Source organism: Cupressus sempervirens, chromosome 11 (genome assembly GCF_028749045.1).
Source record: "Cupressus sempervirens isolate cs-2001-9-10 chromosome 11, ASM2874904v1, whole genome shotgun sequence".
NCBI classification, from domain to species: Eukaryota; Viridiplantae; Streptophyta; class Pinopsida; order Cupressales; family Cupressaceae; genus Cupressus; species Cupressus sempervirens.
In genome coordinates, this window is record NC_143128.1 from 531,227,269 (window position 1) to 531,299,357 (window position 72,089).

Genomic DNA, 72,089 nt, shown 5'->3' on the forward strand with positions numbered 1-72,089 from the left:
TATTCTTCTATCTTCTCCGCAGTCAAATGCATTTGCATGAATCTAGCCATCTCAAGACAGTTTGCGCCATCATGATCTGTTGTTAGATGGAAATCACACATAGCAGCTTGTTTACCAGATGATGAGGGATGTTCGATGGCTAATCTTGGTGTCGATTGGGGTAGCCACTTAGTTGGTCTATTTTGTTGATATGGCAGATAATTCCTCCTTGGGATATCTTGATACAAAGGTGGAGGATTAGAGGGCAACTGCTTTTTGAGTTGTAATAGATCATTAGCCAATTTCTGATATAAAGGATCAATGGTAGTGACAGGGGCTTGTTGACCTTTCCCCTTTTGTAGATCACGACTCCATTTCCCTGAACTAAGCAAGTCATCTTCCACCTCGATAGCCAAGGTTTGCGCAGCCGCTAGATTAACGGGTCTTGTCCTTCGTATTTGAAAACTTACATCAAAAGGTTGAGCACTAATGAAGAAAGTCATTTGATTTTCTTCAGTGGGTCTTTTGTTAACAGGGATTCGATTCACTGTCTGATTAAAACGAGCAATGAATTCTCGCATGGGTTCATGAATTTCTTTCTTCATTGAAGTCAACTGGGAAAGGAGCAAATGTTCATCTTCAGCAGTCTTAAATCTCCTCTCAAAAGCCTGAATCAAAGTTACCCAAGAGGTAATTGATCCAGCTGGTAGCTGTCCAAACCATTCAGCTGCGGCTTCAGTAAGTGTTTCAACAAAAAGACGGACAGAAACATCTTCATATTGGATTGCAAGAACACCGCTTGCTGTAAAGAATGCACTTATATGTTGATCAGTAGTGACTTTTCCATCACCAGAAAACTTGGGAAGAATTTTTCGAGAACCAACAGGCATGTCATGTAGTTGGTTTCCTAAATTTAGAGGGCCAATAGCAGCTCCCCATGGGACTGGTGGCTGCGATGCTTGATGTGCCATGGTCGGAAGAATGATATTCAAGGGCTGTAAATTTATAGCTGAAGGTACAATAGTCCCTGGCAAAAGCAAAGCTTGAAAGGCCGTAGGGGAAACAGTAGCTTTAGTTGGAGAAGAAGACCTACTAACAGACTTGACTTTTCTCTTCTTCTTAGGAGTAATGGGCTTAAAATCTAACTTTCGGAGGGCTTCAAAGTCTTCGTCTACCAAACCCTTTTGTCTATCAACCCGAGTGTATGGTTTATCAGCCAGCTTAGTTGTTATTATTTATTTGCCCTTGAATATGACGAAGATTCTGTCTGTTTCTTCTTGGAATGACCACTATTCTTTCAATAACTACAATGTCCTGACCAATAGGGGCTCTTCGCAAGATTTCTCCGAACTCTTCTTCTTCTTCAAGAACTCGATTAACTTGATGATATTCTTGAATACTTCATCTACACCTCCAGGCAAGAGTGTTCAAGTCTGAGATGATATCTTCCTGGGTGTCTTGAAATCCAAGGTTCGGTTGGAGAACAGGAAAAACGTTCTCATGTGGAAGCACCATTGTACTTCATCATAGGCGACTGTCAATCTTTCGGTTCAGCCTCCCCAGCGGAGTCGCCAAAAATCTGTTGGTAAACAGATTTGTCACAGTAGAATTGCCCAACGGAGTGTATGTGGCAAACCGTTCACAACAGTTGGATAGGCCCTTGATATCCGGCCTTCCTCTGCGTTTTGAGGGGCAGCTCCCTCGTATGATATAATTTTTAACAGATTTTCAAATAAAGAATTCAAACTTCAAAGTTCAAGGGGAGAGTCATGGAAGACGAATGCACCACACGCCCTCACAACCCTCTGTGGTTAACAAGATCGATAACGGTGGTGTCCAAGAACTACGCTTGAAAGCAACCAATGTTATTAAGCATATTCATTATCATTTGTAAACACTCGCATAGCACCATGAGAATGTCTACCAAAACGTATAACAATTTGGATTTTAAAATAAGAAACCCAAAGCACATCTCGTTTCTTTTTCTTGCACCAAGAAAGCAATAGAGATTTTTCAATTTAAAGATAAAAAGTGTACATACTTTCCAAAATTTATCTCTAGATCAAAATTTCAGCATAGTGTTCCCTTATTTTTCCAACCCAAAAAGTCCCCCCCTTTTACAAAGCCAAAAGATGTCCTTATATAGACATAGAGGTTAATAACTACCTCTTCGTGGTTAATAACCACCTCCAAAATACGTAATTTTGGAAGGTTAATTAACCTCAAAAAAATTAACCAAGAATGACTTGAAACTTAGTCCTCACACCTTCTGAGAGGAGGATTGAATAATTAATCTTTGCTAATCTCCTTTTGATATTTGAATGATTCATTCAAGTTACATTACTTTATCGATGAACACATATCCTCCTTCTCATGAAGAGATCAAAAGGATGTGGTGTGTACGACTGCGTTGAATACAGACTTTATGTTTATGATCTCTCCAATTGTGCTTATCTCTAGAAAATGTGCCTTTCTTCCATGATGACATTTATTGAAGGTTGGCCCTTGCATAGAGGTACATATCAATACCATTGAACCCTGCATTTTCCTTGCAACCATCACATACTATGTGAGAGTATCTCATAGGCATTCCATCAAAATGATCGGGTTGAAAGCTGATGAACTACATGATTCCATTATAGTGAACAACAGCTGCATTTTCAATTTTAGATATCTCTACGGTAGAATTGTATCCTAGGCCTAATTTGTGCCAATTATTATTCAGAGGATGGATCAAATTGCAAAATTTGATCGATCCAGGAGGTAGTGTTCCAAGCTTCCATAACACTTTGTCTTCATTCATATCTCGCCATTTGTGGTGTATTCTAGTTATGTCGTGTTTCTTCCATTCTTTTAGGTCAAAGACATTCATCGCATATGCCCAACCACAAGCATTAGGATCAAAGGTCTGGGCTATATGGGGATAAAAATTCAGATATTTGTCATAATGATGGAAACTCTCACCACAGATTTTGATAGCCCCATTTACCTTTCCTTGCCTTCAATGCCATCAATTCCAATTCATTCAAAACTATAGAGAAGTCTTGCACGAGCCTATTAGCCAAACTTCTGCTAAAATCCTCTCGTATGACCACTCGCAAAAGAGTTACATGTTGAGCATCTAGAGCCATATTATATGCAAGTACTAGCCAACTAAAACTTCTGAGATATTTTGAAATATCATGTTCACTATACTTGAGCTTCTCCTTGAGATCTACGAATCCATCCTTGACCCAATCCAGCTGACCCTTACTTTCCTTTGTATGTAATGGCATCTTGCAAGACTCAACCCATTCACTCCAATGCAAGAAATCCATGACTTAATCCTTCTTTCATAGACTCGACCAATCACACTCTTTGCAATTTTGTTTCTTGACTGTGAAAGAAAGAATCAAATCTGCAGCGATCAGCATAATGCTAGACTTCTCCATTTTTATGTCCCTTAATCTCGTGTCTTCTACATCACATTGGGTAACTGGTATCATATATCCAACGATAACCTTCACGTTTAATATAACTAAGCACCTATGTTGTTGGGCCCTGTTACGCTCCAGGTCTAACATCATGCCTGTGTTCTTCTAGCATTCACGAAGAGCATTCCTCGTATAGCCATATACATGACAATGATATCCAATCTATCAAACATAATGCCAATCATCCTCTCTTAGACAAAGATTGGGTGATCCTTGGGAGTAAGAATGATATTATATCTTCTGTGTAAAACAACTTTCTTTGTCTCCATATGATGAATAATTTCCAATCCCCCAATGTAATTTACATGGCTTTGCGTATGGTCACCTTTTGAATGAAACTTTATAAAATCTTTTTAACAAATATCATGGTGCCATTCCGTCAAACAGTTCAAGGGCCTTGAATATCCTACCTGATGCATGCCATAATGAATTCTGAAACCTCTATCCCTCTTATTTGAATGCTGCATTAAGCGAGATTTGGGGAGTCAAAACCATTAAGTGCAAATTGTCAATAAAAACACCATGTAATGCACTAGCATGCTTTTTGTGTACAGCTGTCACTAATCTCCATGTTTTTGTGCTGGGACATGAAAGGAGGCCAGTCAAACATTTTACATTCGTTTCTATTTCAGACTCCTGCTATGTGGGTTAACAGTTATCTGATTGTTGTGTAGTATTGCAGGCTGGCAGTGAGGCTGGGAGACATAAGGCTGGCGGCATGATTATATCAGTTGATCATGTTAGAAATGTGCCTCTGGGTCAATATACATATCGTGGCCTTATATGGCTTACCAAACTTTGAACATTTCCTGCCGTAGAAGAAAAAAAAATAACTGCAGGTTAAGACCGATTTCAATATGACTGAATGATGAGTTAGCAATGTTGAAGTGGTGTATCACTATTGTTTCTTTAACAACGTCCTTAGCTTGGACTTTGTAGAAGGAGATTTTCAGTTCTGTGACACGATGTAGAAGCTACTATCAAGTCAAGAAACCCTCTAGCATATTGCTTTTCTCCATCTTCTATCCGACTGCTGCATTATTAACCCACAAAGTGTAAAATATGTATCAAGGATCTTCAAAAGGAATTCTCTTGGAGTGATTGTACAAGCACTTATCAATAATATTATCTCATTATATGAGGGATCTTTACCAATGTTGCATATGTCACTCTCAATGCCATGCTGTATAACCAGGCTGATATCTAGCGTACAACAGTAGAAAACTTAATTTGAGTCTTTAAGAAAGCTTCCATAATGTTTACTCAAATTAAAACACCTCTCACTGCACATGGTCAATTTTCAAGAACTCCATCCAATTCATTTTCATTGTTATTGCCAATTTCCCTCATGTACATATCTGACTTCTCATGGAAGAATTTTGAACAAGTTAATAACTACCTTATAGAGGTTAATAAAAATGCATTTTTGGGCGTTATCATTAACCTTTTGAGAGGTTAAGAAAAACGTGTTTTCGGTGGTTAATATTAACCTTTAACGTGGAGGTTAAGAAAAACACGTTTTTGAAGGTTAACATTAACCTCTTAAAAAGTTAAAGGTTAAGAAATACATATTTTGAAGGCAATCATTAACCTTTTATATCTTGAGGCTCAGAAGCTGGATTTCGATGATCTCAAGTGCTGTGCGGAGCTGAGAACGAGCCGGAGATACGGAGGCTTAAAGACTCGCAGACTTCAAAGATAAAATGGCCAATTTGATGTTTTAAAACTAGACAAGTTTTAAAAATTAACAGTGGCTTATAAAGTTTAAAGAATTTTATAACCGGTCAACAAAAGTAAATCTTTGGTGCCAACACAGCATAACATGGCAAACAGAGATCTTCCCCTGCACAAGCTCGATAACAGAGCTTCTAATATCATTCAAAGCGGTCAATATGAGTATGGGCAGGCATGGGATTATAACCAGTGTGAAGAAGCTTTGAATAAAAATGTTGGCACACAAATGCATACACAGCAGCAAGACAAGACTACGAGTACAGAAGAGGGAATTAAACATTCAAATGGTAGAACTGCAGTCTCTGGTTCTCCAATCAAACATCGAATGTTGAGCTTCAGTTAAGAAGATCTACCAAAGAAAGACGGATGCCTGCTAAGTTCTCTGATTATTAGTTATTGTTCGCTGAAGAGGCAGAACCTTCATTATTAGTTTTCGAATTTTCAGAAGCAACCTATAAATCTCCACTCAAAGACGTAAACGGTGATAAATGTCAAGCAGCGATGCATGATGAAATGGATTCTTCAATCAATAATCGAACTTGGGATTTGGTTACTCTTCCACCAAATCGAAGACCACTTAAGAACAAGTGGGCATACCGATTGAAAGAGGAAACGGAAGGAAAAAAATGCTTCAAGGCCCGATTAATGGTAAAAGGTTTTGATCAAGAAAAGAGTATAGATTTCAATGAGATCTTCTCACCCGTTGTCAAGATGACAACTATCTGAACAGTGTTGGGCTTAGCAGTTGCATGAGATCTTGAGCTGGAACAACTTGATGTCAAAACCGTATTTCTACATGGTGATGTAAAGAAGGAATTGTGTATGGAGCAGCCTCAAAGATTGTCAAGAAGGGGCAAGAAAAAATTTATTGCAGATTAAATCAAAGCTTGTATGGCCTCAAGCAAGCACCAAGATAATGGTACTTGAAATTTGACCGCCTCATGACTGAACACAATTTCACAAAGTGTGAATCAGATCCATGTGTCTACTTCAAGAAACTTCCTAATGGTGAATTCGTCATTCTCCTTCTTTATGTCGATAACATGTTAGTAGGTGGCACCAATAAAAGAATAGTTAATGAGTTAAAGGAGAAATCGGCAAGCAAGTTTGCAATGAAAGACTTAGGGGCAGCCAAAAAGATTATTGGCATGACGATCACAAGAGATAGAAAGAAGAGAGAAATTACGCTATTTCAAGAATAATATATTGATAAAGTTGTTGAGCGGTTTGGTATGGCTGATGCAAAAGTTGTTCCTCTTCCTCTTGTTGGTCACTTCCGTTTAAGTTCTGATTTGTGCCCAAAAACACAAGATGAAAAGGAATTCAAGGAGAAGATTCCTTATAAATATATGGTTGGTAGCATTATGTATGCCATGATTTCTACTCACCCGACATTGCTCATCCAGTTGGAGTTGTGAGTAGGTTCATGAGCAATCCTGAAAAAGCTCATTGGGAAGTTGTCAAATGGATATTAAGATATCTACAAGGAACTTCAGATTATGTGTTATGTTTTGGAAGAAATAAAGTTCAACTGCAAGGTTTCACTGATTCAAATCTTGTCAGAGACTTGGATAAACGATAGTCTACCACTGGTTATACCTTCATGTTTGTTGGAGCTGCTATTAGTTAGGCTTCAAGGTTGCAACATTGCATTGCCCTTTTTTCAGCTGAGGCCGAATATTTGGCTCTTTCCGAAGTTGCAAGGGAAATGATTTGGCTTTAGCAATTGCTTGGTGACTTGAAAGTTCAGCAAAGCAAAAATAATTTGTTTTGTGACAGCTACAACGCTATTTTCATGGCTCATAATCATTCATCACAGCATTGTTCAAAGTACATTGAAGCACATGCTCACTTTGATTATATTGCAGTTAAAAAGTTGTGAAGATTGACACAAAGATCAATCCAACAAATATATTCACAAAGGTTGTTGCCAAAGAGAAGTTTGAATGTGCAAAGACTTCTCTTGGGCTTGTGAAGAAAAGGTAAAACAACATTAAAGCAAAGTATTGGGTGATTAGTTGCAGCATTGGTTGTCCTTCACGTGGGGGTTTGTTAATATGTGAAGGTCAATGGTCATACTTGTTTTACCCTCCAATTGTGTATCTCTTGATTACACAAGACTTTTCATGTGTAATGTAATTGGAGTCTTTATATATGCTGCTCCTACTCATTTGCATTTGTACTTTTACACTTAGTCACAAAGTTTGGCAAATTTAGGCCATGAGGTTCGAAATTCCACGAACTTCCAAACAACACAAAAAAAATCGTTTAAGTTTGCCTAGTATTCATATAGATACATCAAACAGTCTTTAATAAAACATCATTAAGGGTTTTCCATGTTTTTTTCCTTGCATGTGGATGCTTTTTCTCGTATCATTTTGAGCATTAATCCAATTTATCAAGCAGGCAAACAGGATCAAACAGGCGACAGAACGAGAACCAGAGCAAGCAAGCGAGAGCATGAAGGCTCTAGGGCTTTTGTTTAACCATACAATCAATGGACAAACAAACCAGGAAAACCAAAGACAAGTGAAATAGGGTTTCTTTTTAAGACGAAAGCACCCCTTTCGATGTTGTTCCCCTACCTGATATGTGCTACCGCTTCTTGTCTCTTAGACGGCTCCTACGAACAAATGGTGAAATCAAACATAGATCGCCATTTCGGACAATATTGTTTTATATGTTAATATTATTTTTATGATTTGTATAATAATGGTAATGCCAGTTGGGTATCTACTTAATTTTTAATGTTATTAAGTTTATAGAATTTAAGTTTATATGTCTCACACTTGGAATTGAATAATAATTAAAAGTGGTTACTATTATTTATTTATATTTCACTTTTATATATTTGATAGTATTACTTTGTATGTTAATATTATTTATTTTATTATTATGATTGTTTATATTGTGATATTTGTAGTGTCCTTTAGTTTTTAAATTTTTAATGTTATCAACATTATTATTATTATTTATAGTGTTTTTATATGTAGATAATATTATTATTTAATATGATAAATAGTAGTAGATATAATTTATCTATTTAAATTACAATATTGTTGTATATAAATATTTATTTAAATTTAAATTTAGTATTTATGATTTTTTTTAAATTAATTTATATAAGTGAACTTAATTTCAAATTTTTCTATTTTGTTGAGATGTCGAATTGAATTTCATAGATGCAGAACTCAAACTCGAACCTTGTGACTTAGCTTTTACATATTAATCCAATACTTTGCTCAGTCTGGACGTAGCCACAATTCTAGTGAACCAAGATAAAACTTGTGTTGCACTTTTCTTTTGTTTATTCACTCGATTCATCTGTTGTTTTGTATCTTTCGTAGTGTGTTTTTTTTGTATTGCTTGGTAATTAATGGTTTTCAGCTACGCATTATGTAACTCGTCTTGCCCAGCTACCATTTGTTTCCTACATTGTTTCAACTCACTGCATCATATACGGATTCTCGTACCCACATCCTCATCCGAATCGGTAACTTAGGTATGATATGATATGATATGATAGATTTTAATGACGTCCACGAGACTAAAGTAGTCTATGGGACCCATGTAATCACCCTCCCGAGTCAGGAGCCAAACTAGTCAGTTGCAAAGTTTTGGTTAACTTGTCTCTTCTTCTCTGAATTTTGATAATCAACTCCGCTGTTCTCTTCACTTGATCTTCCTCAAATAAATAGTTGAAGTCCTTGTTCTGCAAAATTTTTGTATAATCAGATCTGATGTCGTTGTAAGCCAAGCATTCCATGACAAAGTGTTGCTCTGTCTCCACTGTTCCCATATTGCAAAATAAACATGTTCTGTCTGCCCACTCTTCCTTTGGAACTTGCCATCTACCAGTTTCACATCGCAGCTGATGTGAACTAATTCTAATTTGTACCATCAACATTTTTGCTTTCCAGTTAATAGGTGCCCTTATATAGGCCTTTTCATCATGACTAGAAGTGGGATTAAATTCTTTAATGTAATAAGATTTTTTCCTCCCTATGTGTCTTGTCCACAGAATATTGCGAAATTTTTCATTGACAAACTTTTTTATTTCTTTAATGTTATCCGGGCAAGCTTGGATGTTGATATCCCATTTTTGCATCCATTTGTCATTTTGTTTCATCCATGTGCTTTTTCGCCTCACAAGTTTTTCCTCTATTACCAACTTGGGCCAACAATGTGTTTCTAGACCTTGGGTTTTCTTTAAATAGCTTAGCATTCGGGTCAATGCGACGGCTTCTAATGGAAAGGAACCCACCTCCGCCAAAAGGATTTCATATGGAACTGTGGTCTTGACTTTAAGATTGCATGTGATAAAGTGTTTTTGATTTCTTTCTACTTGCCGCCATTTCTGTTTGGACATACTACCGCCCCACACTTCACATCCGTATAGAATAACCGGAGTGACCAGCAAACCAAACAGAGTTTTCATGGTCGTCCAATCCCATAATTCTGCGTTCCTGCACTTGTTTTGTAAAGAGTATAACGTGATGAATCATAAATTAAAAAATATAGAAAAAGTATTTATGATTAAAAGGCAAAAGTTTTATGTCTGTCTAATCCTCCCGTAAAACCAGAAATACCATCAACAATCTTAGACAAAGTTTTAGGAATTAGAAAAACAACGCTGCAGTCTATTTAGTCTTGGACAAATTCTTGGAATCATTAAATACATGTGCTCAGACAGAGCAGGTTCTCCTACAATCAAGGGTGAAAGCATCTATGTTGAAGTAAAGAACCTGATAATTTAAGGCCAGAGGATTTATCTTGAAGAAAAGATCATGCAAATGTGCCTACAACTGCAGGCCCTGAACAGATCGCATTGGTTCTCTTTGAATTGTTTCAATAAACATTTCTGCATTAAGAAGCCCTAATTGTCTAGTTAAATCGCATTAGTACAAAACCAGCAAATTTGCCAGTAGTTCTCCCATAGCAATACAAAATAAGTTGCTTAGAATGCTACAACAATGAATATGCATATCAATGACCAAACAAATCAGTTGCATAAATGAACCAGTTTGCCCATTGAAAAATCAATTAAATTTAGCAGGCTAGGAAGAGATGTTTGCTCTTTGAATAACAAAACTGCAATCCAAGTTTCCTCAAAGGATAAATTTCAAGTAGAGTTTCATCTTCCAAGAAAAAGCACGCCCTTGCCCTTGTATGAGCACAATAGCTTCTGAGCCAAGAAACAAAGTAATTCTGTAATAACAATATTATAAATTGTAATAAGCTAATGTTCCAAAGAAAGGTTATATAACACAATTATCATAAACATTTGTCCTGTATAACTGAGGTTATATAACACTATTATAATAAACATTTCTCCTGTATAGTTGTAACTGGAAATGTAACTGGATATAGCAGATCATGCAAGAAGATCATTACCACCAATAAGAAATAAGGGGCCGCGTAAATGAGAATTCAAATGAAATAATGTTGTATTAATGGATTCGCTTAAAATCATTACCCATCTAAGCACTTTGTGCATTTATGGGAATTCCATGAAAGGGCATTTGACTGGCATCCTTTCTACAAAATAATGAGAATGAAACAATTTGAATCAAAGCTTTTTGACAATAATAATGATACAGAGAATTCTCCAAATATTAGTAATCGTGCAAAAATTCTTCAAACTCCGTCCCTTTTAGCCTATGATAAACCTCCTTCCAATTTTGGATCTGCTTTGAAAGAGGCTCGGTATGTATTTTCACATGATGACTAGTTAGCTTCTTTGGTATTACTCCTAGGAACTTCTGAGTCTCCAGGACATGCTGCAGATAAAAATACAACAATTTACCAATTAAATAAACAGATGGTTTCCCAAATGAAAAGGAACAGCCACTGCATAAATATCCAATTCTTTGAGCTTAAATTTAACAGCCGAAACAGAGCTTGCCAAATATTTTTCCAAATGGAATCTTAATTACCAAAGAATTATTGACTAAATCTTCGTAAGAGAGAGTTTTGTGGCGAGTGCTTCCAAAGAAAACAATTGCATCATTACATAATTCCCCAACTCGGTGCAGATACAAGGGTAGAAGTGTCACATTCACCACTGGCTTAAATGTTGCCAGTATTTGTGCCTGTACGAACACAGTATGCCTTAGTGGAAAGCTTGCTTAGCTCTAATGTTCAATTTCTGACATAATATTTAATACTTCTTCACAATGTATTAAGCATACTCTACAACTCCTGAATATAACAAATTTATAGGCGAATAATTGTGTAATTCATATAACAGCTTATTGTCACAGCAATTACCACTTGTATCAATTTTACCTGTGTTTAGAAAAAATTCATTGATGAAAGACTTGTTTAAAATATAGTGTCGCAGCCCCACCAGAACTGAGTCAGATAAATGATATTTTAGCAACACTGATATTACAGAATTGAAACAGAAACAAAATTGAGATAATGTACTGCGATGGTTCAGTTTCTGAGATTTTGCAAGTATAATCTTGACGGAATACAAAGCATATACTCTTAGAAGATAAAAAACAACATTTGTAAACAGGACATACCTATACTAAATATTTTGAGAAGCTTATGCTTGATCTGGCAAACTAATAGAGGCTCTTCAACAGGATATGTGTAGTATAAGATTGTATTTAGTTTGTCTACCTTTCTCAGAATTAGTCATATAAAATTAACCGTGTGACTGCATGTTAATTATAAAAAGAGCATTAATTGTTTAGGTATTTATGATCAACTTTGTTAACATGTCATGCCCCACTGAATTGCCACCAATCACAGCATATATAGCTGCCCATTTCCATCCAGTAACTAGGCAAATTAAAAAGAGGTGCCAAATAACATGCTAAAGAATAGCGCCAGCAATATTAGATAGGGCTAGCAATAATAATTAACTTGTGTTTTCAAGAGGAGCCATATTGTAAGAAAGGTTGTCTCTTTCAGAAAGAAGATATATACGGGAGATTATTCCATGAGGAGGCAAAACGGAAGAAACTATGAAGTGACTTTGCAAATATACATAACACCCAAAGAGGATGTAAACCCTCCAAGAAAAAAACACGATATTTAAGGATGAGAAGTTGAAAACTGATAGGCCAAAGCTGGCGATAAAAGTGATAGATTTAATGCTTACAAACTAAATTCAGATTGGTCTAAGTGTCAGTCTGGGTATACAAACTTGCAAAAAATGTTGCAGTTTTACGCACAAGGGTTATAGGTAGAGGAGTGGGGACGAAATGCAACGAAGTACACACACTTATAACTGCTACAGGAAATCTCAAGATAAAACTCACAGCAAAAAATTGCCGCAATAGTCTGCAACAAGAACTCTGAAGTCTGCTTCAGGAACTCTGCAGATTTCCACAATTCTAATTCTACGAATTTTAGGAATTTAAAACTAAAATCGAAACATGCAAATAAAAATGATGAAATTAAGACTACATTCCTTCTTACTGCTTACACATTTTAATAGAAAACACAGCTAAAATAAAACACAATATAAAAGTGACATCACCACATTTAATTAGAGGGGGGCCTCTTCTTCCACATGGTGGCTAGAGTGCATCCACAAAAAAAGATGACAAACAACATATTTTTATTTCAAAAACAAAATTACTATCTTCACTTTTCTAAACTATTACATCTGTTAATTTTTTACACTATCTCCTACCCTATCCTCACGCCATCTCTATGCAATTTTTGCTGCTACATTGTTTCTACATGATCTTCTTCATGGTGGCCTCTACCATTGTTGCCCATATTCCATGCAACTCTTCTTATTCTAATGCCACTCCTACATACTTGCATTTCTGCCTCTTACACTGCTTCCCCCTTACTCGCACAATTACATTACCTTTATATAATAAAAAAGGCATAGCTTATTTTCCAAATTTGCATAGTTGTCCCTTCATTCATGGCTCCTCTATTTCATCCCATGAATTAAACAGATCTGAAATATAGGGAGCCATTTTATTTTCAGATAACTAATTATCCTAAAACAGAGGTTTTGGTATAGCTTGCATCTGTTCAGTTAACATTATTAGATGCAGCAATAATTATTTTTAGCCTATGGTTATTAGTATTACCATGCCAAAACATCAAAGATTACAACAACAAAAATAATCGTAGAATATTATTTTTGACTTGTGGCTGTCCAATATGAGTAGAAAATAAATCATATTATTTGTTGAAACTATAGACCTATAAATAATGAATAGATGTAATGACAAATGACAGGAGATCTGTGTTGTCCACTTCCAAGTGCAGCAGGATTTATTTCTTAAACATAATAGAAGTGTATATTACTAAATACAACCTACTATTTAGTATTCACATAGTTTATCTAAAAACTAAATTAAATATTACACATATAGTATGCAGCATAAAATGCTAATATTGTATGAAATTGGAATATAAAAATGGGTAGTGAGACGTGAAAAAGCTTAAATATGAGATAAAAAATTACAATGGAACGTAAATGGCTCTCATCAAAAAACAATTTATTTATCCTATCAAGTTATTGGAAGAAAACCCAATGCTCGTCTAATTATCGAGGACAAACATTAAGGAAGTAGCTGCAAATTGGAAGAAGAAACCTAGCAAAAATATCAAGACAAGATTATTTTCAGAACTATTTGAATATTTTAATGAAATTTATGATTTTGATTTAAGCTATATTGATAAATATAAATGCAATTATCATTTAAAAATCTAAAAGGATTTTGTAAGGACAAAATAAGAAATGTTCTAGAACAGGACATCACAATTGGTATCACAGCAACAATCTTGCCAGCCTGTAGGACAAAGCTAAAACGATGGATACATTCTAATCAAGGACATTTGAACATCTATGAAAGGAAGACACAATGGATGATATTCAACAATTGGTGTAAAAACTTGAGGCCCCCAAAATTATTGAAAAGCACCAAAGATTGTTAGAAGATTTCAAAGTTTGAGTTTCTCTTGATGAAAACCTGGCAGCAGTCAGGAACCATTATCCCAACAAAAGAGATCGATATGAATACTCAAGAAGGAGCAAGGTCCAAGAGAATCAATAATTATAACAGAAGAGAAAATAGAATGAGAATATCACAAGTTGCAAAAACTAGACGAGACAACATTATGTAGTGAAGGTTTCAACAATTGCAAATGATGTTCAAGAAGGAGAAAACATTTGTTAGTGTAATTAAATATTCACCAATTACACTTTACTTAAGTTTACTTAGGATAATGCATTTGCATATTAGTTGTCATGTAGACACATAAGAGTTTGCATTTCATTTTAACAAATGCTGTTGGAGAAATCCACTTGAGGTGGAGTTAGTTGTCATCTCATACCTCTTTATGTGTGAGATCCACCTTTAATGTTCCTACCACATTATCATCCTCTCAATGTTACACATGTTGCACATACTTTGTTGGACAATGGAGGATGATCCACCTATGGAGAACATGTGAGTCCACCTTGTGTCATTGATAGGTTATCTCATGCATATCTCCTAGTTATCATGCATTGCTTATATACTCGAGCACATCTACCTTGTATTCATTAATTGGGCATCCATTATCATTTGATCAATATTGAAGCAATCATTTGATTTTATCATTTTGTATCTCTTATTTGTGCTATCAATTGAGCTTCACAATCCTAGCATTTTCATTCTTTGCATTAGACAAATTCTTACATGGTATCAAAGTCATAGCAGTGTCATTGGTTAGCCATTGAAGAGCTATTTGCTTCAATTTTGGAAGGCCACAATTCAGATCCAAAGGTGTAACAGTATGTTGGAGCGTCTGGAGAAAGATCTGACCTCACCGTCGCATCCGGGTGGCTATTCTGGTGAATTTTTACTATAAATTTGCCCATATTGAAGAAAACTCAAATTTGAGGCGAAAACATTTTGCGACTCACACTTTTAAGGCCCGTTTTGCAATTGAATACACGAATTTTCAGAATTGTTTTTTTTATTTTTATTTTCATCAATTTCTCAATTTTGCAATTTATTGCAATGATCTAGATATCTTATCCTGTCGAAAAATTTTGGGTTTTTGTTTTCAAGGTCCCGCCCCTGTATTTGTGACTACATTTGCAGCCTTGTCAAAGAATATTCTACAAATCAGATAGGATAGAAATCAGGCAGCCAATTCCCCACACAGGCCAATCCATCATTAGGCAACATAAATTGTAGGAGTTTATGAAGTCCAACTCCACAGCTCGCCAAGATCACCTACATGACCAAGACGGAAGAGGTGGAGCTTGGAAAAACCCTAAACGGACATGAGAGAGAAAATATTGCAAATAAGAAAAATGTATTTACAATTGAAAATGAGATATGTGAGACAAGAGATACAATGAGAGAGTCTAAATATAAAGGCCTCATGGAAGCGTGTAGAACAAGCTAGAAAGTGGTAGAAGATAAGGTTGACAACTAAGCATCCACAAAAAGGTGGAACATGCTAAAAGGGAACAAACTCTCGTGTTGTCAATAACTCATCACTACAACTACTAAATGCATTAACCTAAGTAAGCTTAAGGAAATAGAATAAATAATTAATAATTAATTATTTACTCTAATACCCCCCCTTAAGTGCAACTTAAGGGAATGCCTTAAGCTCGCAAAACTAAGATGAAATGCAGAATAGGTCCCAGCAACAAGGCCATGTTAGGTACCCATGTACAATGCAAAAAAATGCAACCTCTGTAAACGGGGAAAAAGAGAAAACCACGTGAGGAAAACCCTCCCCCAAAAAGAAGTAAGAACCTAGTGAAGAACTGAAGAAGCCTCCAACTAGGGGAATGTCCCCTAAAACAGGAACAAAAAAGTGATCATGAAGAGCATCACTAAAGCATGAAGAAGCCGCTAAAATCTGCCACCAAAAAGAAACTGCTGCTCTAAAAAACCTCCATGGAAGAAGGCACAAATCGAGCGTTTCTATATGGTAGATGATCCATCTCACCGAAATGCATAGGTAGCCAGCCACTGCAATCGCCTCGTATATAGGATGAACCACTGAATACATAGCTCACACTATCGAACCATTGAACCAAGGATGCATTAGAACAACAGCATAACCCCCCCTTAATGCAAACGGGGTGAGATAACAGGCAACTGAGAAGGTGAGCCAAAATCCTCTGCACACAGAACCAAGAACGACGAGAGAGGGAAAGAGGTACAAACACCTATAAAGACACGGTCACACCGACGCTGCATGGGGCTAATGTTGTGGAAGGGACACTCACTTGACAAAGGGAGAGGGCATAAAACAGCAAACAACTATCCCCCCCATGGTGCTTTATAAAAAAAGTGCAAGTACACCTGTCTCAAAACAACATTCATGAACCCGAAATGCAAAAGTGGCACTTGATCTCAGTGCGTATACATAAAAGTGCTTACGAATGATGGCTACAATGATCAAAAAAAAAAAACAAACTAATACAAAAGATAGTACAACCCAAAACAAAAGATTCTATGCCAAGAAAACGATCCTCGGACCTAAAACACCCAAGATATCCACCATAGAGCAAAAATGTCAAAAACATGATAGAAAGAGCATGGGCCAAAATCTAAGGAAAAAGATCACATTTCTAAAAAGGTGACAAAACCAGATTTCTAAAAATATAACATTTTCAAAAAATGGACATGGGGCGCAAAAGATATGCATGTTGGGGTCGAAAACAGAACTTTGGACTTCAACTGCAAAAACAGGCAACAAAACTGCATCAAAACCTGAAAATACCTGCACCAATGTCTCCATCTCGGAACCAGCTTTCTAGCGCTTCTTTCGAATCGGAAAAATACCTCCGTATGCTCAAGTTATGGCCAAAAAACCACAAGTAGGTCCAAAATGACCCTAGAGAGGTGCAAGAGGTCTGCTAATGCAGTGCTGATGTCATGATGATGTCAGCAATCCGCTAGCTTAAATTTGACAGCTTGGAGGCCATCGTGGCAAAAAAGGGCCATGTGGCATGCCACGTGGCAACGTGCCACGTGTCACACAAATTCGGCGTTGGCCATACCTAAATATCCTCGCTCGAACTGATTGTGCCTCCAAGCGTCAAGCTGTGCGCAAGTGCTACAGAGGCGGAGGAACAGCGGAGGTGGCGCTGTTAGTTGTTCCTGCTGGCGGAGTGCAGAACAAAGGAGGCACTGCCGGAAATGGTGGCGCGAGAGCGGGGAGCAAGTTGAGGAGTTGACCAGGCAGCGTGGCCTGTCCAGGGTGGAGCGTGGGATGGCACGTAGGCGGCCCCGCGGTGGCCGCTGGGCGGTGGCACGATGGCGCAGCCTTGCACTTTCTTTTTTTTTTAACACCAAATCGTCTGTACAGTTCGAATGGTGCCTCCTGACTAAAAAAATTTTGCCTTCCGGAGCTCTATCTCCAAAATCAACAAGTTTTATATGAATCCTAACTGCAAATGGGCCTTCTAGATCCAATGGCAGCGTCCGTTTGGGCCCAAAGTGTTCCGAAAAAACGCTCTTCACCCGGATTGAAGAAAAAACCACAAACAAACTAGGGTTTGCATTTTCAAATCGCGGCTTCAAAAAACCTTTAACAAGAAGCAGCAAGGAGGCTCTGATACCATGTAGGAGTTGATGAAATCCAACTCCACAGCTCGCCAATATCACCTACATGCAAATAACCTATTGAAAGAAAACCAAGAAGGAAGAGGTGGAACTTGGAAAAACCCTAAACGGACATGAGAGAGAAAATATTGCAAATAAGAAAAATGTATTTACAATTGAAAATGAGATATGGGAGATGAGAGATACAATGAGAGAGCCCGAATATAAAGGCCTCATGGAAGCTTGTAGAACAAGCTGGAAAGTGGTAGAAGAGAAAGTTGACAACTAAACATCCACAAAAAGGTGGAACATGCTAGAAGGGAACAAACTCTTGTGTTGTCAACAACTCATCACTACAACTACTAAATGCATTAACCTAAGTAAGCTTAAGTAAATAGAATAAATAATTAATAATTAATTATTTACTCTAACATAAATCTGGACAAATCTTGACACTATCCAACATTCTCATCCTATGGAGTAGTTTCTTCGCTAAATAAGACTATGTACTTTGGTGAATATATACATTAGAGGCAACTTATTTTTTAACAAATGTGGGATCAATGCGCTAGAAGTGAAAATGTCACATGAAACAGGTAGGCGCAATGAGACCAATCATTTTGAATCATTGCCACATTGCCACTCAAACCGCACATGAGATTCCTCTTCATTTGATTCACATCAAGTTTTGAGCGCTAATGTATACAAAGAGCTCTATTCGTCACTTTACCAATGTAGGGTAATGTTTTTGAGCAGCCCCCTCAGCATTGACTGTTTTAGTTTTGAAGGCAGTTTTCAAATGCCCATAACTCCATTATTTTAACTTCTATTTCAGTGCATTTTCTTTTAATTGGGGTAGCTTCTCGTGCTCTTCTTAAATCTGAAATTATACATTGGTTGCATGATGCATGAATTTTAGAAAACTTTATTGTTTTTCAAGTTGACTTAATCAGCGGTTTTTTGACCCAAAAATCGTAAAAACCGTGATGTTTTCATCCCAAATGCAGTGCAATTTTTTCAAAATATCGTCAGCGATTTATTTGGCGATTATATCGGCTGGCAGTTTTGCTCGCAATATCTCGCGATATTAACAATATATCGCAGTTTTTTTAAACTATGCCTCATATAATGCATAGTTAGGAAGATGCTACCATTTTGAGAAATCTGTAGTGATTGAGGGTGAAATTAGGAGGTCCATACAGCTTTCTAACTATTTGCTACTGACTGTAGTGGAGTGCACCAGCTTGTGAAGGGTCAAACCAAGAGTTAATGTAGTTGATTTTCTGTCACTGAAATACAATTTCATATTCTAGCCGCAGCCATACAGATCTGCTTTAACTTTTGGCAGGTCATTCAGAAGCTGTGCGAGTAGACCGGGGATCTGTAACATCAGCATTTTATGTATTTTACTCATGCAATCATCAAATTGTTCAGATCTGCTGTGTATCACATTGTGAGTGGACATTTGGTCAATTTGAAATTCTGAAATTAGTTTTCCAGTACAACCTATCACCACTGTAGTTTCAGCAGTTACAATCAATTAATATAACAGTTCTGGGGTTTATACGTTAGTGTTTTCATGTTTTGGCATGCTGTTGACAACTGTATATTATTCAGTTCCAATCTCAATTTGACTTGAACCTCAGAATACAAGGAATGAAGTTATTTTTCCAGACACTCATTTCATATTCAGCTTTCTGCCTTTGGTCACCAAAATCAGAGAAATATAAAGAAATCAGAAAATTCAAAGAATCCAGATTGGGTACATCACAATAAGACCCAGCTTTTCACTACTTGGTGGTAAAGAATAGTAAAATAATAGTTGGCCTTAAAAAGTCAGGGCCTGAATTCATATGCACTTAACAATGAAACAAAGATTGACAATGAGGTAAGAAGTGGAAGCATCAGATGCCAAATGAAAGGAAAGTAGAGAACTATTAAATTTGTGTAAGACCCCTCCTCGCATGCACTTATTTAAATATGAATTTCTCTAGTAATTCTCTTTACAGGAGAATTGAATGGATAGAAGAGAGGGATGAGGTGATGGAATGAACAGATATTATGGTATAATGGTTTAATGCACTCTCATTGGGATTGTTAGAAACTCAAAGATAAAACTGTCATCACACTAAGAAGTATTCATAACCTAATATTAGGAGTTAGGGTAAACTATTGTGCAATTAACTATAGGAGAATATTGTGTGATTAAATGATAGAATAATGCATTATGCTGAGTTTGACCAACTATATGGAAACGTGAATTAGAGGCTATAGGATTGAGGCACCTTTGTATATACTGTATCCAAAATGTATATTCTATGATTTATGGAACTAGAGTATCAGGATGGCACAAGGACCCCCTATGCATGTGTTAATATTTATCCACTCAGGTGATCTTTTGATGATGCTAGAAGCTATTGTATATGTGTTGATGATATCTGTTCAAGTGATTATTGTGGTGTTATAGATTGAACTAATGTAAATAGAGATTAGTATGTGCATTATATTTTGAGATGAGATTGTTATTGTTAAAGTGTTATATGATGTTTTAGACAGAAATATAATGTGATGCTTATAGGCTTTAAAGATGGATGAACTGTGTGTTTTTAATTGATAAATGAATTAGTGAATTATTGTGCCTTAATATATAAAAGTATTGTGTTACAAAAGATTATAGTTCTAGGTTGAGTTGAGTTTACTGATTGTGCGGAAATGTGATTAAATCATAAACATTGCATGTTAACCTAGGGTACGTTTGTATACCCTAGTTATTATGAAATAAATGGACTTAGATGTTAGTGAAGATGAAAATAAATTAAGGATTTCTATGGTTTAGGCATTTAAATAGAAATGGATATCAGTTGGATACTTGTGATGATTTGCTTTATGTTGATTTTTCTTACAAATGTTGATTAGGTTTACCTTATATACTTTGATGATTAATTATACATGCATTCGGTTGTTCATTTTGATGATGGAAGTTGAATCATGATGTTCAAACTTTGCAAGTAGTTTATATAACATTGTTGTAGAAATAAAAAGGCTAATTGAAATGGAATCATATTTATTTATGGAATATTAGATTAGTTATGTTTTCTAATTTAAAAAATTTGATATTGTTGAGTGTATTATGTTGTTGGATGTTGTGAATATCTTATACGAGCATCTCTATAGAAAAAAAAAGGTTGATTGAAATTGAATTATGTATGTCCAATGTTGAATTCAATTATGTAATATTGATTGTATGTATATAACTATATGTGATTTTTCTTTGGACTATTGATGCTCAAGTTTAGTGTGCAAAAAAATAACCATGGTATTAATCGGAGAATCAAGGCTAAACCCATGTACAAACAGTGAAAGCCAAGGTTGAATCTATTTGAAGAGATTTGAACCTGTTAACCATGGTATTAATCGGAGAATCATGGCTAAACCCATGTGCAAACAGTGAAAGTCAGGGTTGAATCTATTGAAGAGATTTGAACCTCGTTGTTATGTATTTTAATTTGTAAATGAATGTGTATTAGGTTAAATTCATTTTGTAAACTAGTGACATGTCACTTGTAATGTGTAATGTGTTTTTATGGTGTCACTTGACACTTGTAATGTCTATGTGTAAAATACATGTCAATTAGGGTTTGGGAAGGGACACTTGATCTTCAACTAAACCTAGCAGAGTGCCTAAGTTAACCCCACTTGCTAAGAGTTGTTATGTGAAGTCCCCATCAAGTGAACTTCGAATTGACACTTTTTGGTAACTTTTGAGGGCCAAAAAGTGGTCCTAAAGTGTCATTTTAGTGGAATGTAAGTACCCATTTGGTAGCACTATGAGTTGGAGCCTAATTTTCACCATTAGAAGGTCTGGATAACTTTCGTGGCCCTCCAAATAACCCATTTTCCAAAAATTGTGAAACTAGAGAAGTCATGTGACCTTAACTTTGCCCACACACTTGCCCAAGCTTGCATTTAATAGAGGGGGACAATAGTGTAAGAAAAGGACTTGTGTCCTTTCCTCTTTGAGTTAATGGGTGGGTTAGTGTTTTTGGCAGCCTTTTTAGAGGGCCTTGGACAACTTAGTTAGTGTTCACCCACTCTCTAGTTTTAGAGACATTAGGGTTTTGGAAGATTGGAAGCTAAAGGAAAGGGGCCCTTTTCAACTATTCATTTCCATTGCTATGAGCAAGGTTGGTGGCTCTTGCCAAGAAAATACTCTTTCATTTTGTTGTAGACTAGTATGTGAATGGATTCACGAACATGTATTGTATGCATTTACTCTTGTATGTTATTGTAGTTCTTGTTAAGGGATGGAAATGGACATTTTGGATTCATCGTTTTCTTGCATTTTTAGGGTGTTTTTTTCTTGGGTGTGAAAGGCATTACTCACTCTTGGGAGGGTAGAAAGGGGTAGGGATTAGGTGGATAGGACTAGGGTAGGGGGGAAAGGTAAGTAAAGTAGGGGGAATAATTAAAGTAGTTTAAAATTTTTACCAGAAATACCGTGTTTCTTCCAATTGTATATATATTATTTAAATAACTCTATATACTGATTTATACATAATAATAATTGAAGTGTAATTGTATATAAGTAATACATATTTCATTAATAACATAAATTGTTTAATAGGTCTATTGGAACTCTCACGAAGCTAGGTAGATAATGAAGATTTCCTTAATTAATAAGTGACCTGAGCCTTTTGTGGGAGTTTTGTAACTGTAATTTCAACGTAGATGATAGTTAGGTGGCTTGATTAGTATCTTAATTAAGTTGTTATGAGAAGCATCTTTGTTCCAAGATGAGTTGTAGTTGTTGTTCTACCCATTTGAATTGGTTGTTCAGAACCATATAGCTGATTTTCTTGATTGATCTTATAACAAGATACAACTTTAAAGCATGATGTTTAATCCTAAATACGAAAACGAAACTCTTCAACCATGCATTAGTGTCTTCATTGAACTATCATCTAATTGGTAAACGTTAACTGAAACCTAAACCTAAACACATTATAACTTGGACGTTCAATCCCAAGACATGTAAACATTCAATTGGTTGTTAACCTTGCTGCAACTCAACCTAGAATAAGTGTGTAGTAAACTCAGTTTTAACCTTTTGGGGAAAAAAAAATTTGTTGTGTTTATGCCTTGAATTTTTTAGGCATGACAATTTGAATGTTAGGAAAAAAGTTTATAGCAACTTCACCATGTTTAGGTACAAGGATATCAAAACTCAATCATGGACATAAGCCCCTAATATGTATGACCTAGTCGAACTTGAACATAAGACCCAGATTTTCACAACTTGGTGACAAAACAACAAGATAATACCGGCTTTAAAAGTTAAGGCTAGAATAGCATGGTTCTGAAAGATATTGATTCGTTGACAATCAGAGCTCAGGTCCAAGTGCCTTCTTTTTGGGAATGGATTTTGCTTGTACTCCTACTAATCAACTTATGTCGATTTTCCATTTTTTAAATGAAATATACAATGCAATTCATTCAAAAGGGAAAAAATGGTTAATTCAATATCTACACCTCTGTTATTAGAAACACAAAAGTAAGGATTTGTTTCCCATTTTCATGTGTGAAATGTCATTTCTGTCAGGATCAACAGTTCTAGGTCCATTACATCTTGGAAAAAATCTACATCTTTGTTGATCTGTGATTTCTTTTTTGCTGCATTTTTATTAAATCGTGGGATTAAAAATAGAAGACAAACATCATTGTAAAAAAGTGTAAATGCATTTCATATATTATAAGACTGAAAAGAAAAAATGGTAAACTGTCCATTTTCAACCATTGATTTGTGACCATCGAACAATAAGAGCTTCAGTTGACAAGTCCATTAAAGAGAAAAGGAGAACTTAAAAACAATTGGTACTTGAGATTCTCACCATATGGAAAAACCTTCCCAAAGGTAATATTTTATAAAATTGAAGCTATTTTTGTAGTCCAAGTAGATTTTGCTACTGCTTGGAGTTGTTGTTTTAATGAGAATTGAATCTGAAGCATGGGCTAAGCCATGGTTAACAAATCCATTGAATTATAGATAGATGTGTTACATGGTTACAAATGACAGATTGGTGCAAGATCTACTCCCATAACCTATGGAATATTAATGATACTTTTGGGTTGACAAAGGCATCCTTTTTATCTGGAATCAATTTGAAGAGGCAGGATTTCTCGGAAAGGGTTTTAAACATGAATGGAGTTGACTAATGTTCTTACCTAAATGAAAGAGGAACATGATGAGTAAAACCATGAGAACAGAAGATGACTTTCACTATAACATCATTTCCACAAATTGCAATTTTTTAAATTAGGCCAAAGAAGAAATTTCATGATTGTATACACATCAGTGAAAATCTCAGAGGACACTAATACAAATATGGTTTACAGCAACAAAATCATGGTTAATGACATACCATTTCTGGATTGTACTAGAACAATACTGATTGTAAGCAATTATGCTCTTCATAAATTGCTAATTACCACCAATTAGAATCAAAGAGTCAAAGAAAGGAAAGGAAATTTGGGAAACTGACCTCAACACTGGAATGCACATGAGATTGATGAGTACCGTTCAACAACTTGGCCTCCTTGTCATATAAATTTGCCAGAATAGACACATATCTCCTTAAGAGATTATGCCTAAAAAGGAATATAACTGATACATTCTTTTGTTTAAAATAGGCCAAGGCTTCTTTATTATATTCCATAACACCCTGCAGCAATAAAGAAGAAGAATTTTATGCTTTCTCTTTGTCTATGCAAACAACAAACACACAAACACACACGTATACGTTTATCCTGAAAATACAAACACCATATGATGCCTAGTTATGAAAACTAGAATATCAACAAAGTAATGTCTCCTACTAATGACGTTCTGCTTAAACCCATCAATGACCTTATGACATGTCAACATTACCTTGTCCACCAATGTCTGCCATCTGGAAGTCCTCAAAACAATTTAACCTTTTGGCTGATTTCATCAAAATTGGCAATTCAAAATTTGGGCAGCAATGGCAGTTATGAATGATTCTAATATGCATAGGAGATATGAGCACAGAAATGATTGACTTCAATGATAGAAAATTCTTAATCACTGAACTCCAACCAACAAATTCTCTATTCCGTAGCTGGAAAAACTTGCCAATCCACCTCTATGCAAGAAACTAAAACCAGTAATAGCTGATTGAAAGGATAACAGCTGAAGCAAATCTGACATTTTGTCCCTTTGTCATTATAAACCATAGTTGCATGGGCACTCATACCCATACCCCTGGGATGCATACACATAGCCAAGTACCAGGCATGTGTACCCAAGTACCGGATACTCAATGGGTACTCAGTGGAGAGTATTATAGCTAGGGACAATGATTAAGATTTCTGATATTTGTTTCAGTTTTTTGTTTGCATATCAGCTTGCTGTTTATCAAGCTTAAATCAATATGTAATCAGTTTAAAACTTTGATACAATACCGATTAACAGTATACTTTATCACTATTCAAGTCAAAAGCTTTCATTTCCAATATGTCATTGTTATATGATTTACAACCTTCTTGTTCATGTTTAAAGTTTGCCTTCTCTATTATGCATCTAAACATTTAGCATATATTATCACAAACATATTGCAAATCTGAAACTGAACATGATACATTACATCTGCAAACTTTATGACTGCTCTTGTTTGGAAAATCATTGTTATGACTCGTATTTTCAGATTTTCTATAAATATAAAAATATAAAATTATATAAAAGATGTACATGTTGGTTCCCAACACCGCAGATTGGAAATCCAAGAGCCTGCCACTTCTCCGATAAGGATCTCTCAATCAGTTCTGGTCAATGAACAAGAATCAACTCTCGATCCCCTGCACTTCAAGCTCCACTACACCTAGGCAGCTAGACCTTCTCCTCGAAACTGATCACTTGGTTCAAAGCTTTTCTAAAGTGAATTTAAGCTTTGGAGTTCTCCGACTAGCAAGGTCCTTGAACTCGATGAAACTGAAACCGGATGCTGAGTGTGAATTGAATAAATTGTATAAGGTTTTAATAATAGATCTGATACTTGTAGAAGGAATATATAGATTTTCTTACTTTAATAATAGAAATAACAGTGCCTCTACTCATCCGGGCAATAGAGTCAACTTCAGTGAATTTTCACGTACAACTTTATAATGTTCCATGCACTTATATTGTCAACAATTAAATAACCAAAATGCAATAGATCAAATATTTTGCAATCTTAAATTAGTCCAGATTGAACTTTAACTCCTCTGGTAGGGAGAAAACTGGACACATATACAGAAACAATTTAAATATCTGTAATGATCAAATTTAAAATGCTAAATGACCATGTCCACTTATCTTGATATTAAAATTGTATACAGAATTTTAAAATAATAATTATAAAGGACAATTCATCTGCAGTTTAAATCTCCACGCCTTTAATAATAAACAAAGAACATTTTATTTTATTATTAAAATAAAATAATTGAATTTATATTATAAAGTGATATTAAGCTCCTTATCCCTCCATACAAAATAATAGAAATACTTCTTCTTGTAGAATATGATTGTTCGAATATCTCTTGTTCTAAAATGACTTCCACATTTTATATCTCCTATACTTTGGAATGTGACTTTTCAAAATAAAAAGTCATCTCTTTTTGAAATAATTAATACTTTCTTCCTAATTATAATAACGCCTCCTTTAATTTATAATTGCCGTCCATGGTACTTTAATATTATCACATGTTGGAGCCTCTAGTTGTTTTGAAATAATACAAAGGATAGATGATATTGCATAATGCCGCATTTAAATGAAAACTAGAGAAAAGCTTGTCTTCTAATCTTCCAAAGCTCCTAGTGGTTGACGTGTCTTGTTATTGCTGTAAGATCAGATTACAGAAATATTAATCGCCAAGTCCTATGCCAAAAATCTCTGCCATGGAAATAAGTCTGGCGATATGCACTTCCCGTGAAAAATGGTTTTGTCTTTATATGCCAACGTGACCTTAATCAAAAGGCAAATATATATTTGTCATCACTTATCATGTTTTCTATAGATGACATGGAACATCTGCATGTTGACCGGTCATATCTCCCTCAAATGATAATCGAGTCAACAACACCCATATTTGAGGCAATCGTTGCATAGAGACTTGAGTATTGCCGATGATAATAAAAATGCTATTACTTTATTCTATTTGGTCTTGATAATAATAAAAATCCTCATTTCATCTCTTCGTCAAAAACCTAAGACTCCACCCTGTGTGATTTGCCTAGTTTATTTGTGCTATATCTTTACCAGATAACGTGATCGTCCTGTCCTCCTACTGTCTTCATACTTTATCACAATCTGTGATTGCTTGTGATGATTTATTAACTATTTTCTAATGGATTTCCATTAGTTTGTTGTGCTTTCCACGTACACCACTGCAAAGATAAAAGGCTTAAATCATGTTTCATTTCTTCAAATGATGATGTCTTTGTATTAAATCCTTAAACAAACTATTGATTATCATTGATAGTCTATGTATTTCTGATGTAAGATGCTACTATGACTATTATATTGCTACAATTCCAGTTTTAGATCTGTTGCAGGGTCTCCATGTAATGCAGTGAATTTTCAATGCATTTACTTCTTAATATTCTCCAGGCCATTCCTCATTATTCGTGGTCATCTTCACTGACATATAAGCAACCATCCTAATTATTTATTACCCTATTGATGTGTACTTTCTATAAACCACATGTTCTTAACTTTGACATCAATGGTTATACCATGAATTTCCAGCATTATTTCACAAATGGAAGCCCCAAATTTTTGCAAATAATTTGGGCTCCATTAGTACCCAAATACCCCCGTCCCCTATTTTGAAAAATAGTCATACCCATACCTGTACCTAAAGTACCCAAAGTACCATCGTATCTGTGCAACCTTGTTATGAACCTCCAATATATCTAGCTAGTGAACCTTCGCACAAATGGTTATTGATTTGAATATTTCAGTGTGCTCTAGAGTATCATACATACCAAGTCTCCTAAGTGATGCACCTTTTCCTCGCTCATGTCCCTCATTCAAACCATCCTAGAAATCTACCTCATAAAGTGAATTATCTTATGATATCTCTACTTTCATAAGTTGTTTGTTTAGGCAAATCTTCCCTATGATCTAGCTCTCCTTATGCATGATCTAACTCTCATTCACAAGGACATTCTATGTTGTCTTCTTCAAGAAGATCACATACTCTTCCTCTTCAGTTGCTTTTCAATTTTAGCTTCATCATCCTTTGTCTTTGGTTCTAAGTTTCTAACATCTTATTTTCAGACTCTTCTGTTACATCCCAAAATTTTGACCTAATTAAAATAATTTATAGCCATTGAGATGATTAGTTAAAACCATCATTTCCTTTGATCGTGTGAAAAGGGAAGTTATAGTTAACCATTTAATTCATGTGAACTCGGTTGTTAACAATTATTATGAATAATTGCTTAATGAAAATGGCAGTTATCCATTGCTTGTTATATTTACTTGATGATGGTAGTTAGTTGTTGTTTCAGTTATCTATGTTATATTCTAATATTGATTTAAAATGGAAGAACTTGTTATTATTGTGGAAATGTTGCACAGGTGGTTGCAGGAGCAAACGAAGGGAAGAAAGCATTGCTAAACAGGATTTAAGGAATGGGGTACTACTCTAGTCCATTCGTCCGATCGCCGAGTATGGCTTCTAACTACCTTGTTAAGGATCTAGCAACTTCATAGTAGGGTACACACATTGGACATGTGCGAGTTACTTGGACAACATATAAAGCATATATATATATAATCATAATCAAAATTCATGTTTAGAACCATTACCTTTGTTGTTCTATGATGGCGTCTCCATTTTTCTTTCATCATCACCTATATATATATAACGTATAAAGCATATATATATTTATATCATAATCAAATTTCATGTTTAGAACCATTACCTTTGTTGTTCTATGATGGCGTCTCCATTTTTCTTTCATCATCACCTATATCCACCATGATATTAATATAGTATCTATAGTTTGTCCCTATTAATATATGTATAAATATATACATGCATATATATCAAGACGATATGAGGTTAAAATAAATCACAATTCTATGAATTACACATGTATATAGATATACGTATTTTAATAGGTATGGCCTTAGGTATAATAATACCATGATGGAATCATTTGAAAATTTTATATATATATATATATATATATATATATATATATATATATATATATGCGCGCGCGCGCACGCACACACACATATATAAAAGATTTTCAAAAAAATAGCTCTTTAATAATTCAAAACTTATTAACTCTCCATGAGGGGCAACCATGTACACTTGGCACCACCTTTACTTTTAAATCGATGAACTTAAAACCGATGGTCTTGTTGAAACTGTCACCTTGAGCCATAGCTCGTTTGAGCCCAAAGAGGATTTAAAACATTTCACGTTTGGTGGAGACGGCATTCTTCTCCTTATCTCTGCTCTTACTATTCTATCTACGCACCAGGCACAATACCTCTGATTCAACTCGGGCCTCTCGAAACAGTAGTCACATTTCAATCACAATCAAGTCAGCTTGAGCTGCTCAGCAAAGGCTCCTTAATTCCCATAAAGCATTGGTTTCAGGTTGTGTTGGTGTTTCTATATTCTTTCTTCATACCTCTTAATCGATGCAAGTATTTTCTATATCGATAAATCATGCATTCGACTCTTTAAATTATGCATCAGTTGTACATTCATTATCTATACACTCGGCTTATGTTCTATCGAATCCCTTTTATTTTCGGTCAAGATCAATGCGAACGGTCAAATATCAAATTGGGATCGATATACAATATGAGAGACTTTCATAAAGAACAAGTCGTTTCCTTTTTGTGATATGTTTGTGATTTGTCTTTTGTTTGAACAAGTGTGGTTCTCAATCATAAGAATGACATGTTGCCTGATTTGAAGTACATCTTTACATCGGTTGTATACTAGCAGTGTACTCGCCAATGGTTAGTATTCCATGATTAACAAGATGAACAAAACCAAGGACTCACCCTGGCTGGAATGGCCAACGAAAGAGGGTGAAGAGGTAAAGAAAATCCCTGCAAAGGAATAGCAGAAATCAAAACTACCATAGATGATAAATTTTATGATAAACTTCTACAGATTTTCCAAGTAAGCTCATGCTTGTCCAATTTATATACCATGTTGTCAAGTCGAGCGATGGTGATCGGGTATCATAAACCCATCTAAATGCTTGGCCAAGGTCGTTTAAAAGCATGCCTCACATGATGTCAATGGTGTCAGTTAATCAAGCATGCCCGCCTATTACTGAGTAGACATTCTAAACACCGGTATGCTCGAATAGCTGGACTTATAGTTCCCCAAGCCTAACCCCAAGGTAGGGAGAGCCTTTCTTGTCAAAAAATTGTGTGGGGATTGATAAGGTCCGTGGTTGGAAGGTTAAGCCTAAGTTAATGCTTCTCCTCTATCCAGAAAGTCGAGGCTTGCACAACATCATCAGATACTTCAGCCAGATTTTGTATGTTTCTATTTCCAATCTTTATAATACAATTTTTTCTCGTAATTAATATATAATTCATGGAATGAATGGAAATGATTTAGTTTCTCTTGTATTGCTATAGTAATCAGATAGTTATTTTAGTTTTTCAGTTATTTTCACATGAAATGGATTGTAAGGTGTTAAACATGTTTACTTTGGTAATATGATTATGTGTATTACTTTCCAAATTGCTTTTATTTTACAGAATTTAGTATTTAATTTTAGTCTAGAAAATTTGTATGTTACATATGGCATCAGAGCTCTAGATTTAACAATGAACCTTGAGCGGATCACCTAGCAAGATTAGTAAACCTGAGATCTTCTTAGATTTAAATGTAACAGGACGTATACACAAAAGACACCTCGCAAGAAGGCATGGCATCCCATCTTTCCATACTTGATTAAGAACATGCCAAACAATGATTATTCTTATCGTTCCATGCCTCGAGATGACAAAAACTTTAAAACAAGTTTTGTAACGAATGAGCAAGGAAAGGGTCAGATAGACTCCTACCATGAACGCAACTTATAGAAACAAACTTATTCAAGTTTGGAACACTCGCCAGGCTAACTCTCTTACACACTTCCATAGATCTTGGATGGCGCAAGATATGTATAAATTGAAATTGAAACTAAACAAGAAGTTGAAAATAAAATCTCAGAGTGATTAAATCTATAATCTAAATGTAACACCTTCAGTAGAGAGAATTTTGTAAAGTTTAGTGTTGAATAAAGTAGTTGAAATTCTGTCTATTCTTGTGCTATTCCTCCTCTTCTCAAAAATTGTTTTTGTATAAATATGTATAAACCAGAAAATTTGATGTAAAGAACTTGCACACATTTTTAGGACAAAATAATTAAGAAACATGAACAACAACGAGAATGTCACAGACCACGAAATGGTCCATGAGAACAATCCACTCCCTCCCATTGATCTGCTACTACAAGTTTTGTAAGACACGCAAATGAAGTTAGACAATATGGAGAAGAGGATGAACGAATTGGCAGCCCAAATTGGGCAACGTCAAGAGGAAATGCAATCCTCGTCCTCTCCTAGAACAGAACCTGAAATCTCTAAGCATAGTGAGAGAAACGCTCAAGCCTCACTTACCCAAACTGAGAAACAGAAGAAACTTGAAATAATTAGCGACTTATCCGCAGATATTAAAAAGATCAAACCATCCAAGTTCTTTAGTTCTGAATCTGGAAAGGATGCAGAGGCCTAAGGCAGTTTGGGGAATATACCATTTTTTAGGAGAAGCTGCTACTTGGTGGGGAAACACCAACGTTGAACTAAATATTACCACAACTGAAATTACTTGGGATAAGTTTGTGACCATCTTTAAAAATCGTTGGCTACCCCAAACTTTCTACAACGAAAAGTTGTTAGACTTCCAGAACCTTAGGCAAGGGGATATGTATGTACGCAAGTATTGGAACAAATTCACCCGTCTGCTTAAGTATGTACCTCCGTATCAACAAGATAAAAATCTCAGAGTGAGAAAATTTATCATGGGACTAAATAATAGGATCAGTGGGGCAGTGGATGTTCTCACCCCTCGAACCATGGAAGAAGCCCTAGAGAAGGTTGTTCGTCAGGAACATAAAATCAAAAGAGATGATTCTATTCGAGATAACAAAAGGAAAATGAATTAGAATTTAGAAGGTGCAAATACCTGATCCCCCAAGAAACAATTTAAAGACTACAAACCCAACAAACCAAAACCAAGAGAAAATGGTAACAAGGATTTCAAAAGTAACCCCAATACAAATAAGAATGATAAGGGAAAAGAGAGGAAGGGACCACCAGCAAGATGCTACAATTGTGGAGGGGATCACTATGCTAACAAATGTCCTAGTAAGACAAACACCAACCAACCACCTCGACCCCCCCTACCACCACAGCAGCATGTTTACCAGCAGAGGATTCACACAACACTAGATAATCGACAAGCAGAACAACAGATAGGCTCGACCGAAACTACTAGTAAGATCTATGAAAACCCTGTTTCTATATTAATTGATACTAGAGCCTCAAATATGCTTTATATCTCCTAAGTTATTAGGTAGATTTCCAAAGAGGTCTAGTTACATGGCAAAAACATGGATGGTCAAGTATGCAAACCAGTCAAGGGCTAAGGTAGAGCAATGTCTAATTAAGGCATGGGTTGACTTTCCAAAATTCTCTACAGAACTAAACCTGTATGTAGCACCTCTTGGATCCTACAACATCATCATAGGCATTAATTGGCTTAGTGAGCACAAGGCCAAGGTTGACTGTCTTGCCAAAACAATAGAATGTTTGGATGATCAAGGCAATCCTGTAAGTATTAAGGGAGTTTTGCATGAAATCAAACCTCGTCAGTTATTTGCCATACAACTCAAGAGATGCAAAAGGAAAGGATGTGAGATTTTTGCAGTTAAAATTGAAGATGCAGATAGAAGTAACATGGAAGATGGAGAAATAGGGGATGAACCGAAATGAGCATTTGCAAACAAGTACCCATGTCTTGAGAAATTCCAAGATGTGTTTCCAAAAAAACTTCTCGGACTACCTCCATCTAGAGCTTTTGATTTTACAATAGATTTATTACCTAAGGCAAAACCTATATCCTGAGCTCCTTATTGGATGACCACTAAATTAATGAAACTACAGTTGTAGTAGCAGGATATGTTAGATAAGAAACTTCTTCGACCTAGTGTTTCACCTTGGGGAGCCCCGATATTATTCGTCAAGGACAAAACTATGAAATTGTGCATAGACTATAGGATGCTCAATAAGGTCACCATCAAGAATTGGTACCCACTTCCTAGAATCGGTGATTTGTTTGATCAAATGAAAGGCGCTACAGTATTCTCAAAAATTGACTTAAGATCAAGATACCATCAGCTCTACATCGAGGATGAAGATATTCACAAGACTGCGTTCAAGACTAGATATGGGCATTATGAGTTTACGATATTACCCTTCGGGTTAACTAACGCCTCAGTAGCCTTCATAAACCTGATGAATAGTATTTTTCAACACTGTTTGGATAAGTTTGTATTGGTCTTTATAGATGATATTCTGATCTACTTAAGAAACGAAAAAGAACATCTAGAAAAAGTTCTACAGAGGTTGAGAGAACGTAAGCTATACGGGAAGTTGTATAAGTGTGTCTTTTATCAAAAGGAAATCCAGTATCTAGGACATATTATATCAGCTAAAGGGATAACTTTAGATCCTTCGAAAATCAAAGCAATTAAGGAATGGCCCATACCTAAGAATGTGACAAAAGTCAAAAGCTTCATGGGGTTAGCAGGATTCTATAGGAAGTTTGTTAGAGATTTCTCTAAAATAGCTTACCCGATCACTTGACTTAAAAATAAGGGGAAGAAATTTTTATGGACTGAAAAATGTATGTCATCCTTTGAGTACTTGAAGGAGAAGTTAACTATTGTACCTATACTAGAAGTACCAGACCCCCAAAGGGAATTTGTGGTTTTAACTGATGCATTTGGGGAAGGATTAGGAGATGTACTGATGCAAGAAGAACAAGTTGTTGCATATGAATCAAGGAAGTTAAAGAACTACGAACAAAACTACGCTCCTCATGATCTGGAACTAGTCGCCATTGTGCATGCCCTCCAAATGTGGAGGCACTACTTGATAGGGAAGCCTTTTGAACTTCGATCAGATCACCACAACCTAAAGTACATCTTTACTCAACCCAACCTTAATGCCAGGCAGAGGAGATGGTTGGAATTTCTAGCAGATTTCAACTTTGACATTAGCTACATTAAAGGTAAAGAGAACAAGGTGGTAGATGCCTTGAGCCGACAAAGGCATGTTTCTGCTATGGCCATTATAAATATTAGATTAAGGGATCAAGTATTACAACATTTAAAGCAAGATGAATTCTATGCAGAGATTAGTCGTGCACTTCTCAGGGACCCACAGGAACCCAGGTACAAAGACTTTAGAATGGAAGAAGATGGATTATTAAGGTATGGTGATAGGATGTACATACCCAAAGCACTGGAAATCCAAAGAATGATTTTAGAAGAATTCCACTCAGCTCCTTATTCAGGACATCCTGGATTGACCAAAATGATGGCAAATATAAAACCACTATTTTTGGAAGGGGATGAAAACAGAAATAACGGATTATGTGGCAGGATGTCTAGAGTGCCAAAGAGTCAAGGTAGAACATCGTTATCCAACTGGCCTCCTATACCCAAACGAAGTACCAAAATGTAAGTGGCAGATAATTACCATGGATTTCATACAAGGACTACCCATGACTCAAAGCAAACACAACAACATTCTAATAGTGGTAGACAGACTGACCAAGGTGGCTCACTTCATACCTAGTAACCTAACCAACTTACAAATTCATGAGAGAGATTTTCAGCCTTCATAGAGTCCTAAAGAAGATTATCTTGGACAAGGATGTCAAAATAACCTCCAGATTTTGGCAAACACTATTCTTGGCCTTAGGAGCTAAGTTAAAAATTAGCGCATCTTATCATCCCAAGACTAATGGACAAACAGAGAGAGTAAACCAAGTTTTGGAAGATCTTCAAGGAGTTTATTGCATGGATCGGCCATACCAATGGGAAATGTATCTACCCTTGGTGGAATTTGCTTTTAATAATTCCCATCAATCCACCATTAAGACAGCACCCTTTGAGGCCCTATATAGCCACAAATGTAGAACACCGATAAGTTGGAATTGTGTCGAGGACAGGATTATTATCAGGCCTGAAATGCTCATGGTGATGGAAGAACAGGTGATCCAAATCCGTCAAAGATTGAAAGAAGAAAATGATAGATAGAAATGTTATGCATATACCAAAAGGATACCCAGAGAATTCTCAATAGGAGAAAAAGTGCTATTAAAAGTAAAACCCCAAAAGAGTACCATCAAGTTAGGTAAGAATGCCAAGTTAGCCCCAAGGTATGTGGGACCCTTTGAGGTCTTGGAAGTCGTGAACCCGGTAGCCTACAGAATCACACTACCTGTAGCTCTTGCCAGGATGCATGATGTCTTTCATGTGTCATATCTTAAAATGTTTACTTTGGTAATATGGTTATGTGTATTACTTTCCTAACTACTTTTATTTTTCAGAATTTAGTATTTAATTTCAGTCTAGAAAATTTGTATGTTACTCACATACTCACATAGAAAATTTGTATGTTAATTTCAGTCTAGGACATTCTATGTTGTCTTCTTCAAGAAGATCACATACTCTTCCTGTTCAATTGCTTTTCAATTTTAGCTTCATCATCCTTTGCCTTTGGTTCTATGTTTCTAACATCTTATTTTCAGACTCTTCCTTTGTGTTTTAGTTTCTATAATTATTATAATTTTAGGATCCAACTAAATTCATTGATGTGGAATCTTTTTTTCATCTTCTTCCATACTTAATTCCATATGATTGGGTCTTACAACAATCTTTAAATACCCCCTTTCAATGTCCAAGTCCTTCATCAGATTAAGCAGTTCTTGCATCAATGCACACAAAGACTTATCAACAATAGAAATCCTTTCAACTATGTTCCAACAACTGGACAACAAAAAAATGGCACTGAAATGAAGCATTTCAGATTGACAAACAACTGCTCGCTGCAACAAAAGTTATCTCAACCAACAGGCTGGGAAGATCACCAACTCTGATACCACTGTAATGACCACCTGGATTTTTCTTTTTTTGCGAACAATTTGCCAAACCTGATACAAAGGCAATCAAGGAAAGAGATTTCACAACAAAGATCAAATATGAAAGCTTCCTTGCTGCCATCTTTACAACTCTGTTCTAGCAGCTAGACAGCAAAAAAGGTACTAGAATGAAGCCACTGAAACTGAGAAACAATTGCTCACTGCAACAAAAGTTAGTTTAACCAACAGGCTTGCAAGATCACCATCTTTAATACCATTGTAGTGACAACCCTGTTTGATTTTATTTTATTTTTATATAAAATTTGCCAAACAAAATTTCACAACAAAAATCAAGTATTGAATGATTGGGTTGTGCAACAACCTTTACAAACTCCCCTTCAAATTTTAATGTATGAGTCCTTCATCAGATTAAACGGCTCTTGCATCAAATCACACAAATTTATCAACAATAGAAATTCTTTCAAGTTTTAACCCTTTTCTAGCAGCTGGACAACAAAAATGGTACTGAGAAGAAGCCACTCAAACTGACAAACAACTGCTCACTGCAACAAAAGTTTGCACAACCAAAAGGCTGGCAAGATCACCAACTCTAATACCACTGTAGTGACCACCCTGGTTTTTTCTTTTTTCTTTTCCTTTTTTGAGAACAATTTGCCAAACAAGATTTCACAACAAGGATCAATTATTAAATGCACAAAAGCTTCCTTGCTGTATCAAGGACTGTAATCAATTTTCAGGGTTCATTGAAACTGCTGTTTCACATTCATTTAAAACAAAATCATATAATTGACACCCCATTACATGAGGAAGTTAGTCCAGAGTTTCATAGCATAAGAGTCTTGGAAATGACATTAGTCAAGAGTTTCATACCATACGAACCTAGGAAATGACATTAGTCAAGAGTATCATAGCATAAGAACCTTGGAAATGACATAAACGAAAGCTCCCAAATCTGGAAATGTGGTTGCAAAATTATAACAGGGTTGTTTTCTACAATCTCAGACATGTTAAGCAGTCTATTATCTCTTCTATTACAAGAATCATTGTGATGGTTTTTGCTTGCATAAACTCAAACTGTTTAAGATTTGGTGCATAAATGCAAAGGTAGGAAGAAATATATAACACCAATTGAACATCCATTAAAACTTCAACTAAAAACCTTGAGAAAAAAGCATTATATGGTGGTTAAATACCTGCTGTTGCAGATAGCAGTTATGGACAGCAAATAGCAACCTCTAAACTATCATTGTCTCATCCTGAGAAGACCAACCAGCTCGAGTGATAATGCCTTCATGCTTTCTTTTACACTGAAAACTAGTAAGATCAGGTGCCCGAAAAACTACAGGTATGAAAGAGCAACTTCAACTATCTTCCCCTCAGGCTAGATTGCTGTCACAGGGCAATAAGACCAGAAAATTCATTACTCCCTCCAAAGCTGTTATTTTCACCCTAAAAGACTACCAGTGTCCCCTCTAAGCTGGAAGTCTCACTTGGTCTGCAAAAAAATCACCAAACCCAATTGGCCATGCTTTGCCTAAGGATCTCTTGCCGCTCCCTCAAATTGCCTATACAACTTGACGTGTACGACCCCCCCTGAAAGGAACCCATAACCAGATGAAAGTATCTTGAAATCTTATTAGAAGGGTCACCTAGAAGTCTGCAAGCCTTTGGTGCGGTACTGGAAAAGATTTAACCTTGATTATTGCCCTAATCAGCTTCAACAAAGGGTATGGCCTGGCCTTGAAGTGGAACAGCCTGCTTCAAATAACTAAATAAAGAATACCCCAAACAATCCAAAAAAGTTCAACTTACCATGAAAGAATGATGTGAATCTTGATTTCTCAAAACCCTAAAATGTCAAACTCTGCTATAATCAGTGTGTTTCCTGTGTCAAAATATTAAACCAGCTAGGATGGATCTTTCACCCTGCAAAAATAGTGTATTTGACAAGGGTTTCTGTCCTTAAATCAATCTCAAAAGAATTTCTGTGTTCATTCTACCAGCGTTCCATTATATATGTGAACTCTGAAAAATGAAATAAGTGCCAAAACTCCAATTTAAAGAGTTTGGAAGGAATTGAGGCATTTTAAAATTCAAGTATTTTATTTTCCCTCAAAAAAGCTCTCTATAACAACTTTGAGTCCCCCACATCTCCTAGGCCTCCAACTTGGGGAACAAAGAACCCTTTTTAAGTATTTACACACTAAAGTGAATGATAAAACATCACTTAATTACTTTCTTCCAAATATTAAAATATTACCAACCACCTTACAAAAACTTGCCAAGTAGTTGAAAACAAAAACAATCATGCCAAAACACAACTAATGTTGGAGAACGATAATTGATGCCAAGATGAGCGCTAACTATAAATAGCAATGTTATCCAAGGCTTGGGGAGAACAAACCCAGAAAGAAATATCAAAGTTTAGCAAGGACTGACGATAAAAAATGCAAAAGAACCCAGAACACTACAAAGAGCATTGTCACCAACTAGAGCACCAACTGAGCTCCAAACCATAACTAGATGTCAATAACACCCTAATGTGAGCTCTCCTAAAACAGTAGCACTCTCCCAGCCCACCAAGACACCTTAGGAAAACCCTAAAAACTGGCCAATGCTCACAAAACAACATGACATAGTGGGGCCATTACAAAATGAGAATGCATGATACATAATCCATATGATTACATATATGTATAAATATTATTCAATCAGGTTATTGATTTACATTATCATTCTCTCATTTAATTTTTGCCTTTCTATAGCCTACATTGCTCCCAAATTCTTATTTTTTCACATTTTTCTTTACCAAAAATTTTGTACACATTGAGTATTCATCTATAATATAGAGTATATATATTTATTGCAGCCATATTCTATTATTCATTCCTATATTGAAACACGTATACAAACGCATACAAATATAGTTTCAAGGTTGCATATAGGCTTCTAGAGATATGCATTTCATTATGAAAGGCTTTGTACTAACATAACTCTACATACATGCACAGAGATATTTACTTATGATTAGATATATTTCTTAGTTACCAGATTCGTCATATACAGGTCGGATCCGGATTCGGATCTGGATCCGGGCTCAGATCCAAGAGGATCCAGGCAGGATCCTTGACTCTACCCATGGATCCTGCAGATCTTGACAGATCCATGGGTAGAATCAAGGATCCTGCCCGGATCCTCACGGATCCAAGCCACAGCCCAAGGATCCAACGCGGATTTGCAGCAATGCAAGACATAAAAACAAAAAACAGTGGGCCCAAGTGCATTTTTTTATTTTTATTTTTGCTTCAAACCCTAAAAACAACCCTTTCATTCATGATGCAAGATCATTTGCTCTCTATTTTGCTCTCTCATAGTTTTAGAATTATGTATATTTCTTATTTTAAGTATATATATATATATATATAAACACGAATCATAATTGGGGGAAAAAATCCCGAATCCAAGGATCCAATTCACGTGCCCAAATTGGATTTGTTTCACAAATCGACAACTAAGATATATTTATATGCATGAAGAATTTACTTATGATTCGATACATTTATATCTATTTATACATCCTTTTGCCCTCATTCGTGGCTTCCTTCTATACGCATACACAGAAATTCTCATACATATCCTCTTGTTCCAATTTAAAAACATGCTCATACATAGTTTTTTAAATTATATTTTACTAAGTTCATAATGATTTTCTTTTATTCTTGTTGATTTTTTATTCATTCTCTCTCTTAACCCCTCTTCCCCACAGTTGTCCCTCATTCTCCAATCCTCTTTCATGTCCTCCCCCACCCCTCTATTTAAGATTATAAATTTATCAACCCAACTCTTCACTTTCCTCTTCCTAATGATGGATTACTGAATGTTCTCCAAAACACCATCAATACAAAACATACACACTTAATTCTAGATGCAACCTTTTAAATCTGTTGACTTAGCTCAAATTTTTCATTTTGACTTTTTCCTTTCAATGTGATCAGTGATGCTTTCTCTATAGATCCCACAATCTTGATATACATACAGGGACCCTATCCCTACTCATGAGTTTTAAAGTTTTAATATTCTCTTACCTCATAAACTTGTATCAAGAATTTCTTGTAGATTGAACCAAGGTCTTCATTGTGGCACTTTACCACTCAATCACACTAGTTGTAGTGGCTTTTTAATTTTAGGTTTACAACATAACATTTTTATGTAATGTACTATTCAATTTTGTTATAAAGCTCATTAATTTAATACTAAAAACAACTTTTGCAATCCATTTGTGTGGGTTGTTGAAAAACTAGTGTAACTTCAAGAGAGATCTTCTCTCCGTTTGTGCCTACTGCAAGTCTCCAACAATTTATTAGCTTATATCATTTTTGGCCTGTTTTGCTTAAGTCAAAGGCTTCCAGCAATTTCTGTAAAGGCTTCCAGCAATTTCTGTATCCTCTACTAAAGTCAACGATTGAGTTGTAGTCACTTTCGGCAATATTCATATTATCTTTATAATTCAGAACCATCCTTCTTTAGTATAAAATTGTCGAGATATGAGTCCATGTGGATTGGATGGGATATGAGTCCACGTAAATATGATTGTCGAGTGCAATTCTTTGGTTTCGACTGTTCCTTCCATGTCATCGGCAGTGGGTTGTGGCGGTTTCTTTGTAATGATCTTCCTCCTTATATTTGTATGCACGTGTCCAAGTAAAGCTCCCATTACGTCCTGCTCTCTTCTCAGGGGTCATTTAATGTTGGAGTTTATTATATACCTTCTTCATCGGGATTGGGTGGTGTGGTTTTGTTCCTTTATTCAGAGCGTAAACTTCGAGAGTGTGCTCGTGCATTTTATATGTTCATTCTATTCTGTGTTCGATGTGTGTGTGTTACATCCCAATTTTTGACCTACCTTGAAATATAGCCGTTGAGGTTCGCATGAAGTCAATTGGCAAGTTAATTTGATATAATATAGCGAAATGGTAAGATAGTTGGTCGTTATAATTTCAAGTGAAGATGATATGTTAGTTGATCGTTGTTCACGAATTCATAGAATTAAGATGAAAGGTTAACTGTTATGATTATTTATGATTATATAATATATATATTAATTACGAAGAATTTCCTTTCAAAAAGCATGTCGAAGGGGTGAAAGCATTGTTAGAAAAGAATTAGGCAGGGCATCACCATCACTAGGCAGACGAGTAAAGGACCTAGCCAGAATACATCTGCGAGACTTGCATGAGTTATTTAATAATTTAATTTAATTAATTAGGTTAAAATATATAAACGTATCTCAAAGGATTTTAATATATCTTTCATCATATTATTTTAATTAATTATTTATAAACATTCATATTTACAAATAATTTGGCACCATTATAATTTAATAAATAATAAAGTAATGTTGCTTGTACATATGAGATTTTAATAACATTTGAATTATAATAACATTTCAATTATTATAATTCTCGAATTATAACTTTTCAACTCTATTCTTTCCGATTTAATATTCTTTGCTTTTTAATGATAATACTTCGCATGGAGATCGATTTAATTTTGGACAAAATGAATTGTATAATTATTTTCAACTTGATTTCTTTTTAAAATTCGATTTAAATGGCATTTGAATGGCTTCTTGTAACTGAAGGTAGCCAAAGAGCCAAAGCCATCTTTTTATTAGAGTTTTGGTGATTGCTTTTAAAAAAATTAAAAATTTTTTTGGTACCTGACTTCCATTATTAATCATGGCAATAGCATTTGGGGTTTTTGGGGGAAATTTCCTTAGCGTCCCATACTCTTGTATACCTGCAATTTAATATATGCCTTGGTGCGATGAATGTATGCACTGCTGTATTTCTGCAGGTCCTTTTTGAAATCTGTAGCAGCACCTTTCCAATCCAGCATGCCGTACAAGTTCTGATCTTACTGAAGATTTACGTCGTATTTATACGCTGGAGTTTCCTGCAAGCAAACCAAAGAAGAGTTAATACAAATTGGCTCCAGAGAGTCTGGACATACACAGGTTATGTGGTAGTCAATCTCACATTTGGTGCTGTGAATAGTTGAAATGTTTTTGAATCCACTCTTTCCTTTCAATCTTTATACCATGCTAATCGGTGTCTTGTTATCATTTCCTTACCATATTTAAATAGATTCTGATGCCGAAAATATATTCAGTCTGTATGGTGAATGCATGTAAACATAATCGTAAGTTTCCTAGATGGAATTCAATGGGTCATGTATCAGAGCATATGCTGTTCATTTGGGATTATCTCAGCCTTAGATTAATGAACCTATCTGAATACAATAATTGTGATTGCGTTTCACAGTTTCTTCTTTCTTGTTTGTTGTCGGCTACATATTGATAGAGCTAAGAATAAATTAATATGTTTTTCAAATCCTTTTCACTTTGATTGAGTATCCATCCATAGCCGACTAGGCATGTTGAAGAGAGATCAATTCATAATAGTAGCTGTTGGTAATCTGAGATTTATATGATCATTCACCAAAAAATCTTGAGTTTATCAATTATGATATCCGTTGGTAATTGTAATAAATTGATTGATTATATGAAACCGCACCATGCACATGCTATCACAATTTTCTGAACAAATCTAGAATACTATTAACACTGAGGAATTCACCAGCAGAGAAGCCATGAAAAGGTGAAGAGGAGGAGTTAATCTGCAAGAACGCAGAAGAGAATCAATTATGATAAAACTAACTAATTAAACATTCAATCTTGAAATCTTAAAGAACATAATTATGCAATCACAGACTGTGAAATGCTGGATGTAAGTAATCTTATTGAATAAATGACAGAATTGTCTGATTTGAGAATACCGAGTACCTGGGATTCACCTGGCTGTGTAGCCAAGAAGATGGATGAGGAGGTGAGAGAAAGGAACCAATAATATGAATCAGTACCAAATTGACTAAACAACGTTTATAAGAATTAAATTAATAGCTCATGCATATTCCTGATATTGTGATCTCCTGCTGCCAAGTTGTATGGTGATTTTACTAGGAAGTCCAGTGAATGGCAAGATGACCCCTGTCTGTTCCAGATAGGGAGGGCCTGTCTCATTAGAGATCATGTGGAGATAAGATTTGGTCTGAGGTTGGGTGGTTAAGCACCTGACAATGTTTCACCTTTCTCAAAATGTCAGACAAGCGTCAGATAGAGATAAGCTATGCATTCAATTGTTATCGGGAAAAGGTAATATCATTTTTATTTATGAGGAGGTAAGATTAAATCGAGCTAATTTATTGTTACTGTTAGATGCAAGATTTAGAATCGTGGATTGTTTTTTCTTTATATGGATATCAAATATAAGTATATTCTAACCTTGAGTTTTTATCATAGTTAAGCAATCGGAACGAAAGGAATTTGAAGCCCCGATTGAATCCGTCGTCACGGAAGCCCTAAATTGAATTTGTCATTGTGGAAGCTCTAAATTGAATTTGTCATCGCGGAAGCCCTAAATTGATTGAATCCATCGTTGCAAAAGCCCTAAAATGAATCTGTGGTATTGGAAGCCCTAAGTGAGATAGCGGTATCAGAAGCCCTAAATGAACCGAAGGTAAATGATGCCCTAATTGATACAGTGGTATGTGATGCCCTAATTTAAAATATAGTGGTATTTAATTGTAATTATCATTTGATTTTAAGATAGCGGTTTGTAAATGATAGTCATTGTATAAAATTGTTATAGAGGTATTTGAGGACTAACCCGGGTGGTTGTAGAAGCATCCCTAGTTGATTTCAATCTCAATTTTCGAGGTATGTGGTTTTTAATTTCTGTAATAATTTCATTTGATGGTACTTCAAGTTTTTAAGTTAAGAAATTTTGTCTAACTTATTTTAACTGTAAATCTTATTCACATGAATATGAAATGATATATCTATCTTCCTATGAAACGAAGTAATAACTATATTCTTTGAATATGTTATTTGATAATTTAGACTCAGGAAAAACGGGATGTTACAGTGTGTTCAATATTGAAGTTGCTTCGATATCATTTATTCAAGGTATCTAGAAGAGTTTTGTTTCTTGCATCTATAGTCCTTTGATCAGATTGCTCTTCAGGTTATGAGACTTTCTGAATTTACTCAAACATTCAGTCTTGTTGTGAAGACTTCATCAGAGTATTATTTCTAGCAATTTCATTTGAGAAACTATATTGTATAATTCTATGAGAGCTTGATATTGTCATTAATGTGTGAAGCTGATTCAAAATTGTGAAAGACTTGGAGAAGTTTTTTTCATTTAATAATAAAGGCATCATTTTTGTGCGGCTGGATTGTTTCCCTCGAAGAGGAGGGTTTTTCCCAGGAAAAAAAGTTCTTTGTTTTGTTTTTTATTTGTTATCATTCTAATCTGGTTCAAATTTAACATGGTATCAGAGCCAAGTTACTAGAAATCTGATTTGAACCAGGTTGCTCATCTCCTTATCTTTAATTCTCTTAGGGCCCGTTTGGTTGCTGGAATATGATTTGAGGATTGACATTTGAAATATTGGATTTGGAATTCTGGAACTTGAAATCCAGATTATAGTTTTGAGAGTTTGATTTGGTACTATTTGGTTCACCAAGAATTCATCATGAGAATACATATTTTCTCCATTTGGTTGCACATTTGTAGAACTGGAATACCAACCAGAATACCTCAGTAAAAAATAAGTTTGTATTCTGATTGAAATTGATGAGAAACGACTGATGTTTTTCACCCTTGTTTATATGTGGCATTCTTGTTGAGCAAGATAAGGATGATAAGTTTATATCCATTTTTGGCAGTGTCACCCATAGAATCAAAATCAGAAGAACCACTCTGTGAGCTTTTTCTGAACATCCCCGCAGCCTTAAAGCGTCACCCAAAAAATCGAAAGTAATTCCAAGACGGATGATATCTGCCGCCACTTCATCCACACCAAGGTTAGAATTTGTTGATTCCTACTTTGCTATGTGCTGGCCGATTCGTCTTGAAAGCCTGATCTTCATTAGTTCTTGTTCTTCTTTGTCAGCGTACTCCTCATTATCATTGAGGGCATCCTGGTATTGCATGTAATCAAAGACCAGATCATTCATATTGCTCTCGGTTTCAGTGAACTCCATCACTGATGGCAACTTGATGTTGCTCTCGTGCAGAGGCGACAAAATTTAACACAACAACGTGAGCGATTATAAGGCAAAGCAAGTGAGCAACAGACTAGGACAGACTTAAAAAAAATCATTTTAGTTAATTTGTAATGCTCACTTTGAACAAGTTGGAATTAAAATGGGAATTAAACCAATACCACCTATTTAGACGGAAGACCAAATTTGAGGCTTGAGGGGTAAATGGGGATAACAAGTTCTAATTTTCTCTAATTCTAATTCCAATTTTGCACAACCAAACATTGAATTAGAATTTTTTAAGAATTCCAACTGCCAATTCCATTCTAATTCCAGCAACCAAACGGGACCTTAGGGCCCATTTGGTGAGCGGAATACGAATACGTATTCTAGAATACGTATTCCAAAAATTTTGAATTCCTTGTTTGGATGCACCAAAATGGGATTGGAATACAAAGTAAAAATGGAATACGTATTCCATTTTTGGCCCAAAAATGGGGTTTTGCAATTCCACCAAAATAGGTGTTATTGGAATACGTATTCCCATTCCCACTTTTTTTATTTTAGAAAACATAAATTTTCGGGTCTGCGAATTCCCATCAAATATTGGCTGAACCAAACGGAGAACAGGAATACGTTCTATTCCAAAATACGTATTCCTATTCCGCTCACCAAACGGACCCTTAGTATTTACAAATGGTGAACGGACTTAAAGTTGAGGATAGATTGGAAGGTTCCTCAAACTTTGCATCTTGGAAACCCAAAATCCTAGTTGCCCTTAAAGAAAATGATTTACTAGATTATGTTACCTCTGCTAGTTTTGAACCTTCTAATGAGGCTGCTAAATCTCAGTGGAGGAAAAACAAAGTTTTGGCCAGAAAGATCATGATAGATTCTGTGAAAGATAATCTGATTCTAGTCATCACTAAATTTGATTCAGCTAAGGTGATGTTTGATACCTTGAAGGAGTTATATGAAATCAATAACACCAGCAGGGCTCTTGCCTTGAGAAGTCAGTTGCTGCATGTTAAGATGTCTAAAGGAGAACCTGTGGTTTCTTTCTTAATGAAAATTACAGATCTAAAAGATCAACTTGCTGTCAAAGGTGAATATTTCAGTGACAGAGATCTGGTAATGATTGCTCTAAATGGACTTCCTCACTCATGGGAATCATTCATTCAAAGCATCAGTGGTAGAGGTGAACTCCCTAAGTTTGATCATTTAAAAGGAGAATGTGTTCAAGAAGAATGCAGGCAGGAAGCAAGAGGTATTAATCAGAAATCCTTCCCTGAAGATGATCATGTACTTTCTGTTCATACATCTAAAGGAAAAAGGAAGAAAGGAAATTTAAAAGGTTCAAAGAGAAAGATCTTGATTCCTCTTCCAACATCAAGAAAAAGAAAAAAAATCTCTCTCACATTTAATGCTCCAGATGTGATAAGTTTGGTCACTATGCTAGATATTGTCATGTGAAACCAAAACCATCGCATGGAGCTACGATTGCAGATGTGGAGAACTATTCTCCGAAAAAGGAATCTTGCAAAAATTCTGAAGGTTTTCCTTTTGTTTCTGCTCTTTCCAGCAATATTCCATCTAACAATAATACTTGTCTGATTGACAATGGAGCCTCTTGTCATATTACCGGTTTCAAAATTAACCTATCAGACTTGAAGGTAAAAGATTATCATCTCAATGTCATTATTGGTGATGATGCTAGCTATTCTGTCAAAGGTGTTGGCTCTGCATCCTTTCATTTGGATCCTGGCATCCCTCTCCATCTAAGTGATGTTCTTTATGTTCTGAGTTTTAAGAGAAATTTGATTTCTATTTCTGCTTTAGAAGATAAGGGTTTCAATATAGCATTTGTTGATGGGAAAGTTTTAGCTTGGAAAAAGAATTTTGATTTTAATTCAGCTTGTGAGGTTGGTGTTCATCATGATAGTCTTTATCATTTCTGTGCTCATCCCGCTCAAGCTCTTTCTCTGAATTCATCTGATTCCTATGAATTATGGCACAAGAGATTTGGCCACTTGAATTTCAAGACTGTCATCTATGAAAATGTTGTTATTGGTCTTCCTCATCTTAAGAAGGATCACAAAGAAGTTTGCAAAGGTTGTGATTTAGGTAAGAACATTAAGAGTCCTTTCATAGTAGTGAATCTAGATCTAAAGGAATTTTAGATATCACTCATTCAGATTTATGTGGTCCTATGTCTGTTTTTTCTATTAGTGGATTCTGGTATTACATTTCATTTATTGATGACTTTTCTTGTAAGTCCTGGATCTAATTTCTTAAGTCTAAAGAATCAGATGAAGTGCTACCTCGATTCAAAGATTTTAAAGCTTTGGTTGAAAACTTGTCTAACGAGCATTAAGACCTTGCGATCAAACAATGGTGGAGAGTGTCTGTCAAGAATTTTTCAGAATTTTTGTTCAGAAGCTGGGATTCATAGGGAGTTTTGTGTTCCCTATAATCCTCAACAGAATGGTGTTGCTGAAAGAAAGAATAGGGCTATTATTGAAGCAGCCAAGGCTATTATTCATGATCAAGACCTTCCTATCTTCTTATGGGCTGAAGCCTGTAGAACAGCTGTGCATATTCAGAATCAGTGCCCTCATCAAATTCTTGGAGCTTAACTCTAGAAGAAGCTTTCTCAGGTATTAAACCAGATATAAGTCATTTCGGAATTTTTGGTTGTCCAGTTTTTATTCATATTCCTAAGGAGAAAAGATCTAAGCTTGAAACATCAGGAAAGGTGGCATCTTTGTTGGATATAGTGATTCATCTAAGGCTTATATGATCTATATCCCAGGTCAAAAATAGATTGAAACTAGAAGAGATGTTACATTTGATGAATTCAAGGCTTGTAATCCTTCTAAAGACTCAAGTTCTGCAAATTTTGAAGAAGATGTTGATATTCCTCAAGTTCCCTTCATTTCTAATCTAGTGTCTCCAATAGAGGTTGAGAGGGAGTCTCCTAATGCACATTTGAATTCTGATTCTCCTGATCTTTTAGATATTTCAGCAGGTCCTAGCTCCTCTTCTTCTACCAAGAAATGTCCTCTATGGACTAGAAATCTTGTGGAAGAAAGTGAGCTCTTTGCTGCCCCTCATGGCACATTTAGAGAAAGTAAGAGGCCTTATAAGTTTGCTGGCTATGTTGCTCTAATTTATCACTTTATTGCTTCAGAACCTTTTGGTGTTGAAGAAACTTCAAAATGGCAAGTATAGAAAGATGCAATTATGGAAGAATATCAGTCTATTCTCAAAAACGATGTTTGGGATATTGTTCCAAGACCCAAAAGTAAGTTTGTGATTTCTTCAAAATTGTTGTTTAAAATTAAGCGTTTTGCTAATGGTAGTATAGAGAAATATAAGGCTAGATTTGTTGCTACAGGTCTCTCTCAAAAGGAACGCATAGATTATGAGGAGACTTCTGCCCCTGTAGCTCACTATTCCTCTATTAGATCTATCATTAGTATTGCAGCTGTGACGGGCTGGAAACTCCATCAAATGGATGTTAAAACAGCATTTCTTAATGGTGTTATTGAAGAGGAAGTCTTTATTGAACAGCCTGAAGGGTTTGTTATTCATGGCAAAGATTCCTATGCATGCAAAATAAAAAAGGCTTTATATGGTCTTAAGCAAGCCCCTCGTGCTTGCTACAAAAGGATTGATAATTATCTTCTTAGCTTGGAATTTGAAAAGAATGCTGCTGATTCGAATTTATATTTTCAAAAGAGCAATAACAATTTTCTGATCCTTGTGCTTTATGTAGATGATTTATTCCTTACTAGTGATGATAGTATGATTATGAAATGTAAAAAGTATCTTAAAACGGAATTTGAAATGAAAGATCTGGGCTTCTTACATTATTTCCTTGGTCTTGAGGCATGGCAATCACCTAAAGGTATTCTTCTAAGCCAAGGTAAATATGCCTTAGATATTCTGCAAAGATTTGGTATATTGGATTCTAAATCCATGGCCACTCCAATGGAAGCAAATCTTAAGAAATTCTATGAGATTGCAGCTGGTTTAGATCTGATTGATCCTACCATTTATAGACAGCCCATTGGTTCCCTTGTGTACTTAGTTAACACAAGGCCTGATATTTGTTATGCTATTAATGCTTTGAGTCAATTCATGTGTGAACCAAGGCAAATTCATTTAGTTGCAACCAAACGTATTATGAGATATGTTTGTGGTATATTGAGTTTTGGTTTTGTTTTTATTCAAAAACTGATTTAACACTGACAGGCTTTTCTAATACAGATTGGGCAGGACGTGTTTCTGACAGAAAGAGTACTTGAGGATATTGTTTCAAGCTGGGTTCAGCAATGACTTCTCGGTGTAGCAAGAAGCAATCTTGTGTAGCTAAAAGCACTGCTGAACAAGTGTATGTAACAGCATGTATGGCTGCAAAAGAAGTTGTGCGACTTCGCAAATTACTCTCTATACTCTTTGGTCAAATGGTTGAACCTAATATGATTATGCATGATAATCAAAGTTGTGTAAAGCTTTCAGTTAATCAAGTTTTTCATGACAGATCTAAACATGTAGAAATTAAATATCATTATCTCAAAGACATGGTTCAAAGGAAATTTATTGAACTCAAGCATGTTTCTACTGAAGAACAAGTTGTTGATATTCTCACCAAGTCTCTTCCCAGGATGAAGTTTAACTACTTCCAAAAGAAGCTTGGCCTAATGGAGAATGCTATGCTTGCTGAGAGAGAATCTCAGCTTCAGTAATCATTTCATGACGAGTACTTCTCTGGGAGGGAAGTCATTTAATGATGCTCCTTGTGTTCATCCTCTGCAAGTAGGCATGATGAAAATACTTCACCCACTGCAAGTAGGCATGGTGACTTACCCTCTGCGTGTAGGCATGGTGTAAAAGCAATCTTCTCAGGGAGAAGATTGAGGTGAAAATCCTCATTCAAACACCCTCTGCAAGTAGGCATGGTGTACTCCATCCTCTACAAGTAAGCATGAGGGAAATATGATGCATTAATCACTTGTTTTCATCTTATACGAGTAGCTATGATGAAATATGTTTTGATAACAATTGTTGTATTTTGATACTGTTATAAGGAGATAACAATAGTATTTTGTGAATGCAATTGTTATGTATTTTTTTGTTGTTATATTGAGATAACATTAATCTATTGTTATAGTGTGATAGCAATAGTATAAATTTTATGAGAAATGTTGAATTAACCATTTGATTGGTTGCAGCCCCTTGCTCTTGTCTCATAAGGACAAATCTAAGATCTCTCTCTCGCTAAGAGGAAGTGTTGAAAAACTGGTGCGGCTTCAAGAGAGACCTTCTCTCTGTTTGTGCTTGCTACAAGTCTCCAGCAATTTATTAGCTTATATCATTTTTAGCGTGTTCTGCTGAAGTCAAAAGCTTCCAGCAATTTTTGTATCCCCTGCTGAAGTTAATGATTGAGTTGTAGTCACTTTCAGCAGTATCCATATTATCTTTATAATTCAGAGCCATCCGTCTTCAGTATAAGATTGTCGGGATATGAGTCCACGTAAATATGATTGTCGGGTGCAATTCTTTGGTTTCAACCGTTCCTTCCATGTCATCGGCAGTGGGTTGTAGCAGCTTCTTTGTAACAGCCTTCCTCTTTATCTTTGTATGCGCGTGTCCAAGTAAAGCTCCCGTTACGTCCTCCTCTCTTCTTAGGGGTCGTTCAACATTGGAGTTCATTATATACCTTCTTCATCGGGATTGTGTGGCGTGGTTTTGTTCCTTTATGCAGAGCATAAACTTCAAGAGAGCACTCGTGCATTATTGTGTGTTCATTCTATTCAGTGTTCAGATGTGTGTTCATTCCTATTTTGATGTCCATGCTTTCAGAGGCTCTTTTCTATTAGCATGATTAAGCTGGTGGACGTCTTCAGTCTTCTCACTACCTTCTGCATACACAATACTGAAGTTGCTTCGATATCATTTATTTAAGGTATCTGGAAGAGTTCTGTTTCTTGCATCTATATTCCTTTGTTCAGATTGCTCTTCAGGTTGTGAGATTTTCTGAATTCATTCAGACATTCAGTCTTGTTGTGAATACTTCATCAGAGTATTATTTCTAGCAATTTCATTTGAGAAACTATATTGTATAATTCTGTGAGAGCTTGTAATTGTCATAAGTGTGTGAAGCTGATTCAAAATTGTGAAAGACTTGGAGAAGTTTTCTTCATTTAATAATAATAAAGGCATCATTTTTGTGGGGCTGGGTTGTTTCCCTCGAAGAGGAGGGTTTTTCCCAGGATAAAAAGTTCTCTGTTTTTGTTTTTAATTTGTTATCATTCTAATCTGGTTCAAATTTAACATGGGTGTGCAGGTGCCTAAACTATGCTTATGCTTTGGCAGGTTGAATGTGTGATGAGATTGAGTACACTACATTTTCATTTTGCTTTTCTAAATGTTGATACACACTGAAGAAACAATTTTAGATACAGTACCATATGAAATATAAATAAGGAAAAATATAGTTTACAACTTTACATCTTTTAGAGTTAGAAAAATATGTGGAAATTAGAATGGAATAGAGGAGTCCAATACAAAATTAAGTCATCCATTTAAATATATTTTGATAAGATAAAAAAAAGCCAACCCACCTGATTGAGCATCCATTTAAATCCAACAGCTGCAGTGCATTCTTTCTTAGAAGCGCTGCTCTTCCAGTCGAGATTATATATTGCATCAAGAATTCTTTTAATGGAACCAAAGTTATTTCTCCTTGTCTCATCTAGAAATACTTCTCCATGTGAACTGATGTTTGGATGACTGTTCAGGAGTGTCTCAAACCACCCACTTCCAGATCTTTGCATGGATAAAATCACAAAATTGTGCACTGGAGTACAAGAGCATTCTTCTCTGCGTAACAAAATAATAACAAAACATTATCGAGTTGTTTTGATAAGACTGGGGTACAAAAATATCAAATGAAGCTAACAATTAAGATCCCATAAATAACAATTCAATACCGATTGTAAGAAGTAGGTTGAGGATAATGTGTGGAAATGCTATGATCAGTTTGAAGCTGGCATGTTGCTACATTTTCTCTGCTGTTTAAAGGCAAAACCCTTTTCGATTTCCTGATTGAAATCCTCTGGTCGATATTCATATAGCACAGGCATATTCCGCTTAATCCCACAAATGCAAGAATGAGCAGCTTTGTTGCCACGGACACTTGCTTCTTTGGATATTTTTCCTGCATGGATAATGGTTTGCCACATAAAATGGGATCAAGGATCAACGAAAGTTGTTGTTTCTTTAGTAGTACAAAGGGAATCTCCGAAATCTTGAATCTTCATTGACTTGAGGCGACACCTAAATATATATACAAGATCATAAAGGCCTTTAAATCCATATTACATAAGAGAGAGTTACTGATGCAAAAGGCATGCAAATAATGAATCAACAGGTAACATAACCAACAGTATATGAGATAAACTCTAAATTAAATCTTTTGAGTGGGTTTCATTCCAAGATACTATGAGAGGAAAAAAATGTGTCCACTGTGTAGGCTCGTGAAAGACCGAGGATGGAAGCATGCAATCATTTTATATACTAACAATAATCGCCAGCAGAAATTTGTGAATAAACTCATATAAAAGTAACTTGAGGTCCATAATACCTATGTGCCATCCTAGGGGGTTCATTAACTTAACCAATTCAATTGAATTGTTAATGGAACACATAGGTGTCGAGTATATACTCAAATTCATAGTTTCAAATATCAAATGCATTAAAATCTAATAGCACAATCAGACCTAAAACTCTTCGTTTTCCATGGCATCTTATTTCTCATGGACACTTTGTTTCTTAGAAAACTCGTACAACACAAATGCAAATGACTACAGCTCCTATAACCTATTTGTTTTCAATTACTTGACAATTAATCCAGTTGTTTTACAAGGGTGTAAACTTCTTACTTCTAATCAATAAAAGAGACCACCAATAAACAAAATCTGAGAATTCTTTAACTCCAGCAATGAAGGAAAACGTTATATCTCTGCTTCACTCTATTTTGTTGAGCATGCGTATCTTATAATCTTTCAAAAGCATCATGTGTATATTTGTATACATGCCTTAAGCATTTCACCTCAACGCTATTCTTTAATATTGCCAGCCAACCGTTTATGATTACTACTTCTCTATGTCAATGCGGTTCAGTAAGCAACGGCTACATTGATCATTGTAACTGTTACTGACATTTTGTCCTGAATTAAACAAAAATGCCAAAGGATACGAGGATTGTCTTTCTGATTCGGTGAGCTGGGATTAATGGGAAGCTGGTATGTGCAAAAAACCACAGTTTTAAGAAATGCAATAAATGTGGTAAGAAATGTGTGGAGATAATGGAATATGCTCTGAGACTCCTATTATTCCTGCTAATGTTGGTATTTCTCGTTTTGTCCCTCGGTGCACGCAAAAGTAAATTGACCAAGATTATCTTTATCTAAGTCTCCTGAGTGTCAATCTTTCTGAAAAGAGATGAGTGCTCTAAATACCACGCACTCCCAAGAAAGAAATGGCGATGAGATCTAACAAGGAAGAACGCATAAAACAAAAGGTCAAAGAGGAAAACAACTTACAGTGACCACTTCAGTACAATCCCGTGTAAAACCCAAGTAAATTCCAAAACTTCTCTACTTAAACAAACTCCATCCAATCAACACCCACCAGAGAAGCGCTAAAATGTTACTTCTCTTGTAACAGAACAACAACCGGACGGACATAACTAAGGAAAACCCAAATGGCTATCCAACGTTGGCAAAAACTCGTTAACCTACTACACTCCCAAATTCCCACATCGCATTCACGAAGTGCCAACAACCTCGAAACTGCCTTGGAAAGAAAACTCCATACCATTCTACAAAATTAAATAAACAACAAAATACAAAAGTGGCGGGTTACCCGATCAAATTCTTGTTGAAACTCAATAATTCTGTCTGCAATGAATGCCAGCAGAAAAGAATTCCCAAAATAGGTTCAAAAAAATTTCTATTTTTCACCCTGTCAACAATATCTTGAAGAATAAGTTACATGACACCGACTTTACTTTGGTGTGATATGTGCATTCGGTATGAGCAGACAACACGCATCCGGAAAAGAAAAACGTTAAATGTGACTCACCCCACAACCAGAAAAGACGAACCCCGATTAAAGATGATGGGTTGCTGCAAAACTGGGTGTCGCTCATTCCAAGAAGTTGAATCTATCAGGAGACAGGATACAGGGCATTCACTGGAAAATACAAATGCCCGCCATTCTCTTGACTTTGCTTCGACTTGTTGAAGCTGTAGTCTACTTACTACCATGGATCCTAAGATGTCCCCTTCTACAGTTCGTCGCTGTCGTCTAAAATGTCCAATGTACACGCGTTGCAAAAACTATGATGCCAGATCGTTTTGAACAGGTTTCTAGTACTGCAGACAGATGCTCTCGCGAACTCACCTCACAAAATATTAAAATTTGAAATTCTCGACAGTGTCATAATTATTAGCACATTCCATGGGAATGAAACTAAATGGCTGCTAAAACGATTGTTAGTCCCTGCCTATCTATAGGCAGCGTACTAATGTTCTTTTTTATCCTCCCTATTAAATTTTTGGAGAACAATTACTCTATTTTTAAAGTTATTCTTAAAGTTTAACAAACTTTCTATTTTAAAATTAATTTATATTATTACTTTTTTCTAATTGGTTCATCACATTTTTGAAAAGATTTATTTTAATTTTTCACTTCAAAAAATATAATATTTTCTAACATGCATTAATGAATTCATTAATTAGAGCTCTATCTTTTCCATATTTGTGATGCGTCATAGTTCATGCCTAATGCATAATGGTTGTAGATGTGTAGATGAGTGAGAATAAGGTTAAATAGTTCTAAATTAACATTGTGAATGCATTAATTTTTGCCCAGAAATGCACTTGGGATCTGATAGGATGACTCATATTTTATTATTAAGTTCTCATGTTATATTATTATATATTTGGGTATTTAAGCCCAACAATAACAGGCCAAAGTACCCAATATGGCACTAACTACCTAATATCATACTATGATCAATACATATGCTTTAAACAAATTTGCACCTTCTACATTGACAACTTAAAATATGTGCAATTGGGAAAGTTATCCATACCAATATTTGAATTATAGAACTTGAAGAAGTGATGAAGCATTTGGAGTATCGCATTATATGTTTAAACATGTTATGCATGTTACTAGATAACCATAAGTAGTTGGAAAAACTCCCTCAACGATCAATACATATAAATTTGATGTTGATGAATAAATATGATCTAATAAATAATAAATAGAATATAATTATTTAATTTTAATACATAATTTATAAAAACTTAATAATAATTTACATATCTTTTAGAATTGAATTATTTCTTTTTTGTAGTTATTTCCTTTAGTATTTTTTTTGATGTAAAATATAATTATTAATTTAATATTAAAATATATATTTAAGTTTTAAATATATTTAAACTAAATGATAAATTGTTTAAATATAAAATATTATTAATAATAAATGATATAATTTACAAATTGTAACACTTATCAATTATGCATATTACAAACAATATTATAAAATATAATTTAAAAATAATATTGCTTAATTTATTTTTACAAAAGTAAAATAATAGTAATAATTTAACTACTTTTATTAAAAAAATCAAAGTTTTAAAAAAATTAGAAATTCAAATACAAAGATATAACATATTGAAATTATATTGTTATGAGAATTAATATTGATTAGACATGTTGTGTGAGGTGGAAGATAAAATGATTCAAATTTTTTTTTTATCAACAAATGTGGAAAGATAAAGTTGCAATTAATGCATTCATTAATGCAAGATGAACTTAGAAAATATTTGTTTTTTCGTGGAAGAAAATTAATTTTCTCCCCCACCAAAAATAGTATGGACCAATAGAATGGATGAAAAATGTGATTTATAAAATAATGAAAAATTAGAAAATGATATAAACATTTGAAATTTCATATAATGTTTTAAATTCTTTCATTTGATTGGTCGGTGTTAATGTCATATTAGGAGTGACATGAATGAGTATTTCTGCCAACTAACAAGTTCATTATTAATTACAACTTTATATTTTGCATATTTGTCATAAGTTCATTAGATTTATAAAATAATTACAATTTTATCTTTTGGATATTTGTCACAAGTTCATTAGATTTATTAATTACAACTTTATCTTTTGCATATTTGTCACAAGTTCATTAGATTTATAAAATAATTACAACTTTATCTTTTGGATATTTGTCACAAGTTCATTAGATTTATTAAAAAGTCATGTTTTTATCTTCCACAACAAAATAATGTCTTATCAATATTAATATCACAATTTTTAGTTTTGAATATAGTATTTAAAAATGTTAATATATTTTATATTATTTTAAAAATTAGTTTTATATAAATCAATAATTACTAAATTTGATTTTTTATTAAAATATATTATTGCTATTAAGAGTTGTATTGCTTTATATATATAAACTTTAGTATATACTAATTAAAAAAATTAAAAACAATTAATCTCCAAATTTAACTTATGTAATAAAATTTTAAAAATCTTAAATTTCTTAGTTAAAACTCTATTCATTCAAATCTCGTGATTTTACAATGCATTACATTATGTTGTATATTTTTAAACAATGGCTAGTCGCCACATTATTCTATAAAACTAAAATTTAAAATATTAACTAAAAATCTAAATTAAATTTGCTAAAATTTATAACTTTTCTTTTCAAAACCATAATTTTAACAAATATTACGTCCAATTTGTTTCCTAGACGCAGGGACTCCAGCTCTCAAAGAGCTCTTGTTTATTGTTGTTCCATTCTTTTTCCACTATGTTCCAATTGTATTTATTGTTCCTCTTTTTTTATTTTCCAATTTGTTCCAATTTTGTTTAGTGTTCCATGCTTTGACAATTTGCGCTTTGCTCAATGTAAGTCTCGTATATTAAGTTTAATAAAGAAAATTGAAAAACTCAATTTTATAAATGTTCGTGAAAAATATAAAGAGTTATTAAAAATATATTTTTAATATAAGAAATATAATAAGTTTAATAAAGAGCATTGAAAAATTCAATGTTTAATCAGAGTTATAAATTTAAAAAGTTATTAAAAATGAATTTTTAATCAGATTATGAAAAAATCCTATACAATTGATGAGAAATATAATAATCAGTATTATGAAAAATATTCTATATAGAAGTTAAGAAATGCATTTTTTTATAATTTATATTTATATGACATTAGAAATAAAATAATAAAAGATATTGGTACAGGGCATGGGAGGGATTATCTTCCTATGATATTTGAGGTGATAAAATGGGATCTCCTTGAATGTGATTGGTAAAAGCTAAAAACAATTATGGAGGTCATCTACGAAATTGTTTTAGCTACCTAACCTCCATAATTGTTTTTAGCTACCTTATATGGAGATCAAATTCACTCAGGGCACAATCCTAATCTCATACCTTTTTTTTATGTCAGAGCCTTACACTCAGCAAGACTTGATCCCTAGTGGACTCTTTAAGCACCTTTCAATTTCACCAATAGACCAAAGGCCCATTAACAGAGATTTGAAAGGTAATTCAGGGTTAAGTGGAGCTAGGTGTATAATTCAAGATAGCGATTGTAATATCGTGGCAATTGGTGCCAAGGGTCTACAAGAAGGGATGAATAATAAAGTGGAAGTAAAAGCTACATTGTTTGTTATTTAAAAAGTTAAGGAGCTTGGCATAGAGAAGCTACATCTTGAAAGAGATTCTCTTATCACTATCACGACAATTGTAAATGGGGTTTATCAAGTATGGTATCTTAACAAATACATCAAGGTAATCATAGAATTATTGTCAGACATTGAACAATCTAGAATCTTGCATGTCAAGAGAGAAGGCAATTCAAAAGTGAATGTTTTGTTCAAAATGGGTATTTGATTGATTGAAAGTAGAATAAATGAAATGATGGAGGACTACAAAGATATAGAAGGTGCATGGTTTGATTAAGTGGGAAGGTATAAAGGAATGGGGAGTTTAGTTGTTTGTAGCCAACATAGAATAAAGTAAGCATTAGTTTTAAATGGAAATCTAGTATTCTACTATAGGATTTGACCATTTCATATCTTTCCAAGGCAAAGTAATAATTTGAGAAGTGATATGTAGAAGGGAGTGTGATCTAGAATGATAACACATTAAAGGTGGAAATACTAAGTGCATCAATGCTTGCATTTGAAAGATAGAAGAATCTAGATACCAAAAGAAGAATGGAGGCTAATTTTTCCTTGAAAATGATGCATTCCCAAGGACCGTTCAAAGATTATATCTCTAAACATAGACTAAAGGGAATTGTTTGCTACAAAGAACTTAAATTCTTGGAGATAATCAAGAGTTTGTTAGGTCTTGAGTTCTTGGAAGTTGATTAACATTATAGAGTGAATGTTGACATATGTTCAGTTGTGATGGCATGTGCTCTACAATAAGGAATTTAGGAGGAAACAATGTGGGTATTTTATATGATTGTGAAGGTTGAATGGTTCAATGAAATGGCGTCAATGCTTTCATATGCAAAGTCTAGATTTAGGTTTCGTGTGACAAATGAGGGGTGCATTATCTTATTAATTCTCAAGAAAATTTTGAACCCTTTTTTGTTTGGAGCAAGATAGTGAGCAAATAATTGAAGATCAACAAAGAAAGGAGGAGTTCGATTTCGCTAAAACATTATATAAGGGAGAAAATGTTCAAGGAGGATGAAACAATTTAGCTAAGTTTGATGAGTAAAAAGATGACAAGAAAGGTAGTAGGGGCATGGCTAGATCCTAGTCAAGGAGAAAATATGTGTGATAAGAGAAGTGTGTTTTCTTAAGAGATCAACTCTGGCTGCAGAAATAGAGAAGGGAAAGAAGGCACATGCCTTAAACAAAAATGATGGCAAGTTTCTCTAAAGTGCAGGTGTTTTTTAATATTAAAAGCAACAAGAGGGTACTGGCTTGTTGAACAATAATTAGCGTGTTTATAGCACATTAATAGCACTAGCACACTTTCAACACATACAACAACCCAAAGTTTGCCTCTATCAAAAATAAAAAGTGTATAGTTCATAGTTAAACCATTAATAAAAGAGTCTCCCAACATAATATAATCACTATAACAATGCCACGCAAGGTGGGTAATTAAAAGCAGTCTAAATCCATTCTAGATAATAACCCAAAAACTAAAAAAAACATAAGACTAACTATTTTTATTGCCTCTCATTCACTTAGACAGTAGCATGGAAGTCAAAAAAAAATTAAGATATTGGAACAATTCCTTATATTCTTCGTCAATCTTAGTCTTGGTCCAAATGATCTTCTTTCTGCAGCATAGATAGAGTAATAGAGCAAGTGTACATAACTTTAGTTGTGAACTTGTTTGAGTCCCCAATCCTCCCATTGAAACCATCAAGCTCTTTCTTTAGCTTCAGTAGTGATACTTCTTGCTTCTCCAACTTCTCTTTAATCCTTCCCAGTAACCCACTAGGTGTAGGCCAAGATTGTTCTTTTATGCCTTCGTGAAAGAGATATTCAAAAAAGTAAGGTTGGGAGTGGCATTGGTGGCACGATTTTTTATATGGGTAGTAGGAGGTGAAAGAAGGGAGGTGCATTTGACATCAAAGGGAGGGGGGTCATGGGATTTTCTCGAGGAATGAGCAACATAATCCTTGCCAGTTTTGGCAATAGAATTGTTAGAGTCTAGCCCTTAAGTTTTTTTCAAGGCTTCCTTGCATTTCTCTTCAGCAAGATTACTAAACCTATGAGCCCATAGGGTTTCAATACTGTCACCTGACTCAATAGTATACACCTCCTTCTTTCTTAAAGGATTTGATGAAAACAAATCCACATATCCAGTAGAACACATGCATGCAAAAACTTGTCACAAAGAAGAAAAAGACAAGAGAAGGTAAGGGTTTGGCTCTGAAAATATGAAAGAATATATTATTAGATTGTAAGAATGAATTAAAATACAATGGATCAATCATAATAAAGGAGATCGTAAAACCCTAATATGGAAACCCTAAGAGATAAATGATATTTAATAATTAATATTTAATTATTAAATATAAATTCATGTACATAAATTGAAATATTAAGAAGGGAGTAAAGGTAATTTAATAAATAAAATTAAATTAATCCTTTACTCTAACACCCCCCTTTAAGATGAGCAACAATGTAGCTACAAACAATGCAAAAAAAAAAAAGGAAACTATAATGTTGAAAGCATAAATGGGCCCCAGCAACATGGCCTAATGAGGTACCCAACACAACCAAATCTTTGAAAAATAGAGAAATAGGGAAAACCATGTGGGAAAAAAACCTACTCCAAAAAGAGATAGAAGAAGCTAAAAAATAGAAAAAAAGGAAGGAAGGACTCATCACTAAGACCCCCCAAGGACAACTTCCTTCACCCCAAGAATAGAACGTAGCTGAAGATATTGCAGGGATGCAAAAGGTTTAGCGAAGATGTATTTAACCCACTTTGTAGTGGGAATGTACTCCAAGCTAAGAGCGCCATCCTGAATCAGATACTTAATGAAGTGCATGTGAAGCTCAATGTTCTTGGTCCTCTGATGCTCAACTAGGTTTGTGGAAAATGTTTATAGCACTTTGATTGTCACACCAAAGAAAGATAAAACTATAAGGAGGAAATCTATACTCTATCATCAACTATCGAAGACATAAAACCTCTTGACTAGCTAGCACAATTGCCTTGTATTATGCCTCTATAAATGATAATGCGTGTGCATGTTGCTTCTTGCAAGACCATGTGATAGGATCAAAACCAAGACATAAAACAAAGCCAGAAGTAGATGTTCAATCATCAATATCACCAGCCCAATATGAGTCTGTATAACCAACAATGTGAGGATCCCCTTATGCGTAGTGAATGTCATAACATGTAGTACCCTAGATGTACCTCAAGATACATTTGGAAGCTTGCCAATGACTCTCATGTGGATCATGTGAGAATGTAGAGACAAGTCCAACCACAAAGTAAATATCAAGATGTGTGTGTCAGGTACAACAAACTACCCACAAGTTATCTGTATAAAGTGGAATCCACTATAGGAGTAGTGCAAGTGGTAGATAGAACAACACCCGATTGAAAAGGTGTGGGAGCAGGCTTGCACTCAAGCATGTTGAATCTTTGAAGCATATCAAGAGCATACTTATGTTGGAGTATGACTATCCCATCCAAAGACTAAACGACCTATAGGCCCAAAAAATAGTGCAGCAGTCCAAGGCCTGTCATCTCAAACTGCTCTCTCAAAGATCGTTGAACACTCTAAATCATAAAGGATAAGCTACCTGTAATGATGTGATAGTCTACATATAGAAAAAATATCAATAAGTTAGCCCCATGACACTAAATGTACACTATAAGATCATAATGACATTGAGTGAACTGTGAAGCAAGCAAGAAGGAATCCATCTTCTCATACCAAGCTCGAGGGGCTTGTTTGAGACCATATAAATGTTAGAGTAATAAGATATTGTCTTATTAATTAAATCATTTTGATTTAATTATTAAGTCACTTATTATCTCTAGTTTATTTAAGTTAAACTTTAGGCATATAATAATTAATTCTTTTATTAATTATTATCATGCAACCTAGGTTTTACCCTGTTAGGGTTTTGATCTCCTTTATAATGAAGACCTCTCTTTGTAATTTATTCATTCACTTTTGATAATAGCAATTTATCTTTTTGACCATCAAGAATGCCTCACCTATGGATCTAGAAATTCCAGCCTCCATAGCTTTTTCTTCTCTTTTTTTGTGATAGGTGTTTGCATGCGGGTGATTCTTGGGAGCTGTGGGGTTGATCTTTCATCAACTTCAACAATAAAGACCTCTGACATCTGTATACCATATAAGAGTCCTACACAAAACCATGAGATTGATCCATATAGATCTCCTCATGTAGGTCTCCATGCAAACATGCACTCTTCACGTCCCTCTAAAATATTGTCCATCCCTAAGAAGCTGCAAGAGAGAGTATAAGGTAAATAGAATTCATCTTAGCAACAAGAGAAAAGGTCTCAAAGTAATCAATACCCTCAACCTATGAAAAAACCTTCGCAACAAGACATGCCTTGTACCTATCAATGGAACCATCTGCAAAATACTTGATATGGTACACCCATTAATACCAAACCAACTTTCTTCCTCTCAGAAGAGGACAAAGATCCCAATTGTAGTTCTTCATCAAAGAAGAGTACTCCTCATCCATAGCTCTATCCCACTCTAACTATCATGTCACCTGTGAAAAAATCTTTGAATCATCTAAAATGGAATGACTCAATAGTCCAGTATTAGATATCTAAGCACGAGTGTGACAAGAATTGGAAGGATCTCCTACCATAGGTCCAATTGCATCAACAATATCATGAGCTCACTTAGGCACTTGCTAAACATATGGTGGAGGTGGTGAAGGGGGATCAACATCAAGATCTTCCTCAAAGGATACATAATCATTTAGAGGAGAAGAAGAAGTACTAGATAGTGAGGGAGAAGCTAGTGATGGAGGCTCCATTCGAGGATAACGCTTGTCAAACTAGACATCTCACCAAAATAAGACCTCTCTGAAATCAGCATCAAACAACCTGTATGCCTTCACGTCCTCACAATAGCTAACAAAGATGAGTGGTCAACTCTTCCTCTCCATGGCTTTCCTTTGAGCATCTGGAATGAATGCCCAAGCTTCACTACCCAAACTGAAGAACTCATAGCTTGAGATTGTATCATACAATTGGCCATCTCCTGCAATATCTTGTTCTTTCTCTCTACAATCCCATTCTACTAAGGGGTATGGGGATCTATGAATTGATGTTGTAAACCATGCTTAGTGCAAAAATATATGAAAGAGTGATTCACGTATTCCCTGCCATTGTCAGTGCGTATATGCCTGATAGAAAGACTAGATTGCTTCTCCATAAATCTCTTAAAGATTCAAAATGAATCAAAGACATCAGACTTGTACTTCAAAAATTACACTCATTTGCTTATAGAGAAGACATCTATGAAGGTAAGCACATATCAAGCACCTAAAAAGGATGGAGTGGGGAATGCTAGGAGATCACTATGTATCAAATCCAATGGTGCCTTAGCACATGTGGATCTACCAATCGAAAATGGATCTCTGTGATGTTTTCCAAGTGCACAACCTTGACGAACACTGTCAGTACAAGAGATTTGAGGTAGCCCAATCACTAGCTCCTACGTACTCATATATTGTAGATATATGCAGTTGACATGGCCAAAATGTTCATGCCAAAGCTTGCTCACCATGTTTGCATGAGCAATAAGAGAAGAGTATAATATATAGTCCACTGATATAACTGGGGGGGGTGAATCAATTATCCAACTAATATCACTAATAACAACTTTAAACAATCTTAACCATATGAGTAACATAAACTGAAACCACAACAAGATACTCATACACAATAACACCAAATATGTTAACTAGGGAAACCCTTAATCAAAGGGAAAACCTGAGTGGGGATGGAACCCACAAGATGATGTACTAATATAAATATTCCTTGTTAGAGGATAGACCCAGTTAGGAGTCTGTTACAACATTCAGTACATATGAGTCCATGTTAGAAGACTTTGAATCCCTATTAGGAGTTGTGGAAGACAACTGGACCTACTGCCCAAATAGATTCAAGGGAAAGACTAATGAACCAATTGTCCAAATGATCTTTGTATTATTCCTTGTAGAATAATAGAATTAAATTGTACTTCATTCCTCTGTCTATGTCCTATCAACTAGACTTCTTCTCCTTTAGATCTTGTAACCAGATCTCAAATCTCACATCCAATAATCCCTTAGATCACTTACACGCATTTAGTGAGCACTCTACTCCTTTTCATACTTCGCACTTCTTACAATAATAGATACACTTAACACACATTACAAATAAGGAAAACATATTTCCCTTATACCACATCTTCATAATAATTCCTTGAGTTAGTCTTGAGGCTTTCCTAATTAATTAAAATAAGATAATTAATTAATTACAATTAAAATAGCATTGTCAGCTCACAATCTACACAAGACATCATACGTGCGATACTAGGGCTTGCACACTTGCTAACATCATCCTCTAACTATCCTCTATTACTGTCTAACTGTGCATCTTTTCATTACATCTCAGATGAAAGATAGCCAAAAAACATTAGGCATTGCTTGCCCAATACTCTACCTCTTAACTGCTCTCTACAAATTAGGTACAACTTTTGTACGTCTTCAACTCAGGATTTGTGCACTTAACCACATCATCAGGACATTGTGTTGTACATGTCTGTAATTGTGCATCTCCAAACAATGAAACCATTGTTTGAACCATCAAGATCTATGTCTACTACTATGCTTGTCTTTATAGAAATAATGCAATGTTGACATCAATGAAAAACACAGTCATGAATGCAACATATCAATACTCTCCAATGCTTAGGATACTCGGATAATGTAGTATCATCAACATTCATACTAGCAATCTCCCCCTTTGGCATTGATGGCAACATAGATGAAAAACCATCTAAGTTCCAAGAATACCAAGTAAACTTGATAGATCTAAGACCTAAGATATTTGGATAATTTGAAATGTAAATAGTAAATGATAGATCTAAGATCTGACATATTGGATAATTTGAAATGTCTATAATGAAATAGTGTTAACCATTTAAATGCATAAGCAAGGGTCAAACAAAATATTTGGCACCTTATACCAATGCATTATGGTCATAAAGAAAGATAAATTGGCCTTAATTTTGAAATTGAATTTTAATATTTAAGGGATCATTTGTTTGAGTGTGAAAGTGAATTAGATTACTTTTATTGACTATAGAAATAAACTAAGTTGAGAAGTTTGTAAACTAATAATAAGGATCAATCCTTAGAAATAAGTATCAATAGGAAGAAAATAATTCTAAAAAATTGTGTTCACTCTTACATGAAAATGTAGCATTTATGCACTTTTCTTCTTTCAATAAATGCTACCAAATGGGGGTAGATCCCTTTTACTAATATTAAACATATTACATTATAGATAATGGAAGTGGAATAAACAAATTCCAACTCCATGATCTAGCATCCTAGTGAATTCATCTTGAGAAAGTAGAAAAAGGCCCCCTTATATAAATTTGATCAACTTTGATAAAGTATTCTTCTACACTTCCTTCTTGAAGAGAGACCAAGAAAACTGTATTATTTCTTCATTTTCTTTCTTTTCTAGATAAAATGCTCCTACTAGTAATCTAGTCACAAATCCCTCCTCGATTTAATATAGCACAATAGAAAAAGTGGACCAAGTGTTTTCTACCACCAAGTGGCTTCTAATATTTTGATCACATTCTCTAGATTCCAGTGCTTCAATTATTAGTCAAAAAATATTTATATACCAGGTCATCATGAACATATCTATACCCCACAAATGTACCTCCCACCACCAAATGTATATCTTGTGTGATTTTTTTATTACTACACACAAAGAGGCACCAATATTGTTCTTCTTTAGTTTCATCTACACATGAGTAGTTGGTACAAAAAATAAATACCATTTTATTACTTGATCTATAACACTTAATCCCCAAGTTAATCCTTTACTATTATTGACACATCCTATTTACTCCAATTGGTTTAGGATAGAGATCCACCTCCTTGTATAATCTTCATAGTCCAACTTGAAGCTCACGTATCTATGATGTTGTCATCCTGACTGGAAATGACCTAAAATCACCAATGTATCCCAATATATGAAACCACTAGATTGTATACGTAAATTTAGTATCTTTACTCTATCATTTGAGATCTCTATGCTCTTCCTATCATCTAATTGTTCATTATAGTTTTATTGACAATTCTCTAAATCGTTTCATTCCTCTAAAATTTCTACATCACTTAGTACCTCTATATCTTTTTTTTTAATCAAATTTTGATATTCTTTCATGGTTTTCAGGTGTTGACTAGTAATTGAAGTACACACATACTCATATAGATTCAACATGAAAATTGGAATTATTGCATTCATGAAATTATTCATGAAGGGTATGCTTGGACTGGATACTCATACCTTCATATCTCATGCTCCAACTCATAAAGATCAAGTTATCTATTCCTTCTTACCATTGTATTTTATCATTACATCTTTCTAACTCAACTATTATTTTCTAGAAATATCAAGAGCTTTAGTTTAAATGATTACTCAAAAGTAAATCAATCCCACATTTGGGATAAAGATTTTCCTTATCTATGTTTGGGTTGGAAATTAGACTCTTAGTTTAATGATCACTTGCAATTATGTCCACCTCATGGTATCCTTATCTATAATTTCATAATTTATTAGCATAACTCTCTTATTTTCTAAAAAAATCATTGCATTGCTTGCCTCTTTATAACATGTGTCACAAGCTTCTATTACTCTCCCTGATCATTGTAACCCATGGTACTAATTTATAGTTCTTTAAATAATTCTTACTTACCACTTTAATACTATCTAGGAGTCCCTTTCTACATCAATATATATAATTTGTTTTGTCTCACACAACTTGATTCCTTGAGCTAAGGTGATTCCTTGAGCTAAGGCTTTAAATTCTAATTCATAATTTATTTCTTGGCCTACATTTATTTCAATAGAAAAAACACATTTTCCTTTATTATCTCAAATAATGCAACCTATCTTTGTCAAGCCAAAATTGTCTTTGGCTACTCCATCAAAATTGAGTTAAAATTTTCCATGCCCTAGAATGTTTAATTTGGCCTTCCTTTTGGATATTTTATTGCTTGTTATACTCTTAGGTTTTCTCCATTACATTTGAATCTCACTATCCAATCTTGTAAATTGTAAGTAGCTCCCTTGGTTACTTTCTATTTTGTATTGTTTTGATTTGAGCTATATTCTTTGCATTTATGTGACTATTGGTATGATATGATCATATATTGATGATGTACTCAATCCATCTAATTATAGTACAATTTTTTTCTTTTGTTTTACTAGTATCATTTCTAACCTAGATTGTGAATTATACTTGTGCTTATCATTTTGATCATATCTACATTATGACCTAGTTGTGATGTGACTTGATTCTTTATGATAATGTTTGGTGTATTTTATATTGAGAATATTTTACTATGGTTATCTTGAGGATATTACCGATTCTCTATGATATTGTTCCTTATCATGTTGATACATTGACCCTTTATATTATGTGGATAAAATGTAGACTCTATTGCATTATTGTTTTATAATAATACTTATCCATGCATTTCATATTAGCTATAGTTGTTGTAGTGACTATTTTTCCTATTAATTATAATGTATTATTATTACAAAATTAGATATTCAAGTATCAAAATCAAGGTTGTTTATGAGTCACTAACTACCCCTACATATAACAAGATACTAAATAGATGTATATCTAAATGGATACATACTTTGCATGTGATAGATACCAAAAAGTGTGAAATGATCACAAATAGTATATACTCCTAAGATAATTAAGGTGCATCATTGAGCCTAATGTTGGTCCATGTAGTCCATCCCAAAGAGCTCTCCATCTAGTAGAGGATCTTATCTTCACATATGGCTTAGTTGTAAGGGTGGATGTGTTAGTATTATAAGGTCCAATATTATGGAAGGGGGGGGGGTGGCGGTGGGGGGCGTGAATCTTTAATATACCAAATCCAAACTTTTCATCAATGATTCAATAATATTCATCAACATGTAACTTATGGAGCAATACATAATGAAATAGATATAACCATCCAAACATGTTGTTAGATTTAAGAAATACAAATCTTTTGAACCCAAGAAAACTACATGCAAAAACTTGTCACAAGAGAAGAATCAAGATCTGAAAAAAATCTCTTAAAGAGTTATTAAGAGAGAATTAATAGATTTACAATTACAATCCTTATAAAAGGAGAAAGGTAAAATATAAAAGGTAAAAACCCTAAAGGGAAATATCCTAGGTTGCATTATAATAGTTGATAAAAGAATTAATTATTATATGCCTAAAGTTTAGCTTAAGTAAACTAGAGTTAATAGGAATATCTTATTACTCTAACACCCCCTTTTACGATAAACTTAGGGAGTAGCTTAAAAAATAGAAACTACTATTGAAAGAAAACTTTGGGTCCCAACAACAATATTTGATGAGGTACCCAATCACAACCAAATCTATGTAAAGAGGAGAAATAGAAAAAAAAATATGGTAAAAACCCTACTCCAATAAGAGATGGAAATAATTCTAAAAAACTAGTGAAGGATTGCAGAAGCCTCCAAACTAGAGAATATCTAAGGAGATAGGAACAAAATGATGATCATAAAGAATACCACTAAAGCATAAAGAACCTACAAAACTCTATCAAAAAGTAAATACTAATATGAAGAACCTCCATTGAAACAGAACCTAAACAGGTAGAGAAGACTTTAATCTGCTTGAGTGCCCTCAAAAGAAACTACTTGAATCAGGAGGCACACAAAGGCAAATAATCGAACTCAAAGATACAAATGACATGAAATAACAAAGCTTGAAGAGATGATCAATTAAACATGGAAGATTGTAACCAAAGTAGGAATAAAAAGAAGTGTCTGTATGGTAAATGATCCATCTCAGCAAAATGCATAGGTATCCAACCACTACATCCACGTAGTACATAGGAACAAATACAAAATACATAGCTCACTTCATCAAATCAAGGAAGCATAAGAACCAACATAACCCCACCCAATGCAGGCAAGGGTGAGGTGATAGGCAACTTGAAAATTGAGCCAATATAATTTTATGTTAAGGAACCATGATCAAGATGCACAGATAAACACATAATAGTGTATCGAGGTAATCAATATCAAACACATCATGAGGCTAATGTCAAAGAAGGCAGACTTACTGGATATAAGTATATGAAAAACAAAGACAAAAAATCAACCCCCCATGACACCTAATAAGAGTAATGCATGTACAATAAGTCAAAAGATATGGTAAATCCCAAGAATATAGTAATTTGTATGAGTGCCTTTAGATGGCACTATTCAAATTAGAAGACAAAATAAGGCAAAACAACTAAAATAAAAATGCAATTGGAATATGGAACTTTGTCTCAGTGTGTTTGCAAAAATGAATATAATAGATGTCTACAAAGATCAGAAGAGACATAAGGCTGATACAACAGATAATATAGCCCATGACAAGTCATCATAAGTAACAAAAATGATCCCTAGACTTGAAACAACCAAGATATCCATCATAATGAAAAAAAGAAAACAAATAAATAGGATGTACCCATAGAAGAATCTAGAAAAAGAATGAGCATCACTAAAAAGAGAACATAAAGACCTTTCCAACAATATAAATAACTCCCAAATCATAGAGCAAATGCTCAAGATATGTCTCTCAGAGTGCAAAATAAAACTCCTAACTTTGACAAAAAAAAAAGCTATAAAAAAGCATCAAAACTAGAAAATACTTGTACCATCATGACAAGCTTAGAACTAGCTTCCTAATGCTATCTTGTTTGTGGAAAATGGAGGCTACATGCCTGAGATATGAGAAAAAATCCAAAGAGAGGTCCAAATAGAGAAGGAAGAGAAAATGGGTGTTATGATGTAGGCACTAATTTTAGTAGGTGACAAGCCCAACTTTGACAATCAAATAGCCATCGAGGAAAAAATGCTTGAAAAAATGTCACAAAAAAAAAAGTGCCCTCACCAAAAAACAACGCCAAAAAATAGCCTAGTTGCCAAAAAATCAAGAGTCTAGGCTGATAAAATAAACCAATAGCCTCCAAAATTTGCCATGTTGGAAAAGTTTTCTTTTTGTTTTAAAAAACTTAGCATGCCAAAAACTCCACGTGTTTGAAGCAAATTTTCTAGAAAAAATGTGCATGTGCCAAAAGACTATTGATCATGCCTAAAAACAACCAAAACAATATTGCAAACAAATCAAAGTTGGAAAATCGCCTTTGAAATGACACTTCCAAATCATGATGCCATAGGAAAAAGTAACTCAGGCATGGAACTTTCAAAGGTGCATGAGTAACATGCGAGGCCCAAAAGGGCTTGCATGGGCAACACAATGGGCAAGGAGCCACATGTCCCTGCCTCCAAAAAAATGTGACACTCTTCCTTAAAACAAAAGGCACCTTTCCTTTAAGAGAACCCAAAAAAGGGTCACAAAAATTAAGGCACTGGACCCATAAAAGACAATGTTAGCATGGGTGATGGATGAACATTCTACTGAAAAAGGAAGAATCTATTGGCCAAAAATGTTGATCGCCATGTGAAAAATGCCAGCCAATTGGGATGCCACATTAGAACACTTATTAGGTTGAGTGCTAGTCTCTAAGAAAGGTCACATAATCCCAAAACTTGTGCCAATAATGACATTGTCCCAAACTACTATAGGAGTACAGCAAAACCTATGAGTAGGGCCCAATAGTCACTAACACGGGCTGTCTGTCACAAAATGGTAGGTCATGTGGCAAAAAAAAGGATGAACTAATTTGAGAAGACCTCTACTTGTGGATATACTTGCAAGTAGTACAAGCTATGAGACCCAATAAACGTCCCCTCTAAGAACCTAGGGTATGAACCCTGATGACCCTTTGGCAAAACACTACTACATTTTGAACCGATTTTCAATGACATTTCATCACACCAATCGATGCCACTTCATTGGGCATGCAACTAAACTTGTCATTGCTAAATGAGCATTGAATATTCTAATAGTTAACTCATTAGTTTCTCATCCAATGTTAAATAATGTCACAAAGTACGCCCCAGAGATGTTGGAATAGAAGAACAATGAGAAATATTTATTGGGCTTGTACCTACGTTGTGTTGTAGGCAAACTGACAAAATGTTCGATGTAATTTTTGTTGCATGTATAGCATCCACATCATATTTTCTGTCAGATTATTCACTAGAAACTATCCATGATATATTGAAATTATGATAACTTATGAATGATACTTTTGAGGAAGAAAGCCGAGGGGCAATAAAACCATAATCCATATGCATGTACAATAGGCAGAAGTAAAAACCCATAATTTCTAACACACATTTATATTTTTGTTAGTAGTGGATAGGTTTTTAAGGTTATAGACAATTACAAATGTCAGAATTTTGACTTTTATAGGCAAGGGAATACACCCAAAAAGCAATTGAAACAAAACAACTCATAGACTAAAAGACTACTAATAGAAACAATTATAGACACCCTTATTAAAATCCCACCAAGAAGTTCTGACCACTAATAATTTTTTGAGTATTAAAAAATTGTTGATGGTTGAAACTCCTTGGTGGGTTTTAAATAGGGGAGTTCTTAGCTATTTTGACTAGAAGTCTTGTGGTCTTTTAGGTATTTCAATTTTCTTTGTTGTTGAGGGCGTTACCTCGCCTATAGCAGTCAAAATTATGATGTCTACCATATTCTATAACTTAAAAAACCTATAGACATCTCTAGCAGACATGCAAACCTATTCTAGAAATTGTGTTTTTAAGCTTTGCCTATCATCCATGCTTATGAATTGAGGTTTCACTTGTCCCCAACTTGCTTCCTCAAAAGTACCATGTGTGTGTGTGTGTGTGTGTGTGTGTGTGTGTGTGTGTGATAGAGGAAGAAAATCCACCCGAGCAAGACCATTATTGTAAATGTGTTTCCACAATCCATAATATTAAATTTTGCTTCTAGATTCAAATATTGTATATTCTTTTTGAGCCAATATTTTGGGTCACACTCTATGAACCATCACCTATATAATTTTTTCATCTCCTTACTACTCTCTTTCCCCGATAATGATTTATAGAGTCTAACCTGAAATGTTGGCTCAAAAAGAATATACACAATTTGAATCCAGAAGCAAAAAAAAAGACCATTATTATCTTTGA

At 34.8% G+C, this 72,089-nt stretch overlaps 1 protein-coding gene across 4 annotated transcripts; it reads right to left on the reverse strand.

Moving 5' to 3' along the window:
• Positions 1–10,609: 10,609 nt before the first annotated feature.
• LOC149530718 (uncharacterized) lies at positions 10,610–54,654 on the reverse strand. Of its 4 annotated transcripts, none has more exons than XM_089809028.1 (6): positions 54,252–54,654; positions 52,097–52,442; positions 51,728–51,986; positions 24,268–24,447; positions 11,123–11,278; positions 10,610–10,966 (listed from the first exon to the last, which is right to left on the reverse strand). In XM_089809028.1, the coding sequence occupies exons 2-6, from the start codon at positions 52,327–52,329 to the stop codon at positions 10,802–10,804; spliced, it is 993 nt and encodes a 330-aa protein (XP_089665154.1). In that variant the 5' UTR covers positions 52,330–52,442; positions 54,252–54,654; the 3' UTR covers positions 10,610–10,801. The 4 variants fall into 4 exon arrangements, with proteins under 4 accessions (XP_089665154.1, XP_089665156.1, XP_089665155.1 ...); XM_089809030.1 differs by having other exon boundaries at positions 52,097–52,323; positions 54,252–54,585; XM_089809029.1 differs by lacking the exon at positions 54,252–54,654 and adding an exon at positions 53,711–54,211.
• Between the last annotated feature and the right edge of the window lie 17,435 nt (positions 54,655–72,089).

Bases quoted from the DNA above. Each gene is read 5' to 3' on its own strand.
- LOC149530718 (XM_089809028.1), bottom strand. From the start codon at position 52,329: ATGCAGGAAAAATATCCAAAGAAGCAAGTGTCCGTGGCAACAAAGCTG. The intron at 11,279-24,267 runs GTCAGTTTCCCA...GTGTTCGTACAG, and splicing joins ATGTGCATTCCAGTGTTGAG to GCACAAATACTGGCAACATT. The intron at 10,967-11,122 runs GTAATTAAGATT...TTTTATCTGCAG, and splicing joins ATTTAGTCAATAATTCTTTG to CATGTCCTGGAGACTCAGAA.